Here is a 72,089-nt window from a genome sequence, read left to right as displayed (position 1 = left end):
TCCCCTGGGTCTTGCTGCACATGAGACCTTGTGTGAACCCTCTAAGAGTGGAGTTTCTGCTTCCCTCAGTCCTATGGAGTTCCTATGATCAAGGCCTGCTGGCCTTCAAAGCCAAATGCTCTGGAGGCTCCTCTTCCCAATGCCAGACCCTCAGGCTTGGGAGCTTAGAACTCTCATTCCTGTTGGAGAACCTCTGTGATATAATTATTTTCCAGTTTGTGGGTCACCCGCCCAGTTGGTGTGGGATTTGATTGTATCATGAATGCACCCCTCCTATCATCTCATTTTGGCTTCTTCTTTGTATTTGGAAGTAGAATATCTTTTTTGGTAGGTTATAGTCTTTTTTTGTCAATGGTTGTTCAGAAGGTAGTTGTGATTTTTGTATTTTCATGAGAGGAGATGAGCTCAGGTCCTTCTACTCTACCATCTTATCTTTTCCTGGGCCCTGGTGTCCCAGCCCAAGCCCCCTCACCCAGGGTAGCACCAGCCCATTGGCTGTGGGTCTCCATGAGGCACACTCAAGATGATGCATGGGGACTGCTCCTGATGCCAAGATCACAGGTTTGGAGAAGCATCCATCCTCTGGTCCAAGCCACAGCAGACCCAGAAGGTCCTCTATATTTTTAACAACCATTTGTTTTTCCCTTTCTGTGAAATGCCTGTTCAAATCCTTTGCTGATATTCCCATTTTGGTTTATCTTTTATTTTTTAAATTTTATTTATTTATTTATTATTTTTTGGGGGGTACACCAAGTTCAATCAACTGTTTTTATACACATATCCCCGTATTCCCTCCCTTCCTTGACTCCCCCCACCTCGAGTCCCCCTGGTTTATCTTTTTTTAAAAATCATATTAGAGGTTTATATATAAAATGCCACTAAATAAATGTACACAATGTTAGCTTGTGTTAGCATTTTGAATGTGAAGAGGCAAGTGGACTTTTCTTAGCACCCATTGATTCTTTTTTTTCAACTATTTGTTGAACACCTGCTGTCTTCCAGACTCCAGAATACATAATGTTGAGCAAAAGAGAAATAATTCCTGCCCTCATAAAAATTATGATCAGTTAAATGGGGTAGATATATATTAATTAAATAACCATACATCTAAACAGTTGCAAATAATTTTAAGTGCTATAAAAGAAAAGTACCTTGACTAAAAGGATTGAGGCTGGTGGGCCATTGCGTAGGCTGCAACAGAGAAATGATGAGTAGCAGTGCTCCCATTCAAAAGGCCAGAACCAATAGGAAAAGATGTCTCATCTCCTGAAGACAATCACCCCCTAAGGCTGTTTCTCGTTAGCTGTAGGATCACAATCTACTTGAAATCTGCTTTATGAAATAAAGCTAGCTATAACGGCATTGGCTATGGGCTTCCCTGGTGGCACAATGGTTAAGAATCTGTCTGCCAATGCAGGGGACATGGGTTTGAGCCCTGGTCTGGGAAGATCCCATATGCTGAGAAGCAACTAAGCCCGTGAGCCACAACTACTGAGCCCACATGCCACAACTACTGAAGCCTGTGTGCCTAGAGTCCCTGCTTTGCAACAAGAGAAGCCACTGCAATGAGAAGCCTGTGCACCACAATGGAGAGTAGCTCTCGCTCACTACGACTAGAGAAAGACCATGCATAGCAACAAATACCCAACATAGCCAATAAATTAATTAATTAATTGATTGTTTTTTTAAAAAGGCACATGCTGAAAAGATAATCTAGTACTTCAATATTAATCCTTGGACAAAATTGAGGCAGAGACTACCCTCTGTATCCCCAGGACAAGTCCACTGCCAGAATCCTTCTAGGAAAGCCAGCAGATATATGTGAGGGGTAGACCAAATGTTTTCTAAAGAAAATAGGGAAACTGTGACTTGTGGAAATCCAGTAGGACTGTGCATTCCATTATAGCATTATCAACACCAGCAAGAGCAATGATATTAGCAACATCAAAAATCAGAGCAATAGCAAGAATATCAAGATCCATAATGACAAGAGCAACAATATCAACAAGAACAACATCAACCACATCAACAGCTGGTATAAGGACAGGATGATAAGACACCTCAGACTTTTTTGTACTTACTCTTTCAAGAAGACAGTAACACCATACTCAAGGATGCTTGCCACTTCTGTCATGCTCTGCAGTGAGAAACCACCTTCAACCTCAAGAAACATGGAATGGAGGATAGAGTGTGGCCCCAGAGTATGATGCATCAAACTCCAATGATCCATTGGAGAGATACCATCCACTATGAGGAAAACCACAATTCTGAGCAAGAATTGCTCCTAACAGTTGTATGAGGAAGTCCAAAAAATTTGGAGAAGTAGTCCATTTCATCTCGTCTATACTCCCACATTTCCAGCCTTTCCTATCTAGGAGAAACCTATCTAGGCTTGGGACCTAAGAAAGTCTTCCTAACACAGAAAACAGTTCAGGTTGTGGTAGGTGGCATTGGCCTAAGTAGTTTCTATTTATGATGCTTTATAACAAAATAGCATGGCCTTTACTTGAATTGACTCATGATTTTAAGATCTTAAGGCTTAAGAAGCAGAAGAATGTAAGACTTCAAATTCTCCAGGACTCATGGCTCTGTGGCTGATGAAAGCTACATAGTATGGCTTGAGGCTAGGCTGTGATCAGGGCTGGGCTGTGGTGAGCTTGGAGGTTAGGGCTGCTCTAGTGGGAGGTTTGAACCTGTGGGAAATGTGGGCCTCAGCTGTTCCAGTTTTTCAATATTCCTCTCAGAGTGTGGTGCCCATAAGGGAAAACATTCTGTGGTCTGACCAGTGTTAAGTAGACCAAAACTGTCACCTCCCTTGTTCTGGACACTGTATTTTTGTCAATGCAGCCAAAGATGGCTTTAGTTTTTGGCCATCACATTTCATGATGCATACTGAGCTCACTGTCCACTGAAATTCCAAAGCTGTATTACACATGCTGCTTCTAAGCCTCATCTCATCAGTGGCCCTTCTTCTTGGATAGTGTCAGTGGCACATCAACTCATTCTTTTGGTTTTGTCTCCTCTTTCTCTAGCCTCCAGGGAGACTATCTCCCTCAACCTCCATTCTGTCGTGACAACACAACAGTAAGATAAACTAAACTACAACATAATTGAATAAGTTACTGTTTTTCATATACAAAATCTCATTCCTGCTATGTCTGCCTAAGCACTGGGCTTGGGATACAACCTGGTCCCTTGACTGAGACTTGGGACACATTCGGTTTCCATCACACCAATAATATGTGTCCAAATTCTTTTTTTTTCAGGCTCAACTCTTTCTGCAAAAGGTTAATCTCATATGTTTCTTGTTGATTACGTTTGGTTCATTTTCCAAATGGAATCAAATTTGGTCTAATTTGGCCTCTACATGAGCAAGTAGAGAAGATGGGGTTGGATGGAGGATGTGATCCTTGTGGGATCTGGCACACCTTCATGATAACCATCCAAAGTTCAACTCTTCCAGGATTTATAATAATCAGTTCTTATATATCATTTCATTTAGTCATTATAAGAGTCCAATGAGATACATATTACCACCTATTTATTGATGAGAAAGCCAAGGTTTAAAGAAACTAAGGGTTGTGTTTAAGAGTTATACAACTAGTTACTAGCAGAGCTGAACACAGAAACTCTCTTGACTACAAATGCAGAGCTTTTCTGCCTTTCCATTTGGCTTTACCTGAAAGTTGGTAGGACCTCCCACCTATGCTATTCCTGACATGGCTATCCTGTTTCTGATTTTTTCTGGGGACCTCACAGAGGGGACAAAATATGCCAATGACAAAATCCTGTGGCCTCTTGTCCAGACCTGAAGTAGAAGACACAGGAAACCAGCCTTGTTGCTTAGGTGCTGCTGCCAATGAGGTGACCTGGTCATAGTGGTTAAAGAGAAGGAGAGAGATTTTACCAGACTACTAAGAAGACCTCCCTTTGCCAGAGACTCATATGCCATAAGAGAGGCATCAGTGGATAGTGGACTAAAAAAATTGGTCTCTGCCTATATTAGGTTTCTATGGTTGCCATAATAAACAACAGACATGATGGCTTAAAAAACAAAAACAAACTTTTTTTCTTACAGTTCTGGAGGATAGAACTTTAAGGTGTCAGCAAGTTTGGCTTCTCCTGAGGCCTCTCTCTTGGCTTGGAGGTGGCCACCTTCTCACTGTGTCTTCACATAGTCTTTGCTCCACATGTACACATTACTGGCATCTCTTTTTGAGTCCAAATTTCCTCTTTTTATAAGGATACAAGGCAGATTGGATTAGGGCCTATACTAATGGCAACATTTTAACTTAATTACCTCATTAAAGGCCCTATATGCAAATACAATCATATTCTGAGGTATTGGGGTTCAACATATGAATTTTTGGAGGACACAACTCAGCCCATAACACTGTACTCTGTTTCTCAGAGCTTGGACTGAATCTACTCCTCATTTTAGTTTTAAATAAATAAAGAATAGCTGCATAAAGAGAAACATAAATAAGATATTTTTGAGAAGAAGGATGTGTGGTGAGAGAGGTCAAGATATTGATTGCCATTTAGTATCTATACCTGGTCCTCCAGGTTCCAATTCCTTCACCCCAGGCCTAGAATTTCAGGGCTTCTTGGCAACCCCTTATTGTCCTCTTACTAGTAGAATCTTATTTTTCTTGCTGAACTGTCTTTTTTCTCCTTTTTTGGCTAATATTTGATCCTTTGAGAAAGTTTGGGCTCTTGGCTTTCTGGAAAAGAAGTATACAAAATAAAATTTTGGCCTATATTTATAGATCTTTGATCCAAAAATGGACATTCTATCTTTAGGCAGTGATAATCATAAATATGGTAGACATAGATTTCAGACTTCTCAGCATAGCTTCAGGTCTAAAATTTTGGTCTTATTGCTCCCATAACTACATGCACATTTATTAGACTGTTTGTTTGAATCTGGGTTCAGAAAATATACTTCAGGAAGTTGCTAAATAATTTTAGTACTCCTTTCAATAACTTTCCATTGTTTGAGGGACAAATTCTAAACTCAGCATGACATTCTAGATCCTCAGTGATGTGGACCTGCGCATCTATCCAGTTTTATCTCCTGCCACTCCTCAACATAAATTTTGTGATCAAATCACACAGAATTTTAGTCACCCAAAAGTACCTGTTTCATATACATGCCTGCACATGTGTTTTAGGATACTTTTCTAGAATGTCTATGATGCCCTTCTTCCCACCCCTACTTGTAAACTGCCTCCTGTTATCTTATTTATCCTTCAAGTCTCATTTAAAATCTTCTCTGTGAAACTGCTCCTGCCCTCCCCAGGAATTTGATCACTCCTATTTTGCCACTGTAGTTTATACATATTATATTACATAGTATACATACTATAATATAGCTTATACATATTATATTACATATTATATTTGAATATATCATAGTGATGAGCACTTTGGCCTAATTGAATCATTGTTTATTTGGGTATCTTCCCCACTAGGTAGGGACCTGACTCAGAGTAAGTACTCATGTGTTTGTTAAATTAATGAATACAAAATATGAAAAGGACATTGTCAAGGATGTGTGTCTTCCCCTTCCCAACCTCCAACATGATCAACATGATTTCTGTGATTAAGATAAAGATATGGGAATGAGGTTGAGCTAGGAATAGCTAAACTTAGGCTTCTAACCTGTTTACCAGTTACAGGATCTGACTTGATCTAAGCTGAATTACCAATGTTGGGCCCTTAGAAGACCAATCCAAGCTGTCAAATTAACCTAAACTCCAAAAGATGTAAGTAGTTGAGGGGAAAGCAGGATGGCCTGACAGACATGTTCCCAAAGAGACCAGGATCATGTTGAGGGGTTCAGAAAACCTGGTTTCTCTCACCTCCATACCTGAGGTCCCCATCCCAGGGTCCATGAGACTCTGAGAGATCAGAATATTGCCACAGAAGTGGGGAAATACCAGCTTGGAAATTGCCACACATAGGCTTTGGGGAGGTAGTATGGGGGGTAGGATGGAGGAAGAATGGTACAGAGGGGCTGATGCAAAAGCCAACTGTCATTCTTGAGCAACTGAGGAGGTATGGGCTAGAAGTTCAGACTGTTGTTGCCGGGACTTCCCTTTCACAATGACTCTGCAGTGAGTAACTGCTGGGGAGGCGGTTACAGAGGCCACTTCAGGCCAAGCCTGGGCTAGGGGTGGTGGCAGATAAGCTACCCACTCATGAGTTCCCACCCCATCCTACTTTCCTCCTTCATATCTATTATTACATCAAATCTGACAACAGCTCTATAATGTAGGCAGGGCAAAGATTATGACCTTTGTTTTACATTTGAGGATGTTGAGGCCCAGAGCAGTGGTTCATAAGGCAGCCTCTTTCCCTACTAAACTGCTTAACTATACTCACCTAACGGTCCCTCCATGCCCAGAGCTTGAGCTCTGCTCTTGCTGGAGCCTCTTGTCCATCCAACTTAACAGCTCTTTGGTCTTTTCATGCCTTCAACTTCTCCATTTCAGCCTAAGCGTAACACTTACTCCAGTAATGTTAATTTCTCTCATCCTGACTTATGCTGGGTCAGGGACAGCAGTCTCACTAAATATTACTTAGTGTCTCATACCATGTGCCAGGTACTAAACACTAGCTAATATATCAGTGAATAAAACACAGTTCCTGTTTTTCTCACAGAGCTCACAGTCACAAAATGCAGTGTCCAGAACCAGGCAGGTGACCAAGAATAAACATGTAAATTGACCAAAAATTAAATTATTCCAAATGGTAGGAAGTACTATGAAGGAAATCAGTAGGGTTTTCACTGTGTGAGAGAAAAGGGGTAAGGAGAGCTACTTTAGCTTGGGTTGGAAAGGAGGCCATCCCATTAAGAAGATATTTAGTTAAGACCTGAAAGATGAGAAAGAGTCAGCCATGGATTGAAGGGAATTTCAAAGGTCCAGAGGTAAGAAAGAGCCAGAGGTATACGTAGTCCACCTGACTAGGGTTAATCACCATCTAGAGGCAGTTTAGTATACAGGAATGACACTGGATGCAACCTGAGGAATCCCTTTGCTGTTAAAGTCATTCCTACTAAAAGTTCTTTAAATGGTGCAGAAAGGAACTGGGATTTACTTAGTGTCTACTATGTGCCAGGCATAAGCTAATCCCTTTCCCACATGGATTTTTAAATTTTGTTCAGCCTCAGCATTCTCATCTATATAACAAGGAAGTGGAGACATTTGTTCCCTAAGGGCTCTAATAGCTTGGAGATATTAACTAGTCCATGACTCCATCTTCCTATTAGAAAGCTGAAGCCTGTGGAGATGAAGCACTTTTGCCTCAAGTTGTCTGATGGATAAGTACATCACTCTTCAACTCTAGGCTTGATCAACCAGGGTAAGACTGAGACAGTGTCATCTGAACTAAAAACTAAATGGGCACACCAGACTTTTGGCACTGCCCAGGAAGAAGATGTGCATGGGGGGACTCCATCTTGTATGCAGAGGGAGGAAGTCATCTGTGAGCCCATTGACAGTATGGTTTTGCCTTTGAATGCCAGCAAAGCTTTTCTTAGCAGCAGATATTTGCATAAAGAGCAGAAACTGCAGCACAGTGTTTTGGGTAGATAAGCCTTATCCTGGTATGGGCAGAGGCCTTGGAAGAGGGTTAGACGTAAAGTCCAAAATCTTTGTGCTTTCATAGGAGGAGACATGATGAAAGTTTCAAGTCTATTTTCATTTGTTTTTCTTCTCTTTTCTTCTCCTTCTCCTCCTCTGCCTCTTTCTCTTCCTCCTCACCTCCCTTCCCCCTTCCCCTCTTATTCTCTCTGCAATTCAAAGTGCTACACCCAGTTATAATCTCAGACTCAGGCTCAGGCTTACCTTAGCACTGGTCCTAATATCTATCCCAGCTCCCAGATTGAGGGAGAGAATAGAAGAAGATGAATGAGAGAGAAAAGGGAGAAGAAAGAAGGAAGAGAAGATGAGAGAGGAATGAGTAGAAATATAAAGCAAAGTAGAGGAGAGGAGTGCAAGGGAAAGAAGGATAGGATAACTTCTCTTTGACTAGTATGCTCACCAATCCTGCCTCATCATGAAAGCAACTTCAACGACGCCTAAGGCTTTTCCCATGAAATATTATTTCGCCTTGATAACAATGCAACATTTTGATTACCAAACTTCTGAAATCAATAACCTCAACAGAAATAAACTGCATCTGCAAATCCCCTGAATCTTCCAGAGTCCCTTGAGCTCACTCGAATTTCTATCAGGGTAGAGGGCAGAGCTCTTTGTACATAGGAGCAGGGACAAAGTGAGACCCTCCTCCTCCTTTCCCTCTACTGAAAGCAAAGTTTCCTCTGAGATTTTGCCCAGTAAAATCAGCATGTAATAGCTTAGCCATCTGGAGAAGTCCTTAAGGGGATAGAAGCTCTCACTGATCAAAGTAGGAAAGAACAGAACCTCACAGAAATCAAAATTCTACTTAAGGTGGACTCTCAAGAGTTCTGATTGGATATTAAAGAAGTTCTAGAAGCCTCATCAACAGGATTAACTCATTCACAGAAATAACACAGAAGGGTGGGTTTGGGAAAGGGAAGAATTCATTAAGTTCATCTAATTTCCTTTGTCCTGTCTGTGTGCTCATCAAACAACTTTCTGATTAACATGGCTTCCAGAATGAATTTTTCCGAGCAAGAGAGAAATTGCTGTTCAGCCAACAATTCCCCAGATGTTTGGGGATTATATTTACTCTGGAATTACAAATACAAAAAACAGGGCTTCCCTGGTGGTGCAGTGGTTAAGAGTCTGCCTGCCAAGGCAGGGGACACAGCTTCGATCCCTGGACACATGCCAGGGAGCAACTAAGCCCATGCACCACAACTACTGAGCCTGTGCTCTAGAGGCCATGAGCCACAACTACTGAGCCCACACACTGCAACTACTGAAGCCTGCACTTCTAGAGCCCATGCTCTGCAACAAGAGAAGCCACCACAATAAGAAGCCTGTGTCCTGCAATGAAGAGTAGCCCCCTGCTTTCCGAAACTACAGAAAGCCCGCATGCAGCAATGAAGACCCAGTGCAACCAATAAATAAAAAATAAAATAAAGTTTAAAAAAAATACAAAAAACAAAAAACCCTTTGTTATTACATCCATTTCCTGTGAGTTTGGCTTGCATGAGTCAGTTCATTGATTATGGTCAGATCAACTCCATGTGTCTTCTCAAAAATGGAGTTTGGAGGTCATGTAAAACTGAACTCTGTGTCTAAAGATGAGAGATCTGTGTCTGAGAAGTGCATGGTCAGGCCACTCAAGGTGGCTGTTCTCTTGCTTTCTGTATATCCTCAGCTTGACCAGTGCCTGCTTTACCTACACACTACTCACATTACTGACCTTCCTATATGCTTGCCCCAGGCCCCAGCTAGTGATTGTTCTTATCAAAGGGGCCATAGGGGGCATGCCCCTCTGCTAGTTTCCCTGGTAATTGGTGAGCCAACTTGACATCTATTCCCCCTATAAATGTCAATCTCCCCTTCCCCCTGATAGCAAGATCTGCCACCATGTCTTGCCCACCTTCCATCCTACAAGGTGGGGTGCTACTCCAGCATCTTGCAGCAGACCTGTAAGATCTCTCATCCATTAAAGCATTGATGTCTCTGTTGCTAACTTAGGCTCTTTCTTTGGTCTTGAAACTGGGCAAGAACAGGTGCTTGTAGGTCTGTGGAGTGCAGCACAACAAGAAATAAGCCTATGTCTTTAGAAGGCATTTCTATCTCATTCTGTAATGTTAAGGAGCCAATATATTTATTTTGCAGATGGGAACAATGGAGCTCAGAGAGGGTAAGAAACTTGCTCAAGTGGGTCAATGGCAAAGCCAGGATCTAGACCTAAGTCATAACCTTGTTCTACCTAGACTCTTGTCCTATGCTATTCTATGTCTGCATTCTGTAATCTCTCTCTTAGCCTATAAATAAGGATCAGGAGTTCTGTGAACTCTCAAAAAAGCAGTCATTAAATCAATTGAACCTGGTTACTTTTCTAGTAACTGCCCAAGGGACAGAAGTCTATTTATAACTTTGCTCCTTTTGACTTTAGATGACAGATTTCCTCCCTCTACTGCCTCCCCACCCCCCTCCCGGGTTTTCCCTTTTCTCTTGGATTTTAATTTTCTTCTCTTCCTTACTTAAGGTGACAGCAATATAATTGAATATGATTGAAATTGTATTAATTTCTTTTCAAATTTTCTATCAGTATGTCCATGGGAAGAAATGAGATGTTTAGAAGAAAATCCAATTGCTGTGCCATCCTATCTTCACTTCCAGCCAGAATCTGATTCTAGGTCTTTGACTAAGAACCTACTGTGTGCTAGGTATGGAGCCTAAGAAAAGAGATAACTCTGCCATCTGAAGAGATTTGGACTAGGGCAGGGCTGGAGTTGGAGAATGAGCATGTATGGAAAGGATCTTTCAATAGGCATTTTAATCAGATTTAACAAGAATTTACAGAAAATCTGCTTCATGCTGGAACTTACCCCAAGGCTTTGGGAATCCCAAAACAAGTAAATCAAGGTCCCTGCCTGATAGATCTCACCTTCTAACCATGTAAACAGATTACCTAAATGCAATGTGATCAGGCCATAATTGAGGTATATACATACGTACAGGAGACTTCATCTAGCGGAGTCAAGAGTGGTTTCCCAGAGATGATAATTGAGCTGAGACTGAAGAACAAACACAAGGTCACCTGTCAGGATATATGTGAAGGGGCCAGGAAACTTTCTACTTCCAAAGAGAGGCATATGGAAAGATCAGAGGTATACTACTAGAGTATAGGGGGTGTTGTAGTTGGAACATAGGATGTGTGGATAAGGATGAAGACATAAGTTGTGGACAGGTTGTAAAGGGTTCTGACTAAGGGCTGAGGAATTTTCAACTTTTAGCTTCAGGCAATGGGGAGCCACTGATCCTTTGTAAGCAGTGGAGTAACACCATTAAAACTGTGCTGTTAAAAGACCATCCTGGCAATACATACCAAACTTTAAGGAGAAACACATCATTGACTGAAAATAAGCATCATGTTCACACACACACACACACACACACACACACATTTTCATCTTAATCATTAAGAACAAGATTATCCTCTCCCTAATACAGGCACTCTGGGAGCTGACCTCATTACCATTCATTCATTCAGCTAACATATCCTAAATAGTAACTTACTTTGTGCCTCAAACTGAGGATACATAAATGATCCAGAAGACGCTTGTCCTTGAAGGAACTCCAGGCTATAATTAGAGGAAGGCAGGAGCATAAAATATCATGATACAAGGAAGTGTTATAATCAGCGTATTAATAAAAATATATAATGGTGGTCAAAGATGACTGAACTCTCTATCTCAGATTCCCTTCATGGAGATATGGATTCCCTTTAGGATGATGAGAAGGTTTGAGATATAGGGTCAGGGACATGAGGACTTAGACATTCAGCGGGATATGCTCAATATTCAGTTGAATCTACTAATGTGGAGGTGGGGGAGATGAGAGAGGGTGAGCAAGCTGCAAACACATGCACATACACACAGAGAAAGATACAGAACTCAGGGAAACACTAACATGTAATAAGGAACAGGAAAAGAAAGAGGAGTTCATGAAGAAATCCAAGGAGAGTGGTCAGGAAGATAAGTAAATCAGAGGAATGTAGGTAAGCAAATTCAACCATTCTCTGAAACACTACTCTGGATCAGGTGCTGTGTTAGGAACTAGGGAAACAAATGAAGAAGACAGTCCCTGCCATAAGCCATAATCTTCCAGCAGAAAGTTGATTTTTATATCTCATCTGAACCATACTTGTGTAACTTTGATGATAGAATTCATTCTGAAGGGGGAGGATAAGTTCTAAACCACAGAACTTTGAAAAAGAGTGAATGGCCGACAGAGTCATCTGTTGCAGAGGCATTAAGGGGGATGAGAGGTAGTAGACAGGCTTTTGGCTTTGTTGAGAAGGTGTTCATGGTAATTTGGTGAAACAAGGTAGCAGGGTCAGTGCAGAAATGGAGATAGAAAACAAATAAAAAGCTAAGTTACAGTGAATTAGGAGGATAAACAATGAGGCAACATTTAGAAACTACTTTTTTAAAGAACTTTGAGTAAACTGAAGAATGATGGAGTGGGCATTGGAAAGAGATTATTTTAAAGTTGGTTGTGATCAACACATGAGGGACCAAATAAGATGATATCTGAGAAGAGGCCATTGGGTTGATGAGCTTTGTGTGAGCAGAGCCAGTGGAGTAATGGAAGCAGGTGAAGTTAGAGTGGCCTTAATTTGAGTATTTTTGGCTTAGGATCAAAGTGGGAGGTTCAAAAAGGGTACAAGAGGTTGTAGGCTTGAAACTCAGGGACGAATATTTGGAGGAGAAGTAGGATAAGGGGAGAGGAAGTTGACTAAAACCGTAACAGGCATGGTTCAGATGAGATGAGAGGATCAACTTCCTGCCAGAGGATAATAGCTTATGGCAAGAGAAGTGAGAGAAACTCTATATTTGCAATCTCCCCAAATTTACAAACAATTCTCCCTCTGCTTTGCAATAAAATTTGGTACTGACCACCCTGGAGGCAGCAGAAGTTACTAAAATGACTCTTCCAAGTGGCATGTGGTATAGAAGAAAGTAGGAAAGTTGGTTTGAACTTCAAGCACTAAGCTGCTGAATGACTTGAAGTGAATCATTTGAGCACTCTGAACTTCATTTTTCTCATTTGTGGAAAGGGAAGAATAACTCCTACCTTCTAGAATGGTTGTGAAGGTTACATGAGAAGATGTGCATAAAGCACCCAGCACAGTGCCTGGGGCATAGTAGTCATTAGCCAGCTGTTGGCTCCCTTCCTCCACTTCCTATGTTTCCCTAGTCCTATCAACATAGTGTGCTAGAGTCTCCAGATGCTGCCCCCCTTTATTCTCCCTGTTTACACTCAATAGATAATGAGAATATGGGAAAACCTGTGTATGCTGGGTATCCATGCCACAATGTCCAAGAGCTGACCATTTCCTAGATAGGATCAAGCTGTCCAGAGAGGCCTGCAAAGCACCCCTCATCCCACCTCCTTTATCAGGCATTGAGACCAGCCAGGCTGCTTTCCAGGATGTCTGATAGCATCAGTGGGTCAGAGAAGTGGGCCTAACATATAGTGAGAGACACTTTCAGGCTCCAAAACAGGTCTTTGCTTATAAGAGGCAGATGGTATTTGCTTTACACCACTAAAAGCAGCAGCAGATTCCCCTATAAGTCTCAGGTTCAGCCTCAAAGGGTTCTGTAGTAAAGGCCACCCATGAAGTCCCAAATAGGTCCAGAGAAATCCCCAAGCATATGAAAAAAGTCATCCCTCAAATTCATATTATCACTTTATAGTTTAGAAAACTTTTTTCAGACATATTAGGTTAGGATTTATATGTATATGTTTGTATTTAATATAAGTATTGTTTATAATAAAATTATAAATTATATAATAAAAATTATAATAATAAAGAATATATAATATATAAACATGATATAATTAATATTTTATATATATACATATATATATATGTGTATATGTGTATATACACATATACATATAAGGCCCAGAGAACTTAGCCTGGATTATCCATCAGATCTCAGTTTTAGGCAGTTTGGAAGAAAGACTTACCTAAACTCTTATACAAGATTAGATTTACTATTGTTTTCTCTCATAACACCCTACATTTATCCTACATAACACATATTTTTACTGTGAGATTATTTGGCAAGTGCCTTTTTCTCTCAAAACATGAGTTCTGGGAGGGTAGGGTCCTGGTCAGTTGTTTTATCTTTTGTATCTCTGTCACCCAGACCACTTGACAAACTCATAAATGGGAGAAGGGGGTTCTTAAAGACCATCTAGTCCACCACATTTATAAAGAAGAGCAAAGAGAGACAGCAGTATCAAGCAGTATCAGCAGTATTTCATCTTGTGGAACTGAAAACCACAGCCACAGAAAGACAGAGAAAATGAAAAGGCAAAAGACTGTACCAGATGAAGGGACAAGATAAAACCCCAGAAAAACAACTAAATGAAGAGGAGATAGGCACCCTTACAGAAAAAGAATTCAGAATAATGATGGTGAAGATGATCCAGGACTTTGAAAAAAGACTGGATGCAAAGATCGAAAAGTTTACCAAAGACCTAGAAGAATCAAAGAGCAAACAAACAGAGATATGCAACACAATAACGGAAATGAAAAACACACTAGAAGGAACCAATAGCAGAGTAACTGAGGCAGAAGGGCGAATAAGTGAGCTGGAAGACAGAATGGTGAAAATCACTGATGCAGAAAAGAATAAGGAAAAAAGAATGAAAAGAACTGAATATAGCCTAAGAGACCTCTGGGACAATGTTAAATGCACCAACATTCACATTATAGGGGTCCCAGAAGGAGAAGAGAGAGAGAAAGGACCCGAGAAAATATTGGAAGAGATTATAGTTGAAAACTTCCCTAACATGGGAAAGGAAATAGCCACCCAAGTCCAAGAAGCACAGAGAGTCCCAGGCAGGATAAACCCAAGGAGAAACATGCCAAGACATACAGTAGTCAAATTGACAAAAATTAAAGACAGAGAAAAGTTATTAAAAGCAACAAGGGAAAAACGACAAATAACATACAAGGGAACCCCCATAAGGGTAACAGCTGATTTCTCCACAGAAACTCTGCAAGCCAGAAGGGAGTGGCATGATATATTTCAAGTGATGAAAGGGAAGAACCTACAACCAAGAATACTCTACCCAGCAAGGATCTCATTCAGATTCGACAGAGAAATCAAAAGCTTTACAGACAAGCAACAGCTAAGAGAATTCAGCACCACCAAACCAGCCCTACAACAAATGCTAAAGGAGCTTCTCTAAGCGGGAAACATAAGAGAAGAAAAGGACCTACAAAAACAAACACAAAACAATTAAGAAAATGGTAATAGGAACATACATATCAATAATTACTTTGAATGTAAATGGACTAAATGCACCAACCAAAAGACACAGACTGGATGAATGGATACAAAAACAAGACCCATATATATGCTGTCTACAAGAGACCCACTTCAGACCTAGGAACACATACAGACTGAAAGTGAGGGGATGGAAAAAGATATTCCATGCAAATGAAAATCTAAAGAAAGCTGGAGTAGCAATAGTCACATCAGATAAAATAGACTTTAAAATAAAAAAAATTACAAGAGACAAAAAAGGACATTACATAAAGATCAAGGGATTCATCCAAGAAGAGGAGATAGAAATTATAAATATATATGCACCCAATATAGGAGCATCTCAATACATAAGGCAAATGCTAACAACTGTGAAAGAGGAAATGCAAGGCAGAAATAGAGACATAGATGTAGAGAACAAACACATGGACACCGAGTGTGGAAAGTGGGGAGGGTTAGGGGGGAATGAATTGGGAGATTGGGATACCAAATTGTATACTCTAAATATATGCTGTTTATTGTCTGTTAACTGTATCTCAATAAAAGTACTAAAAAAAATAGAAGAGCAAAGAAGGGAATTTCCCAAGTTCATACTACGAACCATGGCATAGCTGGGCCTGGAACTCAGGTCTCCTGCCACAATGTCTAGGGCTTTCTTCAATGAATTTTCAATCTCAATTAATTCTGGGTCCCAGGTCATGAGGAACCAGGGTCAAGGGATGGTCAAGGCATTCAGTATTTACATGTCATCTCATTTTCAGGCCTGTACAACAGGAATAATTATTTTTCATTAACAAATATTTATTGAACATCTACTATAGCAAGGCACAAGGAATATATTTGTGAATAAGATAAAATCACTGCCCTTATGGAGTTTGGTAGAAGACACAGACAATAAAGAAAAATACAAAATTCTAGAAGCAAATTCAAACTACAAATGATAAACTAGTGAAAATATTTGCAATTCTTATTACGTACAAAGGGAGAAATCTCTCTTATATATATGAAGAACTCCCAAACACAAGAAAAATAAATCAGCAACTTTAAAGAAAACTGAGTATAGCAGACATGGTTCTTGACCTCATGTAACTTGTAATATAGTGGGAGAACCCCTTTTTCTCCAAGGCTAGGGTGAGTGGCTGGACTGCATAGTTTTAGGAGATCAAAAGAGATGGTGAGTTCTTGAGTAGCCCCTCTCATGCCTTTTTAGATGCACAGCTAATAAAAGTCTAAATCTCAGCTCTGTCACTTACTAAATATGTGACTTTGAGGGAAATTGCCTCATTCCTTTGAGCTTCAGTGTCCTTATTTTGTGAAGTGGGAATAATTCTAATTCTACAAGTTTGTTGAGAAGAATAAGTGGAATAATAGATGTGAGAGTATGTGGTACATAATAAGCACTGAGTAAAACTTTATTTCCTTACTTTTCCCACATCTCATTCTGCCTAGAACTGAGAATAGAGGAGCTGTGCCTCTTCTTGTGCAAGTATTTAGCTTTTGTTTTTCTTCTTACCTTGTAATGCCTGGCCTTGAGAAGAGTTCTCAGTAATACCACGTTCCTGAAATCCAATGAGATACCTATTTATTAGCTCAGTTTTGAGATGGGGAAATGGATAGTCAGAAATATTAGTAATTTAACCAAGACCCCACAACTGGAAAGTGGCAAACTGAAATTCAAATCCAGGTCTTTGAACTTCAAGCTCAATGCTCTTGTCTCTATAGCACAAGGCCTTGGGTGACAATTTTCAATGCCTGCCACCAATCAAGCACCCACTTTTAGCATCTTTGATATTTTTATTTCCCACTTAATCTAACTGTAACACTATTAGTAAGAGACATTTGACCATCTACATCATAGCATCTGCTTTTGGGTTAGAAAAGTTCAAGTTATACATTGGCAACTCTGAACTACCTGTTGTCATACAAATTATGATGGTTTACACTCTTTAGATGAGTCTGTGGAAACTACCATAAGCAAATATAGGACAGAAGCATTAAGTAAAAATGTCTGTGATGACTAATCCTAGAGAGAAGCATGTAGAAATTGACTACCTCCTAAATCAGTGCTAAACTAAGTTCTAGCATCCTGGTTCTAGAAGATGTTTAGCTGTGGTGTAAGCACAAAGGTTTGGCCTAAATTCTCTTTTTGTCCCCACAAATGCACCATTCTTGCCCTTTGCTTAGTCAGAGGAAACACTAGGAACATAAAAATGATCTGTGTGCCTAATCAGTGATACCACGGGCACCCATACCAGTCTGAATTAGAGACTATATATTTTAAAGAAATGCAATTTTGTTTCTTCCAAATATATGCAATGGGCTCTCACAAGTTTCTCCTCCTTCCTTCCTTCCCTGTCCACAATTGTTGCCTAGGGGTTTTTACCTTTAGTTGGACCATTGTAGGAAATAGATGAGTGGTTGGCTAGTTATTTCTTCAGTTATTTCTGTCATAGATGGAAGCTTCTGAAGGACTCTGGGAGTAAGGAATAGGAAGTGAGTACAACCAGTTTACTTGTCTAAGTCTTTAAACAGCTCTCTGGAACTCCTATCTTATTTACTGTTTTTTGGGGTGGGGGCGGGGCCATGCTGCTGCACAGCCTTGCAGGATCTTCATTCCTCGACCAGGGATCAAACCTGCGCCCTCAGTAGTGAAAGCACAGAGTCCTAACCACTGGGCAACCAGTGAATTCTCATTAATTCATTTATTTTTGTCTTTCCAAGAAGCTAAGCACGGGTCAGCTCAGCTCAGCCGCTCTAATAATCATAAATTGGAAATTAATTGAGGTTTTCTGGATAAGACTGCCCTTGTAGACTGAGACGATAACTGAATTGAATTTGCTGTTTATCAACCAGAGCCATATTATATATTTTTGTAGATTGCTTCAAAATTCCTATGCTTTGTAAATTGTTGCATAGTATTTGGGCAGGTGAAATGATCTCCCTGTACCTCATCTCCTCATATGTCAAATGGGCATAATTTTAGTATCCCCCTCATAAGGTTGTTGTGAGGATATTACATAAACTAACACATGCAAAGGGCTTGAGACAGTGCCTGGCACTTAATAAATTCTCTTGGTAGGTCCAAGCTCTTTGCCTGGTTTCTCCCAGAACACATTTGGTGAGCTGGATAGGCTTTGGGGCTATTATTCTAGTACATTTATAGATATTCAAAGATAAGCTTATATTTACCCTATTACATCAGTGGTCTCTCCATTCACACAAGCTCACCATATTCTTTCCTACCTCTGCAGTTTTACTTGTGTTCTTCTTTCTGCCTGGAATGCTCTTCTCTGACTATTGATCTTATTATCTTTCAAGGCTCTTTTTAAATGCTGCCTCTTCTGTGAAGTCTCTAGTTCAACCAGTTGGAATTAACTTTTCTTTCTATGGCCTAGACTCCAGAATTCCTTGTTTTGAAGATGGAAGGGTACTGCACCACCTGTATCTTCTCTGGTTTCTCAAGTCTCATGGGATAAGTTTCAAACCCTCAGCATAGTATACAAGGGCTTCCTCAGTTTGGCCTCCTACTTTACCTCTCCTATCTTGCTTTGAGCTATTATTTCCTTTGCTTACTCTATTCTAGACTACATCAGCCTCCTTATCTTCTTGGAATATATCACATATTTTCCCATCTCAGGACCTTTACACATGCTGTTTCTTCTGCCTGGAATGGCTTTTCACCAATTATTCACTTGGCTTGTTCGTTCTTATTCTTCAGTCTCACTTCAAAAGCTACATCCTCTGAGAGGTTTTCTTGACCTTATCCAAGCCTTGTGGATTAGTTTCCCTGTGTTTGCCTAGCTTTCTGTGATTCCCCTTTTCTCATCATATTTACCTGTAACTATTTGTTCAATAGATATTTTCCACCACACTGCAAGTGCCAAGAAGGTAGGCATCTTATGTATCTTGTTGTCCTCTGTATCCCAAGTGCCTTGCACCATGCTTGATACTTAAAAAACCCTCAATATATATTTGTTGAATGAATGAATCTAGTTCAACCTCATTGTGGATATGGCCTATAGAAGGAGAGCGTTTTACTCAAGGTCACACAGAGAATCAGTGGCAGAAAAAAGACTGTAGTCCAGGTCTCTTGACTTCAAGTGCAGTTCTCTTTTCCATACATTCACCTTTACTATAGTACTTGTTCTTGGTACACGCTTATATATTAGTCTGAATCTTGGACTAGACTGTAAATTCCTTGAGAGCAGGGACTACATCTTATTATCTTATGTTCAATGTGGTAGTTACTAGCTATGTGTGGTGATTGAACACTGGAAACATGGCTAGTCCAAATTGCGATGTACTGTAAGTTTAAAATACACACCACATTTTAAAGAATGTAAAACACCTCATTAAAACATTTTTACATTGTGCACTGGTTAAGATAACATTTTGGATGTATTGGGTTAAATAAAATATACTTTCACCTATTTAGTTTTCAAATTTTTAATGTGGCTATTAGAAAAATTGTGGCTCACATTATATTTCTATTAGATGTATAATACTGCTCTGTTGTATATTTATTTTTCTCCTTTGTACCAACCATAGAGCTTTGTAGCCAGTAAGTGCTCAACACACCCTTGTTGAATAAAGTTGAGCTATAGTTGTTAGGTTAATTGCTGCCACCTTTCTTGTCATTGTCACTGGGTTTGTGGGGAACCTCACAGTGAACCCTCTATCCCCAAACCCATGAGTACATGAAGTTCTTCAGTCTTGGCCTGGGGGTGCTCTATACATTGCATCAGCCTTTGGGTTTCCTTTCAGAGGAAGCCCCAGTGCAATCATATACACAGCAATCACCAGGGTTGAGATGGAGTATGTGGACACTGGTTTCTTGCACAGGAAGTGGTCTCAGCTTTGCAATTGTCCCTGGGGCTTTTTCTTGACAGGCTTCCTATAGGAGGTGGGGGTAGGTGAGCAGGGAGTTGAACTCAATGTTGAAGGGGGCTTCTCAATTCCTTCACAGAGGTGAGGTAAGCTAAGGAAAGTGGGGATCTTGGGCTCCTTCATTTGCTTATGCACTGATGAATTCACTTATTCAACTCACAGTTCTGGGGCAGCTATTTCATTCTTGGCCTTGTGAAGAAAGAAAGGGATCAGACACAGTCCTTGTTTTGGGCAGTTCTTGGTCTGCTCGGAGAGACAGACACATAAATGCAGTGTGGAGAGGTTTTTGAGACTAGAGGCAGGCAAAGGCGAGAGCAATTAAATTTTGTCAGGAGAGGGGTGGTCAGAGAAAGCTTTCCAGACAGTGAGCATCATTATTTCCTCTCCCCATCTTTTAAAATATAGCTAAAATCCTACTTTTCTAAGAACCTTTCTAATCGTCACCACCTCCTCACCCCCTGCCCTGGAAGACATGTCTTTCTTACCCACTCTCATGATAGCACTTTGTACCTTTATCAAATCACTTGTCTCACACTGTAGAAATATATATTTCCTTGGATGCATGCCTGCATCCCTCTCCTCTCTAGCCTTAGAATCCCTCAATATGATGTGGTGACTAATGCTCACACAGACTGGGCATGATTTTTCAAGGGCATATAGTTAATGAGTTACAGAGCTGGGTCTATAACCCAGGGTCTATAACACAGGATCTAAGACACAGGGACTCTGACTCAAAATTCAGTGTTTTTTCTTTTCATCCCGACACTGAGTGAATAAATGCATGTATCTGCAGTGTGGGACACTGGCACTGTCTGCCTGCTCTCCCTATCCAACTCTCTTCTCCTTCATCCCACCTCATAAGCATAGTCAAGTCAAAGAGCATCCAAAAATGGAAGAACTCTGTCTTTTGGTTGGACAACAGAGCTAAAGGAAAAGTCCCCTTTGTGCAATTGCTGCAAAATTGGCCCTTCCCAGCATGCTTTGTTTTTGTGAGGTAAAGAGGAGCTCTGAGGAGCCCCATATCATTTTCTCTAATTCAGACTCTTTGTGTAGTAGGCATGATTTGTAGATCCTCCTGGCTCCTAATGCTCTTTTTCATGGACCTACTATGAGGCTCAAATTGGCCACCATTAATTACTACTTTAAGTGAAGACATTGTTTCCAGAGGGCCCCTGTTAAAAAGCCAGGACAGTACCTTAACTGATTAGTGAGGGAAAAAAAAGAGGGGTGGGTAGCTGAACTTAATTTCTAGGATATGAGTAGGGAGGAAGTGTCCCTCCCTAGGAAAGTGCCCACAGGACAACCCTGCCTCCACCCCAAGCTTTAGTCAGAAACCATAAAGAAAAAGGAATTGAATCTTTTTAGAAGCCAGATCTGGAGAAACTGGTCTCAAGGACTAAGCTGATAAATTATTCTGATAGAAGAAAGTTTTCTGCAGAGTAGTGTGAGTGTAAGTGAATTCTTATCCCAGGCTATCCCCTAGAGCCTCTAGGCACTGCATACACAGGGAAGACCATAGTGAGGCAGGGGCAGGGATGGAAACAGTTATAAAGGAACCAGGGAATGTTTGAGTTGGAGAGGCCACCAAGATCATCTAGTTCACCCTCTGTTGGTTAAATGGGAAACTAAGACTAAGGGAGGGAACAGAGCTGACAGATCTGGGAGTAGGACACAAAACTCCTGGCTCCCAGGATGTGGCCTTTTCTCTTGAATCTGAATTTGTATGACTATATGTAGCTAGGATAGATTATTCACTGAGGCTTAAATACTGCCAAGGGTCCTATTTCTGCTATGTAGAGTAAGGGCTGAGACTTGGGCACTGCAATCATAGAAGACGATCCTGCAAGTATACCCTGAAAGCATTGCAGGAATTGCCTCTCCCATCTGCCATGTCATCAGGATTCATGATGTAGAGCACTGCACAGTGGGAATCCAAAGTCTCCCTGGCTGTGAATGGGGACTGCCCAAGGATTGCAAACACGAGGCTCTAGGGAGTCATTCACTTTTTTTCTCATAACTGTCATGTCCCTCATGAAGCCTAAAAGTCACAGTTGAACTTAAGGGTCTGGCACTATCTTTTCCTTCTCAAGGTCAACTACTTTCTTTGTAACCAACATGGGAGAGTAGAAAAAGTCTAACAGTTGGAGTCAGAAAGACCTGAGTGCAAATTTTGCCTTCTCCATTATTTCCTAGCTTTGTGTTCCTAGGCAAGCCACTTTACTTCTGTGTCTCAGTTTGCTGACTTATAAATAGGAATAATGATAATACCATACCAGATGGTTGTTGATTAAATAACACATGTAAAACACATAATAAATACTTTAATAGACATGAATTTCCTTTTTCTTTCTGTCTGTAAGCCCCCTAGATGCCAGAATGTGACCTGTGGGCATAAATGTACTAGCAGGGCCAGCTTCACAGGCATGTAACCTATAAAATTTCACAGGGCTTCATGCTTAGAAAGACCTGCAACTTAGCTTAATGTTCTGCTGCTGCCATCCTGAGTTTTAAATTTTTTACAAAGGGCCCTTCATTTTCATTTTGCACTGGGCCCTGCAAATTATGTTTCTGTGCCAGGGAAGGTAAATGGGTGTTTCAGGATCAGGAGGCATTCTGACAGGGTGAAAGAACATATTATATGGAGCTGAAAGAAATGGATTCAAATTCTAGGTATGCCACTAATTTGCTTTTTGATATCAGGCATTTCCTTTCATCCTTCAGTGAGTCAGTTTCTCAATTTTGACAATGAGGATTTTCATTTGATTATCTTTCAGCTTTGACATTCCAGGACTCCTTCAGTAACTCTGGGGAAACCTCCCTGGCCATAGGCAGAGCCTAGAGCAGCCAGGGCTTTCTGTTCAGACTCCCTGCAGCTTGGGAAGTTAGTATCTGTTGGAGTTCAGCTGGCAGTGGGCGGGGATGTGGCAGTGGGGACTGTTGCTGCAGTAGGAGACCCTTTCACAATGGCAATGTTTTGTCATTTTGCACCCAGATTTCCGTTGGCTAACCTCAGCCTTATCTTCCTCATTTCTGTTTCCTCTTGAAGACACCAAGGGCCCTTCAAAACATAGGACCTTCCTGCTCACAGCATAAAGCCCCATTCCCTCTGGGCTCTGAAGTTTGGCTCATCACCAGGGAACCTATGCCTCCTACAAGATGAAGGCACCACTCCAGTAACAGGTATAGTATCCACTTGCCCTCTCTGCTTGGATTCCCAAACTGGGGTAGTGTCCATGGCTACCAAAGGTGGCTTGGATCTGCTCATCCCATTGCCCTTGGACTCTTCTCAGGAATTCTGGATCAAGGGTGGGGGCAAAGAGGGTCCCATTGGTCCCCTTCTGTTCTGGAGCTTATAATGATAAGAAAGGAGGGTGACATTTTCTCCCCAGATTGTTTAGGAGACAGCCAAATGGAAGTGGAATGTTCTCTGGAACCAGGAGTCAAGATATTTGAATAGCAGTCTTGGTTTTGCCATTTACTCATTGTGTATCTTTGAACAAGTCCTTTTTCCATTCTAAGACTCATATTTTTGGCCTCTTCTGTAAAGAGGAAGGGAAGGATTAGATGGATAGTGTCTAGAGACTCTTTTAGTTTTTATATCCCTTACTTTGATGGTTGTCAGCCCTCTGTTGAAAAAGGACATGAGAGTGATGCTGAGTAAATATCCCTGCATGGAGCTGAGCAGGGGGTTGAACAATACCTGAAAAAAAATCCAGACTGCTCCCAGTATGAGGAGGCCCAACTGGGTCACTTGCAGGGCAGGTCTTACTGCTTGGTGTGTTAGACCTCTCAGGGTAGACAGGGAACAAATTGTATTTTATGTAGTATTAACAGACCAAGAGAAAAGCTTTCAGAGTCTCTCAGTATCACTCCACGTAGATATCCACCTTTTCTTCCTACGGATGTGGCCAGTCTTTTTCAGCTGAACCTACTTTCCTTATATACACTCTATTGGAGAGACACTGACTAGAACATCAAAAGTAGGAATAAAACCAATATAAGTTCAGCTCAGCCACTGTCTCTTTCCATTAATACTGGGGCAAAATGGTCTGTAAATCTCTCTTAAACTTCTTGTACTAAGAAAGAATCTTTAGCCTCCTCATACCTTTCTTCTTTTTTGGTGAGGTCAGAAAGGGTGTTCAGGAGGCTGTAGACACCTCCAGTTTATCTGGGACTTCTCACAGAAGCTGGTAGCCAATAAGGATGATGATAGAAGAAAGGCATCAGTCCAGTTCTCTCTCACCTGCCACCCTGAACTCAAAGTATTAATCAGTTTCCTTGGTTGGCTTCCACCCACGGCTCCAGGGATTGAGCCAAGGAGCCTGTGAGCTCCTGCATGAAAGGCCCTGGAAAGCTCACCAAACACTTTCCTGACAACTTTGCCAGGTAAGTCTTCTTGTCCCCATTTCAGAAAAGACAACTGAAGCTCAAAGGACAACTGAAACCTGAAGGAAAACTTTCCCAAAGCCATGATTGGCTAATTGGTGCCCAAAGCAGCATTAGCACCCAAGTTTGTCTGATTCTTTCCACTATGCCATAGTCTGGTGACCATGATTGTTGCTTTGGTTGAGAAAGCCACATTTCTGGGTAGCTTGGAATGGATTGGGCAGAGAGGGAAATGAGGGAATAGAAAATACCATTTAGAGCTTTAGGTCTGAAGTCACTCTCAGATATCAAATTGGAGGAGCATGTCACCTCCTTACCAACATAAATTCAACTGAAAGAGTTAAGATTTTTTTTTAAATGCACTGTTTTTTTGCTGAAAGACAAGTTCTTCTGCCTTGTCTTAGCTGGGATAAGGCCTTCTGTCATCATGGGGCAGTTTTATGTTCCCTAGAATATTTGCCACTTTTCATACCAGTATTTAATATAAGCCAGCTACTTTCTCACAGATCAACTACCACACCTGGGAAGGGGAGGAATTTGACATGGACAACCTGGAATTTTTAACAACAGCATCTGGGTATTGCCAAGGGAACGCTCTCAGAATTTCCAGGCCTGATCATGCTCTTCACAGCTTCTTTATTTCTCTGACGGCTGTGGGTTGAATGATCCCACTACCTCATTGCCAACTCCACTGCCTGTCTTTTGCCTTCCTTTTTGATGTGTCTCCCTTTCCCCAGAGAGATATACAGAACATGGAGGTGAGAAAACCAATGAAGAGAACTGGAGGACACAATGGGGTGACAGCCCTGAACTATGAATAACTTGTGTGAACTTTAGCAACTCTCATCCTCAATGTGAGACTTCATTTCCTCATTTATAACATGAGTAGGTGAAACTAGATGATGGTCCTTTTATAGCTGCCATTCTTGAGTCCTGATTGGACAAGTGCATGGTGTTAGGCAAGGCTGAGACCATAAGAAATTCTTATTTCATTGTCCTAACTCTGGTAAACCAATGGTCAATGGACTTTGCTTTCCTTCTGGTAGCTCAACCACCTTTTTTTTTTGAGCATTTGTTATGTATCAAATACTGGCCTAAGGGCTTTACATACATTATCTCATGTCATTCTCACAATAGCTTATTAGGTAGGGTATTAAACTTAAATCCATTTTGAGAATGTGGAAAACTAGAGCTCAGAGAGATGAAATGATTTATCCAAGATTTCTCAGCTACTCAATGGAAGAGCCAGAATTCATGCCCATGCTTAATGTCAAAGCCTATGTCCATAGCCATAACACTGTGAGAACATAGCCTGAGAGGGTTGGGAAGGTGGGACATGGACAATGACTCTGGGACCTGGTCCTTTCCTAAAGTCAGGGAGGTAAGACAATGACCAAATTGTTCTCTTTCTGTGGCATAGAGAATCTCACTGAAGCTCAGGACCCTTAGAAATGCCATAGCTATAGGACTCAGGCCTGAGGACCCCACCAGCTGCGCACTGGGGCTTCATCTGCAGTATCAACTGGGCCTTTCTAAGGAAGGCCATACATACCCTAAGGATCCCTCTTCTGGTTAGAAGCCTTATTGCCTATTTTGTTCACTTCCTTATTCTGCTGCTTCAGCTAGTTCCCACAGCCTCTGCAGTTTCCCTGGTGCTCAAAGTGTGACTCCTTTTTTTTCTCTTTCCCTCCAGGGCCACATCTCCCAGGAAGATCTCGCCTCCCCACTGAAGCCCCTGGCCCAGCTTCCTGCAGTGCCACGCTCCGTGTATTTGACAAGCTGAGTTGGACACTCCATGTAGTAGAGTGTCAGTTTGTCAAATACCCCAAGTGCGGCACATGCTTAGCAGCTCCAGGCCAGGACAGTTGAGATACAGCAGACAGACTGACAGCTGGATAGAAGAACACTCACCAAATACCAACTAAGCTCTCAGAAGTTATTTTTCATGACTTTGAGGGAACTAAAGCATTGTACCTGAGGGTGTCAGGGGGAAAATGAAGCAGCTCTGCTACACGCATTGGGAGCCTTAGGGGGACACAATAGTCTTGAAAAGGCATATGGGCCCCAGGGATGGAAGTGCTCCTTGATTCATTACTTTCTTCCTTCATATTCCCCTCCCAGAGTCCCCTAGCAAGGACATCAGAATTCTTACACAAGCATCATGGCAGGCTTAGATATCCAGTTTCTGGACACTTAGCCTTGGCTTCTAAACACACTTTGACCTTACCTATCTCTCCTTTTCCTCATGTTCTTTCTCCTCCTGGGAATACCTTCTTCATTTCTCTCTTCTTATCCAATTCTTTCCCATACTTCCTGGCCCAGCCAAAGTCCAGTCTCTCCAAGGACTTTTGAAAGTCAACCTATACTCTTTCCTTCTTCATTCTCAAAGGACTCCTTGCCTGGATGCTTGTATATACCCTTTTGTTTCTTACTGCCCAATGGTACCTCTTGAATTGTTAGTGAAATTTTACAGGGGATATTTTTGAATTCCTCTCTAGACTGTGAGTTCCTAGAGAACAATACTCTTTTCTTGATTGCTGTCTCCCTATTCCATCTCTACTCCAGTCCCAGCCCAGTACTCAGGTTACAGAAAACAATGTTTTTTGGTTGGTAGACTTTCCACTAGTCCATTAGCTTTGGGCCTTTGGGCCAAATTTTATCCAGGAATTTTGTGAGAAAACAATTAACCTTTGGTCACCACAATGCTATAGGGTGTGTGAGGTAATTGCCAACAGGGAGGGTTTTTCTTCCTGAGTAATAGGGTCATGAGTCAGAGGAAGAGGGCAAATAAAGTAGACTCAGAGGGCAAGTAAGTTTTTGAATTACTTGGTAACAAAAAGTTATACAGATGCTTTATTGCAGGATTTTTCAGATTTTTATATTGTAATGTTCCATTGGAAATCTCCAAGGAAGAGCTATAGAGTGAAGCATTTCCCATGCCTATCTGATCAAGGAAATTTTTTTCTGTAGGCCATTTCCTGGGTCTAGTGTTCCATGGAACAAAATTTGAGAAACTGCCTTAGAGGAACTTCATATCTTTCCTCTCTTCTGGAGATCTTGTCTTTTACTCCTCTACTTCTCCCCAACCAGCTACCTGCCTAAGACAGGTCCTATGTTATCATACCATTTTTGTTTAGCCTATCATGCATATTTGGGTTAGTCTTATACTTCGAACTTTCTTACTGGCTTGTCTCGTATGGAAAAGGTTATCAGGTTTTGGGCAGAGATGATCTCTGGAAGTTTCCTGCTGCAATAAATATATGCTCCTGGGTCTGTAAGTTTATCTTGTTGTGTGTTGCATTTAATCACCTTGCAGTACCAATGTTAACCTGAATCATAGAAAGAATTTAGAAGTTTACCTTCATTTTTTTTTCTACACTGGAACAATTTATGTAGCAACAGCAAAAGGCATGTGGACCTCAGGGATGGAAGTGCTCCTTAATTCATTACTTTCTTTTCTTTCTGTAAACCGAAGGACTCCTTGTTCACTTTTGTGTATGATTTTGACTTCTGTAATCAGTTCATAAGGGGCAGCTGTTGGTTAAATCTGAGCTGACCTTGGAGTTGTATTATAACCAAAAGCGGCACATGTCAGCGTCCATAAAGAGTGAATAAGTTGATTTGACATAAATTACCTGAGGGAAAGGAAACAGTATTGAACTGACCCAGAAGTTTCTCACTGAGGAGACTGATTTAAAGGTACATTGTGTGTGTACATATACAGACAGATAAACACACACATACACAAACACACACACACACACACACACACACACATGCAAGCACTCACACTCGTAGTACCTATTCCTGCTTGAGAAGAAAGACTTCCTTGCTCTGACCTCCACCCTATATTGTAAGAAGGGGCCAAGAGATAAAGATGACCTATGAAGAGTACAACTACATCAAATATTTTAAGATTCTAAGAGGTGGAAATCCTTAAGTGTGATGCACCCTTATTTTGGAAAGAAGGGGAACTCTTTCTCTACACCCATAGCCCCCTGAAACAGAAGAAAGACTCCTTTTTTAGGTTTCCAATTGACCTTGGAAGAGTCATCCAGGTGGAGCTGGCAGTATGATTAAGAAGGGAATAGAAGGCAGTTGAGTACAGTTTCACCAAATATTCATTGTGTTCCAGTGAGCTCACTGCTGAAATGAGGTAATGGTAGCATGGGTGGGAAGGAAGGAAAATTAAAAAAGCAAAGGCACTATTCATACTGCCAGGGCCCCAACCATCTCAACTAGTCTCACTTTAATCACTCTTGGTAGGTCCTTGAGAGAGGACCAATATGACCAAAGTCGCTATTATGTGTAGATATTTATTGAACATCAAAAGAATACCAGAGCCCTAGATTCATGGTACAGGAGCAGAACTGAACCCTGGCCTGTTACATGACAATCTCAATTAAAAGCTATCTGGCACTAGAGAAAGGGATGTGATCCTGAACCCAACTGGGCTCCTGAGCTGGCAGAGCTGAACCTCCCTCTGTCGTTCAGTTGTAAGAGGCCAAAGTTGAGTGGTGTCCAGAGGCATGATGACCAAGTCCTAGTGCTACAGGCACTTCCCTCTGCTGTTTGGAGAGAAGCAATGAAAGCTCCAGGTAGGGATACTAGAAGGGCCTATGGCATGACCCAGTAGCAGGCTTGCCTAGGGTGCATATGGCAAGTTCTTAAATAAAGCCAGTCATTCCTAGCAGCCCCAATGTTGGCAAGGAAGACACTTTGGATTATCCAGGAAGAAAGAAAGCAGGGATAGGGGCCATGCAGAATACCAGGGCTGAATAGGCAAGTATATCAACAGACCCTGGCCCAGTAGGACATTTTTAGCAGACATTCTCGCCCTTGGTGGCCAGAAGCTCATAATCCGGAGGAACTGTGTGCAGCAGGCGAGCGTAGTCACTGTTGATTTGGGCGATGATCTGGTACTCCTGGCCCAGGCAAGGCTCATCAGAGTAGTTGTTGCCCAGAGTCTGGGAAGCTGGCTCTTCACTGGAGCAGCCACTTGCAAAGATGGCCACCCTCATGGTTTCACCAGAGTCACTGGCATCCCTGGCATGCACCCTGTGGTCCAAGACCCCACCACCCATGAGAAGAAACTTGAATCCAGTACCCTGGTTTCCCACTTTTCTGCCCCAATTCTTGCCAACTGACCCTCAGGTACTTGCCACCTGGGGATTCTGCGAACAGAGGGCTAGTGGATGTGAATTATTTTGTGTTTTTACTGTGCCAGGACCACAGGAGGTGCTTCATAGAGGGAAGAAAGTTATGCCCTGACCCTGAAGGCCTCTGGGCTTAAGATTGGGTCTGTGCCAAACCCCCTTTCCTCTATGCCAGTAACCAACAAAACTGAGGGCAAGGAATGGGTAAGAAGATAGAAGAGGAGAGGCTATCTTACCTGGCCACTTCATAGACATGCTCTAGAAAAAAAGGAAGAATCAAGTCAGAAGTGGGTAAGGGCCAAGCATGTGTACTTGTCAAATGGTAAGGGAAAGGGAGACAGAAAGGGGGATCTCAATGTCTCAGCCTTCCCACAAATAGGGGCTGTTGGAAAGGTGAGTTGAAATACAGGTCTACAGATTTATCAGGGAAAGGAAGAAAAAGCACACTTGATCACTGTCATCTTTGGCATACTCTGACTCTGGACATTGGGCTGGAGCAGTTGCTTGGTGTGATGGGGGGAGGGACACTGGAACTGGATCCACTCTCCACCCAGGAATCTTGCCAAAGATCCCCAGGGAATCCTTGTGGGAAACTTGCTAGCCATCCAGAACCCAGGCAAAAAGGGCTGAATTAGTCTGATACCCAGGATCATGGCTTGAGCCACTCCCAAATGTACTTATCCCCACACTGCACCCAGGAAAGATCCTGGAATAGGTCACCATTGCCCACTAGTGTCTGTGGAGAAGTGTCTACATTCCATGCATGCTTAAAGGTTCTATAGCCTTGTACAAAGATGGATGTCTCTTGGTACTGCCCTCTGGATCTTGTAATCTTTCAGAGATGCAACTGGGAATGCATACATTAAACCACAGCAAAGCAAACATGGCACGCTGCAGCTCTTTTGCTTTGTGACAGAACCCTGTATTTCCATGTCTTACCTCCCCAATTGGCCTGACAGCTCCCATATTGTAGGGTCTTTTTCACTTTTATATGCTTAATACATGGTACATAGTAGGTACTCAGTAATTACATGTTAAATTCAATTGATGTCCTGAGGCTGTCTCCCTTATAGAGAAGTAGGAAGCAGGAATTCTGGGAAGGCAATCCAGGAAGGGAAAAGTATAAAGGCACGAGGTGTGTGACCTATTTGCCTGTTTGACTCCAGTGACTGGAAATGAACATAGGTATAAGGGAAGGATGGGGATTGACAAGATATATCAGAGCCACATTAGAGAGGGCCTTGAATGGAATGCTACATATTGACCTCTATCCCCTGAGTCATGAGGAGCCCTGGACTGTTTTGAAAGGGAAATAATCTAATATGATTACAGTTTATATCCAGACTCATTGAGACTATGATGAATGTTTTCCTTTTAGTACTCTTGGGATTTGTGGCCACTTGAGATATCTCCATTTCCGAGTTTAGCCTCATGGGTCATAGCCATGGTAATTGACCAAGACCAGAGCTTATACTTGAGACCCAGGATAAGGAAACACTTAAGACTCCCTTCTATTTTCTGGGTGGAGAGACCCATGGTAGAAACCAGACTATTGGGAGTAGGAGCTACTAAAAAGGAAGAGACACACAAATGCTAGTTAAAATGGCTAGTGCAACAGGGGTTAAGGTGTAGTTAGGTTCTGCTTACAAATCAACATTCAAATTCTTTTTCTTCCTCTGTTGGCAAACAGATGTTAAATTGTCCTGACAACTACACTGTAATCATGTCATTCCTTGGCTTAAATTTTTTAAATGATTTTTAATGCAAGGCATTAAAAAGATAGTCCAAATCCCTCAACCTGTCATTCAAGACCTTCTATAATCAGGAATGAACCTCCCTTTTCCCCTGTGTTTCTCTATTGCTTGGCTACATGAATTTTCTTTATTGATGACTCCACTCACATTCATCTTTCAAAATTTACCCCTTTACTCATGTAGTTCCTTCTTCCTAGACTATTGCCCCCTTTCAAAGGGTTTTCATCCTCCAAGTAGTAGTCTGCGATCCCACCTCATTCGGAAAGTCCTTGCTAATTACTCTAGCCCTAACTGACTCTCCTGTCCTCTGGATCCCTATAGCATCGATTGTCTTCTCCAGGATTTGAGTCCATGGCCTTTATAGCTATGCATTGTTATTGATAAACCCCATGCTTCTACCTTGATTCCATTAATTAAATTGTAAGCAACTTTTCCTTCTCTTTCATCCCCATTAGAAAACCCATTACATAGATGCTGTACTAGGTTGGGTACCAAAGATTTGTGAATTAACTTTTGTAAGTTGTATTCTCATTGTTGCCTTTCATATCTCTGTGGACCCCCTATACTCATCTCAAACTAGGCTAGGAGCCCTTTGAAATGCCTAACATAGTGCTTGATACTGAGTTGATGTTCAACTATACTGCTGAATGAATGAATGAGCAAGAGCCACCCAGTCATACTCATCACTCACCTTGTTGTGGTGTCTTCCGGCAGACCATGATATAAGTCATGGTGGTGACAACTATACAGCATAAGGAGATGATGAGAATTATGGCAAAGATAGGCAGGCCTTTTCCTAGGAGGCAAAAACAAGACCAAGTTGTATCTGGTTGAAACAGAGATTCCAAGGATCAGTCCAGACCAGCTCACACTTCTTTTTTTCCATCTTCTCCTAACTTTCTTAGCTAGGCAGAGAGACAAACAAAACCCCAAGCCCATGAGAAAGACTTGGGAGAAGCTAGAGACTCCATGTATAAACAAGTTATTTCACACCCACTGGTTGATGGCTGATTGTCCTGGGCTTTTGAACCAGTACTCCACACTTTCCATGGGGATTTCTTGTCTTTCTAAGACAAGAGGTTTTTCACTCTTTGTTAGAGAGGAGAAAGTGCTTCCCAGGTTCACACACAAAAAATGCTACCTTATTGAGATTCTGATCAATTACTTCTAGCTACAAGGATTCTTTTATTCATACTCGCTGGCCAAGTATCAGGTTTCTTTGTCCTCAAAACATATTTCCACTGAGTCTTCTGGATTACCTATCCAAATCATGCCTACAAGCTGAAGGAAACCACTGGACTAGGCTTCCAGTCCTGGATCTGTTATTTACTTGCTGTATGACTGTGTTAGGCAGAATAACGGTCTTCCAAAGATGTTGACATCCAAATCCCCTGAACCTGTGAGCATGTTAGTTTACATTGTAGGGAGGAATTAAGGTCACAGATTTAAGGTTGTTAATTAGCTGACATTGAGGTGGGGAGATTATCTTGAATTATTTGGGTGGGCTCAATGGAATCACAAGGGTTCTTCAAAAGTGGAAGAAGGAAACAGAAGAGGAGGTCATAGTCCAGAGGGAGATTTGCCGATTCTACATTGCTAGTTTTGAAAATGGTGGAAGGGGACCAAAAGCCTCTAAGAAATGCAAAAGACAAAGAAACTGATTGTCCCCCAAAGCCTCCAGAAAGAACACAGCCCTGCTACACATTGATTTTAGCCCAGTGTGTCAGATTTCCGTTCTCCAGAAGTGTAGGATAATACATCTGTGCTACTTTAAGACACTAAGCTTGGGGTAGTTTTTTAGCAGTCAGAAGAATAAATACAGTGACCTTAGTCAAATTTCTGACTAATGCCTTAATTTCCCCATAAGTTCAATGAAAAGATTGGATGATGTCTAATGCACTTGTAGCTATAATATTCTGAATCTAGGGAGTAAGGTCAGGGGATACAGATGGGAAGGGAAAGGAATCCCAAGTGTCCTTAGGATTTTGCTGCTGCAACTGGCTTTGTTTTCTCTAGGCCCCAAAATATTATGTCTTAGAAATCTGGTATTTATGGTTAGAGCTCTGATTGGAGTTGAGAGAAACCAAGCTATAAAATGATACAGATCATATTCTCCATTGAAGTGAGTTAAGTAGTGAAGCAATTGATAGAGGATATAGGACATGAACCCCAAACTGAGAATATACATTCCTCCAAGGGTTATCTTTTCATCTCCTCAAGCCAACTTTCTAAGAAGTATCTTCTAGCCTCCTTTCTTCCATTGGATATTGCCCTGAGAAAAGCATGGAACTATGGAATCCTTCAAGCCAAAAGTGGTAACAAAAAGATGGCACACAAAACAATTTTAAGTTATGACCAGAGACATCCAAGAAACTCTGCAACCAGGAGGGGAGAAGTACAGAGGCATTAAGAAGTCCACCATCAGTGACACACAACCAGAGGATGAGACCAGGAGTCATACTCATCAAACAGTTTAGCATAAATCAATCAAAACAGATGCCTACTGCAGACCTTGAGTCTTAAGGGGTCCCCAGGCATCAATATTTTGTTGTAGAACCATGGGGTGGTCTGGAGAGTTCTCAGGGATGGGCCAAGGCAGACCAGGTGATAATGGGAAGCTCAGTGGTTAAGGAAAACATCTAATCATCAACTAGTATAAAAGTATTTCATTGTTTTAATAATCAATGTAGTCATATCAGTGCATACCAGCTGACTATCAGCTCTGGGCAAAAACCCCAAAGGGCTCATCTTTGGGGTTTAGATCTCTGAGACTGTGACTTAGGGATTCTTGAAACTTTGGAGGAATCAGAAATCAGCTACAAGCTGCTTGGTGAGCCGTGGAGAAGAACTGAAGCAATGAGACCTTGCCCCTACCCTTACCTGGTCCAATGTTTGTTTCCCTGGGAGAACTGACTGAAGCCATGGTCCCATTCTTATTCTTACTTAGACCATTTGGGAAGTATATTACTATAGCAACAGGGAACTATCTAAGGACACATCTGTCATTCCCATTAACCCCACTCTGACTTTGATCATCCCTGGATCTGTATCTTTCCCTCTCCATCCCATCCATCTCACCTGTATTCAGGGCCTTTGACCATAGCCTGGCATATAGGAGGTAATGGTTTGCAGAGTTGAATGACATAGAACAGTGTGTATAGTGGAAAGTTCCAGTTGCAAAGTTCACAGTCAAAAAGGAAGGATAGAAGTCTTGACATTGCTCTTACCTAGCCCAGCACTTGTCTTTCCAACGTAGCCATCCACTTCAGTGGTCCAGCCCCAGGATGAGTTCATTGTGGATGTTGCTATGGCAACAACAGTGTTTAGGGTCAGAGGCCTCTCTTCCAGATAGGAACTGGGAAGTGGAGGGTGGCTACAAAGTTTACAGTCCTTCTATGGGTATCTGTGCTAAGTTTTCTGGAATTCCTGGACATGTCATTGACCACTATTATTATAAAGTGAAGTATCTTAATTTTTCACTCTTGATGGTGGGAAGAAGGCCCATAGAGGGGAGACAATATACCTAAAGTCCCACAGACTAGAAGCAAACAGATGTCACAGTTTTCTTTTTTCCCATGGTATTATTCAAATTCTCTCCTTCCTTTTGCCTCAGACATTTTCACAAAGAAGAATATATATATTCATGATTCCACTTCTTCATGACCCTTAAATCTTTCTTATTTCCATTTCTTTATTACTACTTTCCTTTTAAAGAACCCAGTGATCTCTTATTACCCATCTAATGGCATTGGGCCTCCTCCTTTGGCTTCCATGACACCATGGAAGACCTTTCCTATTCCCATAGAACCCTAGTAAAACTCACCTTCCAAGGGGGATTGCATGGTTGAAGGTGACTTAATCTTGGGCTCGAGTGGCTTTGAGGAATCTGCAAGGAAAAGGTAGTCCATTCAAGGGCCCTGTCACTCTTGAGTGAACAGTTGAACGTCTTAGGGAAAATGGGAAGTAAGTAAGGGCCATTCAGGTCCTTAATTAATCTGGATCGGAAAAACATTTTGTTTTAACTAATTCCAATTGAAATTTAGCTATTCACTCCCTTGAGAGGGGTCTTAGAAGTATTACAAAGAAGGTGGCTGTGGTGACGTCAGTACAAATGATAGAGTAATTACCTCCAAATATTAACCTCTTCACAAAATCAATGAAATAATTGACAAAAACATTCACAACTTTTTTCTTTCAAATTTGGGGAAATTAGCCAGAGGTTTGAATTAACCCAGGTAGCATTTATGGAAAAAAAAAAAACACCAGTCTTGTTAAGAACAGCAAGTTTTGTGGCATTTTACCTTACCCCAACCCTATCACCCCACTCCAGGCCAGTAGTGGCCTTGAAAATAAACCCCATTCCAGGCGCTGGAGTGAACAGAACAGATTTAATCCCCAAACAATTGTCAATATTTGACCTGTGTGGCGGTTCCCTGAAAGACCGGACTCAAAATGCTTGTCACCCAGTGCTAATCCTCTCCCCAGGGAGGGGATGTATTTGTCACACAGCTGCCTGAGGCAACAGATAATAGTTGAGGTAAACAAGAGACTAGCCAAAAAACCTAAAAGAAAAAGAAATAGATGTTCACAGAGACTTTGAAAATCTCTGACACATTCCTGGTAATCTAGAAAGCCACAGACATATATAAGGTTATATGCATGCTCTGGAAAGACATGAGAAGGTTATAATTTCTTACCTCTGGCTGGTCTTGAGGCTCTGCATTAGCAGGAAGTGAAGGCTATAGTATAGTTGTAAACTTCCTGGGTTAGTGTTGAAGACATAGTTCAACAGGCAACAGAGGCCTGGGAGTTTTATTGGTTCTAAGTATTTAAAGAAATATCTATCCAATCAGTTGCTGACCACTAAGCTGACCAAGCAGAGACTTCAGTGGCAATCCATGACAAAGAATACAAAATTAGCTCAGAAAAGTTACTGAGCAAACAAATAGCAATTGGTACAAGAAGCAGTGCCAAAAACAAGCCTTGGAGAGAGAGAGGGAGAGTCAAATTTCTAGATTTGCCACATTATATTATTTAAAAAGTCAAATTTTCAACAAAAATATGAGATATGCAAAGAAATTAGAAAATATAACCCATAAACATGTAAGAAAGCAATGAATAAAACAATCCCTGAGGAAGCACAGATACTGGGCTTACTACACAAAGGTTTTAAATCAACTAAATTTGTTAAAAAAGAAATAAACCAAAGGAAAGTATGTCCAAAAAAATGGAAAGAATAAGGACAGTTCAAACCAAATATCAATAAAAAGACAGAAATTATAAAACAAGAACCAACTAGAAATTACTGGAGTTGAAAAGTACAATAATTGAAAGGATAAAAATCACTAAAAAGAAGAAAAAGCCACTATAGCAGATTTAAGCAGGCAGAAGAAAGAATCAGTAAACTTGATGACGATTGAAATTAGCCAGTTAGAGGAACAGAAAGGAAAGTGATTGAAGAAAAATGAGCAGCACATCAGAGACCTGTGGGACACCATCAAGTGTACCAACATACATATAATGGGAGTTGTAGAAGGGTAGACAAAATATTTTAAGATATAATGTCAAAAAACTTTCCAATTTAATGGAAAACAATCTGTGAATACAAGAAGCTCAATGAACTCCAAATAGGGAAAAAAATTTTTAAAGCCATACCTAGACACACTATCAAAAGCCAAAGCCAAAGAGAGAATATTGAAAACAGCAAGAGAGAAGCAACTCATCACATACAAGAGATTCTCCATAAGATTAATGACTGAGACCATAAAATTCCTAGAAGAAAACAGGCAGAACACCCTTTGACATAAAGCATAGCAGTATTGTTTTAGATCTGTCTCCTAAAGCAAAGGAAGCAAAAATAAACAAATGGAACCTAATTAAACGTAAAGGCTTTTGCACAGCAAAAGAATCCATCAACAAAACAAAAAGACTGCCTACTGAATGGGAGAAAATATGTGCAAGTAATATGAATGATAAAAGGTTAATACCAAAAATACATAGATAGCTCATATAACTCAATATCAAAAAAATAACCTGATTAAAAAATGGGCAGAAGACTTGAATAGACATTTTTTCCAGTCACATGAAAAGATGCTCAGCATTGTTAATCATCACAGAAATGCAAATTAAAACCTCAATGAGATATCACCTCACACATATCAGAATGGCTATCATCAAAAAGACCACAAATAGCAATTGTTGGTGAAGATGTGGAGAAAAGCGGACCCTAGCACACTGTTGGTGGGAATGTAAAGTTGTGCAGCCACTGTGGAAAACTGTATGGAGGTTTCTCAAAAAACTAAAAATAGAACTACCATATGACCCAACAATTCTGCTTCTGAGTATTTATCTGAAAAAAGGAAAAAAACTAATTCAAAAAGACACATGCACCCCAATGATTATTGCAGCATCATTTACAATTGCTAAGATATGGAAACAACCTAAATGTCTGTCAACAGACAAATGGATTAAAGACGATGTGAATGTGGAGTGGAAAGGGGCAAGAAAAGGGTAGAGGATTAAGAGATACAAACAATTATGTCTAAAATAAATAAGCTACAAGGATATATGGTACAACACAGGAATATAGCTAATATTTCATAACTGTAAATGAAATATAAACTTTAAAATTTGTGCATCACTATTTTGTACACCTGAAACTTAAATAATACTGTACACCAACTACACAAGAATAAATAAAAAATCAATGCAAAAGTCCTAAATAAAATATTAGCACCCATAAAAAAATTAATGGCTGATTTCTCATTGGAAACAATGGAGGTCATGAGGCAGTGGGCTTACATATTCAAAGTACATATCCTATTAATCAAGAGTTCTATATTTATTAAAATTGTCCTTCAAAAATGAAGCAGACCTAAGGCATTCCAAGATAAATGATAACTGTGAGAATACGTCACCAACAAATCTATATTGTGGGAAATCCTAAAGGGATTCTTCAGGGTGAAATGTAAGTACAATAGATAGTAACTTGAATCAAAGCCAAGAAATAAAGCACAAGTAAAGATAAATACCTAGGTAAATGTAGGGAGAGTATAAATGTATTTTTTGTTTGGAACTTTTTTTTCTATCTGATTTAAAAGATAACTACAGAGGGCAATAATTAAAACTCTGCTGATGTAGTTATAATATATAAAGGTGTAATTTGTTATAATAACAGCATAAAGGAGGGGGACTGGAACTATGTAGAAACAAAGTTTTCATATGCTATTGAAATTAAGTTGGCATGAATTCAAAATAGGTTATAGTAAATTAAGAATTAATGGTAATCCCCATAGCAATCACCAAAAAATAACTAAAAATATATATGGAAGAAACAACAAAGGAACTACATAGTACACTATATTATATCCATTTAATACCAAAGACAGTAACAAAGGAATAAAGGAATGAGAAAAGACAAGATGCATAGTAAGCTGGCAGACATAAGCCTTACCTTATCAGCACTTACTTTAATTGTAAATAGATTAAATTCGCAAATTTAAAGGCAGAGACTGACAGAATGGATAAGAGAACATAATTCAACTACAAGCTATGTACATTTAGGATTCCAAAGACACAAATGGTGTGTAAGTAAAAGAATGGAAAGAATATACCAGTCAATTAGTAACCAAAATAGAGCTAGAATAGCTATACTAATATCAAACAAAATAGACTTAAGGACAAAATTGTTATATTTATAATTGTAGTGTCCTCTTGATTGATTGATACTTTTATAATTATAAAATGTGATTCTTTTTTTCATTTTTTAAAAATAACAGTTTTATTGAGATATAATTCACATAACATACAACTCACACATTTAAAGTGTACAATTTAGTCATTTTTAGTATATTCATAGATAAGAGTGATAATCACCACAGTCAATTTTAGAGCACTTCATCAACTCAAAATAAACCCCATACACTTTAGCTATCATTCTTCTAATACCTTCATCCTCCAATCCCATGCAATTACTAATCTATTGTTGTCTCTATTTAAATGGAATCAAACAATATGTGGTCTTTTGTGACTGATTTCTTTCACTTTGCATAATGATTTTCCAAGTTCATTTATGTTTTAGCATGTATTAATACTTCATTCTTTTTTATGACTGAAAAATATTCCATTGTATAGAATATTTCTGTTTTGTACCACATTTTCTTTATCCCTTCATCAGGTGATGAAAATTTGTGTTGTTTCCACCTTTTAGCTATTGTGAATAACGTTGCTATAAACATTCATGTATAAGTTTTGTTTGGACATGTTTTTGTTACTCAGGTATTTACCTAGGAATTAAATTGCTGATTCACATGGTAACTCTGTGCTAATATTTTGAGGACCTGCCAGATTTTTTTAAACAGTGGCTTCACCATTTTTCACTCTCACCAGAAGTGTATGATTGTTCCTATTTATTCACATCCTTACACACACTTTTTTTTTTCCACACCACACAGCTTGTGGGATCTCAATTCTCTGACCAGGGACCAAACATGGGCCACAGCAGTGAAAGCATTGAATCTCAACCACTAGACCACTTGGAAACTCCCCTACATAGACTTGCTTTTGTCTGATTTTTTATTCTAGTGGGTATGAAATACAACTGCCCTATAGTCTTTATTTTCATCTCCCTGATGAATAATGAAGATATTTTTTCATAAGTTTATAGGATATTTGTATATCTTCTTGGGAGAAATTTCAATAGAAATTTCAGATCAGTTGCCCATTTTTATTATTTTTTTATTTTTTAAGCTCTTTATTGGAGTATAATTGCTTTACACTGTTGTGCCAGTTTCTGCTCTACAACAAAGTGAATCAGCTGCATTTATACATATATCCCCATATCCCCTCCCTCCCGCGGTTCCCTCCCACCCTCCCTATCCCACCCCTCTAAGTCATCACCCATCATCAAGTTGATCTCCCTGTGTTGTACAGCAGCTTCCCACTAGCTATCTATTTAACATTTTGTAGTATATATATGTCAATGCTACTCTCTATTTTCCTTGTAGTATTGATGTGTAAAAGTTTTTTTGTGTAGTCTAGACATGTCTCTTATCAGATATATGATTTGCAAATATGTAATCCAGTTCTGTGGGTTGTCTTTTCACTCTCTTGATACTGTCTTTTCAAGCACAAAAGTTTTGCATTTCAATGAAGTACAGTTTATATTTTGCTTTGTTGCTTCTACTTTGGTGTCATGTCTAAGAATTCATTGCCAAATTCCAGGTCATGCAGATATACCCCTATGTTTTCTTCTAAGAATTTTATACTTTTAGCTCTTATATTTAGGTCTTTGATGTGCTTTGAGTTAATCTTTTCTTATAGTATGAAATAAGGATTTAACTTTATTCATTTGTAAGTGGCTATCTGGTTGTACCAGCACCATTTTTTAAAAATTATTCTTTCCCTATTGAATGTTCTTGACACACTTGCCAAAAATCAGTTGACCATAGATATATGGGTTTATTTCTGGACTCTCAATTCTATTCTATTGATCTGTATTTCTATACTTATGTCCATACTTCACTGTCTTGATGCTGTTTCTCTACAGTAAGTTTGAAAATTCATAAGGGTGAGTCTTCCAACTTGTTTTCTTCTTCAAGATTGTTTTGGCTGTTCTATGTCCCTTGCTAATCCATATAAATTTTAGAATAAATTGTCAATTTCTATGAAGAAGTCATCTGGGATTATGATAGGAATTGCATCAGATTGATTTGGGGAGTATTGCCATCTTAACAATACTAACACCTGTGATCTAAAACTATGGGTTTTGCGGGACTTCCTTGGCTGTCCTGTGGCTAAGACTCCGTGCTTCCACTTCAGGGGGCATGGGTTTGATCCCCAGTCAGAGAACCAAGATCCCACATGTCATACAGACAAAAGATAACAAAATAAAATAAAATAAAATAAAATAAAAGTTTTTTTCATTTAATTAGGTTTTTATTTTCTTTGATCAGTGTCTTCTAGTTTTTAGGTGCAAGCCTTGTGGTTTTTTTGTTAAGATTATTCCTAAATATTCTATTCTTTTGGTACTGTTGTAAGTAGTATTGTTTCTTTAATTTTCTTTTTAGATTGTTCATTATAAGTGTATAGAAATACAATTGATTTTTTTACATTGATCTAGTATCCTGGCACCTTGTCGAACTCAAGGATTCTTTAGGATTTTATATATACAAGATAATGTCAACTGCAAATAGAGATTTACCTTTTTTTTTTTTTGGCCACACTCCTTGACTTATGGAATTTCAGTTCCCTTACCAGGTATCAAACCTGGAGCCCTGGCAGTGAGAGTGCCAAATCCTAACCACTGGACTGCCAGGGAATTCCTACTTCTTCCTTTCTAATCTGTATGCTTTTTATTTATTTTTCTTGCCTAATTGCAATTGTTAGAGACTCTAGTACACAGTTGAATAAAAGTGGAAATAATTGGCATCCTGAATTATTATTGATCCTTGGGGGAAGGCATCCAGTGTTTCATCATTAAGTATGGTATTAACTGTAGGTTTACACAGGTGCTCTTTACCAGGTTGAGGAAGTTGCTTTTTATTCCTAGCTTGAAAGTGGGGACATATATACTAACTTTGTAGAAGTAAAAAGAATGACAAGGGAATGCTATGAACAACTGTATGGACATGGATTGACTAACACATAAACAATAAATTCCTAGAAATTCACAATCTACTGAAAGTAACTTCAGAAGAGATAAAAAATCTGAATAGGCAGACATTTAACAAGTAAAAAGATTGGATTGCTAAGCAAACTTCACATAAAGTAAAGGCTAGGCTCAGGCGGCTTCTCTGGTGAATTCTATAAAAGCTTTTTGTTGTTGTTTGTTTTTTTGTTTTTGTTTTAATTTTTTAACAATGCCGACTCTTCACTAATTCTTTCAAAAAATAGGTGTGGTAACATCTCCCAATTCGGTATATGAGACCAATGTTATCGTGATAAGAAAAGCATACAATTACATCAAAACAAAAGAAAACTAAGAACGGAATATAGATGCAAAACTCCATGACAAAATACTAGCAAACCAAATCCAGCAGCATATTAAAAGGATTATGCACCATGATCAATTTATTCCAGGAATGCAAGATTGGCTCAACATTTGAAAATGAGTCAAGGTTATGCACTCTTTTAATAGAATAAAGAAGAAAAGAAACACACAATCATCTCAATAGACATAAAATGGACTTGACACAATCCAATTACCTTTTCATTATAAAAACACTCAACAAGCTAGGAATAAAGGAAATGTTCTCAACCCAATAAAGGGCATCTACCAAAATAAAGGTACCTATCATCATACTTAATGTTGAAAGAAAGAATATTTTCCTGTAAGATCAGAAACAAGTCAATGATTTCCATTCTCACCATGCTTATTCGCCATTGTACTGTAAGTACTAGCCAGGGAAATTTTGCCAGAATAAGAAAGAAAAGGCATCAAAATTGGAAAGAAAGGAATAAAATTATTTCTATTTTCAGATGACAAAATCGTATATAGAAAAGCCTAAGGAATCCACAAAACAATGATTAGAGCTAATAAATGAGTTTAGCAAGATTGCAGGATATAAGATTAGTATACAAATATCAGTTGTATTTCTGTACACTAGCAATGAACAATCCAAAAATAAAATTAAGAAAATAATTTTAGAAATAAAAGGCACTCAAATTGGAAAGGAAGAAGTAAAATTTTCACTATTTGAAGATAGATGTGACACTATATAAAGACAGCCTTAAAGACCACAAAAAATATTTTAAAACTGATAAATGAATTCAGTAAAATAACAGGATACAAAATCAATATGCAGAAAATTGTGGCATTTCTATATACTAATAATGAACTATCAGAAAGATGAAGAAAATAATCCAATTTATAATTGTATAAAAAATAAAATAGGAATAAATTTAACCAAGGTGGTGAAAGACCTGTACAATGAAAACTATAAGACACTGATGAAAGAAATTGAAGACACAAATAAATGGAGAGATATCCCACTATTCTGGGTTGGAAGAATTAATATTGTTAAAATCTCTATACTATCAAAAAAATCTACAGATTCAGTGAAATCCCTGTCCCAATTCCAATGGCATATTTCACAGAACTAAAATGAATAATGCTAAAATTTGTGTGGAACCACAAAAAAATGCAGAATAACCTAAAATAATCTTGAGAAAGAAGAACAAAACTGGAGGCATCATGGTCCCTGATTTCAAACTATACCACAAAACTATAGTAATCAAAAGAGTATGTTACTGGCACAAAAACAGACAGATCAATGGAAAAGAAATTGAGAGACCAGAAATAAACTCACACTTATATGGACAATTAAACTATGACAAAGGAGCAAAGATGTGAATAGAGAGATCTTGGGCTTTGAAGATTTGGAATTAAGTGATGACTCCAGTTTACAAAGTTATGTGCTAAATAGGAAGGCATAGACAGTGAAAAGTACCTTTTTTCAGTAGGTTGATAGTAGCCATAGGAGAGAGGGTGGCAGATGGAAAGTTTTGTTTTTGAAGAACATACATATGCATGTTATTTACATATATGTGTACATTAGGCTTACATAATGCATATATACATATATAATACATACATACATACACACAGACATATATTTTAGGCTTATATAGAGGATAATGGGTGAAGCAGGGAGTTGGAGTAGTTGAGGTTAAGAGCTGAGGTAGAGGGTTTTCTGTGGAGAGAAGAAAGGCACATCTCACTCTGAGCCAAGAGAGAATGGGCAAGGAACTGTCAAGGCAGAGAGGGTGGTTGATAGAATTCACATCTGAGGGTGGGGGTCTGGTCTTCTTAAAGAAGGATAAGTTGATCTCATGTTCTGGGAGCAGGGCTGAGGAAATAAGGGAGAAAGTGTTCTGAATAGCTGCTGTAAGGAATGCAACATAGATGAGCAAATTGATTGGCAAACATGCAGTGGATGTCACAGAGCATGAAACTAAAGTGGGACCAATGCACTTCTGTGCTTTTTCCAGAACTGAGGAACAGCACAGAGGGTGAGGTGGGTGGAAGAAGGGCTGAGAGCTATGTAGGACAGACATGAAACAGGTGACCAGACTCATGGGACCAGGGAAGTATTTAAGTTCTTTAAGCCTCAATTTCCTTATCTGTCAGTAGAGGTCAATTGTGAGCACTGCCTAACAGTTTTGTTGTCTGTAAACATGGACTGGATATGAAATAGACAGGCTGATTGGTTGTGAGCAAGGTCTGCCCAGATGGGCTAGAAATGAACTCATAGAAAGATGAGAATGTTCAACTTGCCTCTTTATGAAGTACACATTCTTGGACTTTCTGGCCATGTCTTGCTCTCTCTGCTTGACCAGAATGTCAACTCTCAGAGTACTGGGTCCATAAAATTCTCTCAGAATGAGGCTGCCCTTATTCCCCCCTAAACTAACAGACCAAAACCTACAGCACAGACATCCTCACTACTATTCAACTTTGGGAAACAAATTCCTGCAGGCAAAACAGGAGTCTCAAGCCAACATCAGCCTCCTAACCCAAGTGGAAGGAGACAGTTTGCTCACTTTTGTTATACAGAACTATCCTCAGAGGATAATAATTTTCAGGTGGCTCTGAGGATAATCTCCTAAAGGCAGTTAGTTCTCAGTGTGTTTTGGGCAATAGGAACCTTATTGGAATAAGTCTTTTCCCTTCCAAGGAGATTTCTCGAAAGGTAATAAGACTCATTTGGACATATCACATACCATTTAAATCCCAGCCTACAATCTTCATGTACACAGTTTGTAGTGTTCCCAAATAATTCTGTAATAAAGAGTCAGACCTTGATTAACCAGTCAATCTTCATCAAGATGTCAACCAGAGTGGGGGGGACTCAAGGGAGGGTGGGTGGGGGAGTCAAGGGAGGGAGGGAATACGGGGATATGTGTATAAAAACAGAAGATTGAACTTGGTGTACCCCCAAAAAAATAATAAATAAATTAAAAAAAAAAAAAAGATGTCAACCAGAACTTGCATTTGGCCTTAGGAAAAAAGAGGGCAGGCAGAGATCTGGGCTTTATTTCATAAAGCAAAACCAAACATTATTAACCAACAAAATAACAAAAAACACACCAAACAAAACACAATAGAAACAAACAAAAAGTATCCCAAAGGATGCCCAAGAGCTGATATAGATTCAACCATGAGAGGCAATCAGACATAGTGGAAAGAGCAAGAAATCTGAGTACAAATCCTGCCTTGAAATTCCAAGCTGTGATCCCCTGGACAACTAGGTTTCCCTTTCTGACTCTTAGTTTCCTCTTCTGTAAAATAAGGATAATGATAGCTATCTCATGAGATATTTGTCGGATTCAATGAGAAAACATGTGCTGAATTCTGGTGCATTGTATCTGGCAAATAAAGTTACCTAGTAAATGTCACTTTTCCCTTTACCATCTTCACCTACTTAACCTACAACATCACAGGCATTGTCTCCAGCCCTATTGTCCCCAGTGTAGATTTCTTTTCTTTGTGACTGAACAACCCAGGACCCCTTTCCCGCCCTGCCCCAACCTCTCTTCTCTGGAATGAGAGCATTATGCTGATGTATCTCTGGAACAAGGTAGTCCACTGAAATGCTCACCAGCAAAGAGAGTTGCTCACCTTTGACCACAAACTTCACAGTGTCACTGCGCTGCTCAGAGCCTAATCGGGCCTTCGAAGTACAGAAATAGGAGCCTGAGTCGGCCACCACTGCAGGCTTGAAGAGTAAGTTACTTAAGACTCCTACTTTGATGGGTTCTTTGTTGTTAGTCTGTTCCTTGTACCAAACATAACTGATAGGAGGAGAACCCTGAGCCTGGCATTGAAGGCTAATCCTCATTCCCTGGGGTACTGTGAAGCCATAGCCACTGCCAGTCGTCACTGTGGGCTTGGAAGCAGAAACTGCAAAAGGAAGACAAAAGAGGAGGCTCTGGAAAATTACAAGGATATGGGAACACAAGGCTGAGTCATTCCTGCTGAGTCTAGGGATGTGAATATATCTGCAAAGGGAACTAAAAGGGGCTTCTGATGTGGGGACGAAAAAGTGAATAGGACAACTTAAATAAAAGGAGCTTTCTTTGGAAGATTAGGTACCATTTTGTATTATCTGGGGACTTGAGTTATCTGGAGTTAAAAAAAAAAAACTGACTAAAAACAACAACAACAAAAAACCATATTTGTTTGTTTGTTTTGTTGTTGTTTTGCTCAAGTAGAGCTTTTGGATTATCTGTAGTTTTGGATTGCCAGGGGTCAGATCTTTGTAAAATTGTCAAGCCAGCTGAGCTTATCTGACTAATCCATGCATCCCTTTTCTCAGATCTTCTCTGCCAGCATCTATCCACTCCCCAATATCCTGATCAGATATACTAATTTTTATGAGTTTTAAGACTCAGAGTCCAAGGAAGAAATCAGGCTATGGATGCTGGAATTTTTGGGACACTTGAAGGGGTAGAGGTTTGAAGGCCAGAAAGTCTTCCCAACATTTATTTAATTCTGCCATGAGAGTGATGACCCTGAGGATACTCTGCCTATCCATTTACTCTGATTAGCACATATAACTGAAAAGAGACTATGTACAGGTAAACAAATGTCTCTGGGTTTCTCAGGGCTTTCTAGGATTACAGTCCTCTGTCAGGTCTTTGCTTACCAGTACTTTCCTAACACCCACAGTGACTCACGTTTCTGGACCCGGAGTTCAATGATCTTCTCTCTCACGACTTGGTTGCCATCAGGGGTCTGCCAAGTGACTTCACATGTGTAGTGGCTCCGGTCATCCATCTCCAGGGTATTCAGTTGGAGGGACACATCTCCTGGAACCTCATGGTTTACATGCAGGCGGCCCCGGTACTTTGCTTGCTGGATATGGTCTCCAGAGGAGTCACGTAGAAAGATGGTGACTGGGTCTGAGCCACGTTCTACCAGCCACTTTACCAAGACTTGTGTATAGCCTTGCAGAGGACCGTACGTGCAGGGAATATTTACATCCCCTTTCCAAGGCCCTGTCACACTCTCAGGCACTTCCAGGATGGGATGGCCTGAAAAGCGGGAACAGAAGAAGGAAGCAGACACAGATGACACACCTCCCTTGGAGCTAAGATGGCAGTGGTAGGCCTCAAGAGGCTATTGAGAAACACACACTTAACTCATACTTTCAGATTCCCCATGCCCTTTTGTTCTCTGCCAGCCCTTCTATCAATCAGAACCAGTCCTTTAAAGGAAAGCCCTTAACGTTGTTTAGCTCTTTTGAGTTTAAAATTCTTTTCCTGTCACTGCCTGGCTGCGAGGTGACCCTGGGTAAGTCATCTTTCACCGTGGAGGACCCATTTTCTTCATATATAATGTAGAGAATCTGAATGGAATGATCTCTAAGGATTATACAAACTCTAACATCCTGTAAATCCATGAAAAAAACTTCTTCCAACATTTTCCAAAAGAGGTGTGGGAGCAAATGCTGAGCAGTTGGGTCTGGGCTATTTTATTGTATATAATTATGTACCTGGAGAAATGAGCTTCAAGGCTCAGAAAGGAAGGGCTATCTGCCTTACTTATTCCCCATTTCTCCCTCAGGAGGTCTCAGTGATTGGGTCCTTAGACTAAAGTTCTTTTCTGGAAGGAAGGAAAGAGAAGGCAAAGGACAATTCTGAGGGTGGATTCATTAGTTATTGTTAGGTGTTAAGACTATAATTTGTAAGCTTGACTTCTTTTTGCTGATTTCTATCTTTTCTCTGTTTATTTCCCTTTTGGTTTCTCTGAGTTCTCAGCAAAAGTACATTGGAAAATTTCATCCTGAGGAGGAATGGAGAGGAAAAGGTCTGGAAAGAAAAAGGTTCTGAGTATAATCCTAGAGCTGGCTATGGTAGGACCAGAGGGTGATTGCTTCTTGGCTTGCTGAGAAAGGAAACTAAGTAGGGAAAATTGCAGGTGTTGAGAAAGCCACAACCTTCCATCAGCAATTTCCATCCATAAGCTCATATCTTGAGGATTTTGTGTTTTATTTAACCGGGGTCAGGAGTAAGGGATTGTATTTAGAAATGTCTTCCAATCTCTCTTAGAAGAGGTGGTTTCAAAGTACAAACTATTATTGAACAAAAGCTTTTTATGTAGCCTGGGATTCCCAGGCTTCAGTCAAGCAAATGGAAGGTGGAAAGGGGGCATGTTTTCTAGCTCCCAGAATGTATTGCCAAGTACCAGGGCTTCTATCAATGGAGGCATTAACGTCTAGACTTTGGCCTGTGCCCTCACCTGGGACTCTAGTACATAACCAGAATATTTGGCCAACATAAAAGCCTTGAATAAAAAAAAAAAAGAATAAATAAACATGAGTCCATGTTGCTAGATCTACCCATTCTCTCTGGAGAGTTTCAGACTGGGCAGAGAAATAAACTCAGATCCACAAATGGGAGCACAGTACAGGCAAATTTTTGTTTACCCTAAAAATGAATTTTGTAATTAATCAGAGCTGTCCATGATGGACTAAGCTGTCTAGGGCAAGTTCTGAGCTTTGTTTAGGTCTTGACAGTGTTATTCTTTAAGATCCCTTCCAATCTTAGATGTTTCGGTGCTAATAGACTTAATGGAAGCAGGAATTAAATAATTACATGTTCTAGCTGGTGGTGAGCTTTCACCAGGTAGTGGGTTTCACTGTGCTATTGATAGTTCCTGCCTCCATATACATGCAGATACAGCTTAACATCATCATTGGACACACATGCCCATACATATTTTTGTTCACCTGCAAGCACAAGCACACCAGCAGTAAGCTCCATGAAAACCATTTGACCCTTCCAGTTTAATCTTTCTCCGCGCCCCCCCCCCCCCAAATATCCTTCTTCAACTCTGAAAAGTATTCTCACATTCCCTTCCTTCTGGGGCAACAAAGCAGCATTCTGCTGTGAGGACAGCTGGAGCAGCTAAAATTGCCTGTCTGTGGATATGTATGTCTTCCCTTTGACCTAGGAGGAGCTACAAGGCCTGCCTTGCATTACTCTCTCTGGGAACTTGCTGGAGATTCTCACATAGCCCACTCTGGTCTGTCAAAAACATGGACAGTCAGTCCCAATTTCCCAGTCTTTAAAGTCACTTCTAGAAGTAGGTCAAGCTTGACTTCTCCATCCCAGAATAGGAGAGTGGGACATAGTAACAAGATATCCAAGAATGGTAAATTTCCCCCCTTTTTTCTTCCCCTCTTCTTTCTTGCTCCTTCCTTCCTTTCACCCATTCTTCCATCTTGCTCCTATTACTCCTCCTTTTTCTTCTTGTTCTTCTCTCCTCTTACTCCTCCTGTTTCATCAGTAGCGTGAAGAGAGAGTGTATGATAAGCACAGGGCATCACAAGAAAGAGGACAATGTACCTCTGACTTCCAAAATGAAGGTAATTTCAATCGCATAGGTTTATACCTTCCAACTATTCCTCTGGTGCACAGAGAGCTGAGAGAAACGCTGAGTAGGAGCACTGCACCTAGTGAGATCAGGAGAACACTGAGTAGGAACACTGCACCTAGTGAGATCAGGAGAACAGTGAAGGACTACATGATGTAGTAAGAAGAGTAACACCAATCTAAGTTTAAGGTCTGCCTTACCATATATCTCTCTGTGTGAACTTGTGTAAATTGCTAGGCCTGACTGAGCTTTAGGTCATTGTCAGCAAAATAGAGGTAATAGTAAACCTTTCATAGAGGGTTATTATGAAGATCAAATGAGCTCATAGGTGTGAAAGCACCTAGAATAGTGGCTGGCATTCAGTAGTTGTGGGATAAATGCTAGTGCTGTCCCATGCCTCAAGAAAAACTTCACATATTCTTCTTATCCTAGAAGTCCTCAATATGTCTTCCCCAGGCTGGATAGATTCATTATATTGGATGATTGTCTGCTTTAATAATGACCTGAAGGAGAAGTTAATACATGAGAAGGTGAGGAGTTCTCCTTTCCAACCTGCTGGGACCTTCCAAGTTATAGGCAGGCAATTGGGCATTCTTGGGTTGTAGGGAAACCAGAGAGGACACTTTAGCAACAGGGCTGGCTTGGCAGCCAATGTGAAATGTTGGCCAAATTAAACAATACTCCTGACTTTTCTGGAAGATTGGGTAGGGGAAAATCTATTCCAGGAAAGTCCTAATTCTTGAGGGGATGCTCTGCCCATTATGGATTTATGCAAACAACCAAATAGTGAGGTACTTGGTACAACATCATTTGAAGTACCAGGCAGGATAAAATTTGGAGACTTCCAGTATGGCATAGCTGGAAGGGCTTTTAGAAATCACTTAGTCACATTCCCTCATGGTACATATGGACAAGCTGAGGCCCAGAGAGGGAGAGATGCTTACTCAAAGTCACACAGAAAGCAGGGGCAGAGCTGGGCCTGGAAGCCTAGAATGAAGTCTTTCAGATCTTACACTGCCTTACTTTTTTAACTGATTAATCCACCAGCCACAACGAAATTCAGCAATCTCTTATCTGGGCCTATTTGACATGGTTTAATGGGTATTATCCTAGGGCTGGATAATATCCTCCTGACTGCCTGAAAAATAATTCCCCCATCTGCCAGCTGCTTTCAGAGAAACCTTTCATAGAATGTCAGAGCTTAGCTCTCCTCCTTCAGGGAAGGATTCAATTTCCTTCAACTATTGCATCACCTCAGAGGAAAGGGCTGGGCATTGACTCAAAGGGCTTTGTTAAAAAAGGTTTTGACTTGAGAAAGAAGGGATAGTACTGGGACCCACTCTGGTACTGGGACTTGGACTTTGAAAAGCAAAGGTCTGTGGCTTGTGTGATGATCCTAAAGCAAGGAAAGGCCTAGTTTTTGGGGGTGTGGGTCCCTTTGTGAGATCCATTCTAGGTCCCATTCTGAATTTTCCTCCTCCCATCATCAAACAGACAGTGAAATCTTCTGATGACCCCACACCTCCATGTCTGGCCTCTCTCCCCTTCTTGGGATGCCTCCTCAATAGAGGATTAGCTTAGATAATAGGTATTAATAAAATGTTTATAGTGTTTATAAAATGCAAATGTTAGGACTTATTTTAATTGTGATTATTTCACATAAGTCTTAGATCTAGAGGCTTTTTAGAAGTTAAGCCACAGTCCTACAGAGCTGTCCAGCTCACAGGGTCTTTTGAGGCCAGCCAAGCTGATCTCCTCACTATACAGATGGGCTGGGGACACTGAGGTCAAGGGAGAGGGAAGGTGTTATTGGCCATTCAGTTTGTCTCCAGTGTCAGGTCTGTGGTTTAAGACCTTCCACACAAATGGAAGACCTGCTTCCAGGTCTAAAGAACATTCACAGGTTGTGCATGGAACAACACACACACACACACACACACACATACACACACACACGATTTAAATTTACCATTTACAGCTCCAGTCCTGCTTCTTTAATTCCCAGCTCAAATCAACAGATTTGGAGAAGGTGCATGCTAAAATGTGTTAGTGAAAATATTGTAGTTGTAGGAAGAACACTAATTTTTAGGAGCATTAACTCTACTGCTAATGCTCTGTGCCCTTATTATTTTTTTATTTTTTATTTTTTTTTTTTATTTTATTTATTGGCACACGGGCTTAGTTGCTCCGCAGCATGTGGGATCTTCCTGGAGCAGGGATCGAACCCATGTCCTCTGCATTGGCAGGCGGATTCTTAACCACTGTGCCACCTAGGAAGCCCTGCCCTTATTATTAAGGCAACTTATTTTCCTTCTTGGGTGACTTAATTCAGTGTCTCTTCTAACTTTGAGGTTCTAGAATTTGATGAGTCACAGAGCCACAGGACAAGGTGGCTTAATCTGAGTCAGTTATGGGAAGCTGGGTTCTTTCTAACAACACAAAGTTAACACTCATCTAGTCTCTCCCTCTAAGGATATGCAACAAGTAAGTGTGCATCAAGCATCATTTTACCCTATCTTGGGTTTCACTTAGCTATTACTCAGGCTTAGTTTCCTAAAATGCTATTTCAATTCTCAGGGGTATAAATGAGGATGGAGTAAAAACCCACAAAATAATGCTACTATGGGATAGTCAATCCTCTTTTGGGTTATGTGTCCAGCATTAAACTAGCATAAATAGCCCAGAAAAACTGGGCCATGTCCACAGGGAAGTTGAGTTATCCCAGGAGGTGGTAAGAAACCAAGTCTTGTGAAGAACAGTTGAAGGAGCTAAGGCTGTTTAGTTTGGAGAAGAGATGAATCAAAGGGACATGGTTTCTGTCCTTGGAACTCTAAAGAGCTGTCACAGCATAGAGGGAGAAGATATATTATTTGTGTCTCCAAGAAACAAAGATGGGGTCTTTGGATGGAAGCCACAGGGAATTTGATTTAGTTCAACACAAGGAAGAACTTTCTACAGTTGGAGCTGCCTTTGTATAGACTAGATGATCTGGACAAGTAGTGAATTATCAGTCACTGAAAGTATGCGAACAAATATTCTGAGCACTTGTTCTTAACAGTGAAAGATGGATCTAGGTTACTTCTAAGGTCCTATCTAGCTCCTGATAACATTAGTTCTTTTGGGGGCTGTATATCTTAACAAGGATCAAAATCTGGAAGCATAGGGGTAAAGGTATAGTGGTAGAATTTCAGGTGAAGGGCAACAGAAGGGGGAAGGATTTGGGTTGCATTGGGTACATTTTCAATGTCTGAGACATGACAAATACTAGAAAATCATGTGGATGCTTTCCAAGAGAAGATCCTTTCCAATTTCTACCCAAGCTTATCTCCTGGCTTCTTCAATAGCCTTCAACTACCTCCCTCCTTTCTGCCCAAAGCTGACAGAGTCTGGAGCATTGGCTGAGAGCACTCACCTACTCAGCAGGCGTAGGCTTTCCTTAGGAGGCATTCAATCCCACCTCTCCCCACCCCTGCAGCTTTTTGCCTATGCCAGCAGTGGCAGCCAGGCCCCCTTTTGCTGCCTTACCATAGGTGACCACCAGTAGGTTGCTCAGGAGCAGCAGGCCAAGCAAGAGCCCCATCACGACCAGAGCCACTTTTGTCCTTTCTTCCAGCCTCCTGCTGTCGAAAGACTTGAACTCCTGAAGGCTGCTAGTGTCTGTGCCTGCTCACTTCCTTTTCTTCCCTATATCTCTCACTAGGACTCCCAGTCCCATCTCACATTCCCCTTCCTTCCCTATTTCAGCACAAGTCATGTGAGGACCCTCCTCCCTCCCCTGCCTGGGGTTGGAGGTTTAAGAGTAATGAAGCAATTCCTTCCCCTGCTAGAGTACTGACTTGACTTTCCTAGAGCCAGTAGGGGTTTCTGGTCTGCATTTACTTTGTGTTTCTTCAATAAGATGAAGTTGAGGAATGACATTTGGGATGAGTCTGCTCCGTTCAACATGGGAGTGTTTTCCTTCCTGGTGGGCTCAGGTAGAGGAGATCAACTTGGCTGGCCTATGCAATATTCAGCAGTCATACTGTTAACCCATCTGTTCAGCCTATACAAATAAACAGAATGTTGGAGGTGGGCGCCTATGGGCCTCAGAATACAGAGAATAAATTTATGAAACAGATTTTTATATATCAATGCTTAAATAATTTGTAAGCCCATGAATGTGGCTATTATGGGGGAATAAATCCCATATTTCATATAGGGAAAGCTCTTTGAATTACTTTCTCCAATAGCACTGCCTCTTTGGTGGTAAAGGAACCCATTAGTTCCCATTACTGCTCACAAGGAATCTATTATCTATTTCCTCTATGGGGAAGTTAAGTCTAACATCCAATGCACTTGCCAATTGACCTGACCGTGGTATGCTCTATTAGGTTGATGTTTTCAATGGCTTTCAATTGGTACATACCCCTGACCTATAATAGGGTGATATAAAGCCTGATGGGAACCTTAATTACTTCTTTTCACAGGCCTGAGAGTGATTGTAAGTCCACCAGACGTCTACCTCTAGCTTTGGCACTGCCAACAATCCACTACTCTTTGAAAATATAAACGCTTCCAAAAGGAAAAATACATTCAACAAATTCATACTGAAGTGTGAGTAACATCTGAATTTAGCTTTCTTCTTGATTAGAGGGGTAGAGTAGGCCTTGGTTGGAGAGGCATGAGCTTTAAAGAGAGGGGAAATGGGACTCCAAAGAGACACATTATCTCCTCCACATGCTTTTCAAGAGGTGGTTACATGCAGATGATTTGGGGCTGTGCAAGGGCTAAGAGGAGACTCCAGCATTTCAGGCCCTGCCATTATCACAGGAGATTCTGTCAAACCCCTCTGCCTCCCAGATTCAATCCCTCTTGTGTGGTTGTCCCTTGCTTTTTGGTTACTTCACTCAGTCTACCTCATTGGAACTTCTAGTCATTCTTTCCCATCAGGTCCTCACTCAGGGAACCCTGAACATTGGAGAACCCTCCTTTTGTATTCTCCAACCAACACCCTACCACCACTACCACAATTCACACACACATACACACACACACACCCCTCTTCACCTATGCAGTCTTTCTGTCTGGCCTGGTGATTGTATTTTTGGATAGCCTCTTGCCACTTGTTAGGATCTCCTGGATCTGAAGATAAAGCCGTTCTTGAGAGCATGCACAGCATTTCTCTGGGGAAGACTGCCAGTCCTGCAGTGGGCTCAGTAGCTCTGTTGAGCAAGAATGACATTGAAGGGGAGGTTAGGAAGCCCAGAGACAGGCCTGGCTCTGCATCTACTTCATTCTGAGACTTTAGACAAGTTAAATCTCTGTGTGCCTCGGCTTCCCCAGTTGTAACATGAGCACTGTTAGCCTTGATGTTTGTATCTTTTCTGATCTTTAAAAATCAAACTATAATATACATACACTACTATTGCTTAATCACTTGCTCTTCCAGGCACTGTACTAAGCACTTAGTTTGGATTATTTCCTTTGGCATTTACAATTTCTCAGGTAGGTATTGATATTATCATATTATTACTTAATCTTGTATCTCTTCTGTCACTCTATTCCCCCTTATGCTATTATTCTTTTTCTTTGTAGAACTCACCACTACTTGGCATATTGTATATTTACTGGTTTAGTTGTTTGTTGCCTGTCTTCCACTCTAGAATGTAAACACTATGAAGGTGTGTTCACTGCTATATCCCCAGTGCCTAACACAAAATAGACACTCAGTAAATATTTTTTGATGAATGAATTGCATAAATCACCATTTTACAAATGAGACTGAGGCCCAGAATAGTGAAATCACTTAGCTGCATAGAGCTACTTAGACAAAATCCAAATTGTTAAGCACAGTGTGCATGTGCATCTTGGGTTTGGCTGAGATGGAGGGAAGTGGTGGTGCAAAAAGGATATCCACACAGCTACTGCTCAAGAACATGCATACACACAAACCCATAAACACACAAATATCATATATAAACATAGATGCATAGATACATATGGGCATTTACGAGGGTGAGTCAAAAATTGTCCACACTCTGGTTATATTAAAACTTTTGTTGGTCACACTGTCTTATCAGCGCTTTCCATTCAAGGCTACTGTTGCCCCAGTCACTGTTGTTCAGGTGTGAATGTGTTACATCAGTTCATTTGTAACCACAATGTGAGCAAAAATGGATGCCCCACTTGTGATTTGCACAAAAGAAGAGCAGCATGCAGTGATTCATGTTTTTTGTGGTCTGAGGATGTACCCGGTACCATTATTTATCGAAGACTTTGCGTGCAGTATGGAGAAAGTGTTTTGTTGAGAAGAAGGGTGTATGAATGGATAGAGATGCTTATTGAAGAGCTGAAGCCTAAACTTTGGATTAAACACAAAGGGCTGTTATCCAAGGGTGTTATGATCTTGCATGACAATGCACATCTGCACACTTCTGCCCACACTGACGACACTCTGCAAAAACTTCGTTTTGAGGTGTTAAAGCATCCTCCCTATATTCTTGATCTTGCTCCATTGGACTTTCACCTGTTTGGTCCCCTGAAAGCAGCCCTATGAGGAGGAAGATTCACTTCTGATGAAGTGAAGACAGTGGTGCATTTGTGGCTTGCAGTTCAGCCTAAAACATTTTTTAATGAGGGAATATGAAAGCTTGTTGACAGATGGACAAAGTGTATTGAAAAGCAAGGAGACTGTGATGAAAAATGATGCATTTGTCTTTTCTAAAAGTTAATTAAAATAAATTCTACAGCCAGAGTGTGGATAATTTTTGACTCAGCCTCATACCTCTAGATATACATATGTGTATATAATGGCCATAGGCATAAAATATTATCACACTGACACACAACACATGAAATATACATGCAGAGATACACAGACACACCAAACAGTCATGCAGACACACAAATATACACAGACATGCACATGGACACAAAAACAAGGATTGAAACACAGATCCATATACCCAAGCAAAACAGAAGCAGACAATACATGCATGTAAGCATGTATACACACATATAAACATTAACCTGAAGAAACATTAAAAAAAAGAGGGAGATATATTTAAAAGTAAACTAAAAATAACAGGCCTCACATTCTACGGGATAAGGGGATGACAGAAACTTATTTGTATAATAGGAATACAGAGATGATAACAAATTCCATGGACTTCATTGGTCTAAGAAGACTTCTGAGAGGAGTTGGAATGTGGGCTGAAACCTGAGATTTGGTTTAGCACTGCCTAGGCAAAGAGGATGGGAAAGGAATTCCAGATAATATGGGTAATGAACAAATGCATATCATTTACCTTCAATGCTCCTGACATTGTTCTAGATGCTAGGGATACAGTATTGAACTAAACTGTCATGGAGCTTACTTTTCTAGTGGAAAGTGTCTATTAAACAAACAACCAAACAAATAAATATGGAAGTGAAACATAATGTTATGTATGATATGGCTCAGCCACGAAGTCCCAGCAACACGAACACTGAATCTTACTCTCACCAACAAAATTATCTATGATCCTATTGAGATGATGGGAAGACAGGAAATATGCATGAATTTATATGTGCATAAATATGGGGTAAATGGATACAAGGGAACAAATGAGAGTTAGATTCTTAACTTATATAGAAGATAGAAGGAGTAGCAATATAAGCATGTTATTTAGAGTTATGGAGTCAAAGCTCCCAAAAACCAATTAGAAGCATTGAAAATGTTTGTCTCTGAGGAAGGAAAAATACTTTAACAAGCATCATAGAACTATTTGATTGTTTTGATTATATGTGTGTTTAACTAGAAAGTATGTGTATTGTATATACAGCATCAGGTAGTGATGAGTACCATGAAGTTAAAATAAAACAGTGCTGTGGGACAGAGAGTATGGTAGGAAGAATACTGGACCCCCAAAAATGTCTATATGCTAATTCCCAAAATTTGTAAATAATATGTTAGTTTACATGGTTAAGGAGGATTAAATTTGCAGATGGAATTAAGTTTGCTAGTTAACTGACCTTAACATAGAGATTATTTTGTATTATCCAGGTGGTGTCAGTGTAATCACAAGGCTTCTTAAAAGTGGAAGAGAGGGAGGCAGAAGGTCAGAGTTACAGGAAAATGTTACTATGAAAAAAAGGTGCAAAGAAGTGCAACATTGCTGGCTTTGAAGATGGAGGAGGAGAGCCATGAGCCAAAGGATGTGGGTGGCCTATAGAAGCTAAGAAGGACAAAGAAATGGATTATTCCCTTTCAAAGCCTCGGAAAAGGAATGTAACTCTTCTCACATCTTAATTTTAGTCCAGTAAGATCGCTGGCAGACTTCTGACCTCTAGAACTGTGAGATAGTAAATTTGTGGTGTTTTAAGCTACTAAGTTCATGATAATTTGTTATGGAAGTGATAGACAATTAAACAGAGTAATAAGGTGGCATATACTCTCAGAGGAAGTAACATTTGAATAGAGACTTGAATGAAGGGAAAGAGCAGGCTTGGCAGATATCTGGGGAAAGATAATTCCAGGAATGGTGGACTGAAAGTAGAAAGATCCTGAGGAGGGAGCATGCCTGGCATGTTTAAATATGTGTGGTTGGAGTACAGTGAGTGAAGGGGAGAATTGTTAGAGGATATAATGGGAAAGTGGATGGTTGAGGGGGAGTGTATCATGCTGGGTCTTGAGTGTCATTTGAAGAATTTTAGCTTTTACTCTGAGATAAGGAATGATTGGAGGGATCTGAACATGGGAATGATGTGAGCTAGTTTACGTTTTTAAATTATTTCCCTGAATTCTCTATGGTAGACTCTAGAGGGGCAAGTGTAGAAGCAAGGAAACCAGTCTTTTGCAACAAATGAGTAAATGTACAATGGTGGCAGTTAAATCACAGTAGAAAGAGTAAATGCCAGAGACTGGAGAAAGAAGAGTGGCTAAGACTTGACTATGTGTCAGAGTGAATCATGGCTAAATGTAAAGTACAGATATTGCTCATGTGGTAGATCTGGATGGCCTAGGCAACAATAAGGCCACAAATAAAACTCAAGAAATGCTGAAGGGAGAGTGGCTATTTTTATCAGAAGATAGTTTGGGAATAGAAGTGATGGGATTTCTGCACTGAGATATCCTTCTAGGGAGAATATGACAGTACTAGAGCTCAGAAGAGAGGTCATGGCTAGAGGGAGGTCTTTGACAATCATTTAGAGAGAGATGATGGTGAAGCCATGGGAGCTTGGCATACTTCTGAGGAGCAGAAAGTCAAGGATGGAGAACCAAGAGTCCCTACAGGACCCAACTCCCTCCTTTGCCACTAATTCCAGATCCATACTTAGAATCATAGAAGGTCAGAGCCTAGAGGTCCCTTTGAGATCACCATGGGTCTTATTTTGCCTCAGTTGTACAGGTGGGGAAAACTGAAGCCTAGAGAGAGAATGAAATTTGTTCAAGTCTACACAGTGAAGGTCAGTGTTAGAGGAAGGACTGGAACTCAGACTACTTTTAACTACATCACACTGCCCCTCATGCTACTACATCCTCTAATTGTGAAAGTTCTGCTCAATCACCCTCAGAAACGTATTTGGGAGAGGCCCCTTCTAGCCTGGGCAGAGTGGAACTGCTGTGCCCTTATTGAGCCCCAATTTCCCTCTCTAAAGTATAAAACCAAAAGAAGTGATCATTCTACCGGAATAATCAAGAATGCACTTGAAAAATCAAGATGGGATCCATTGACTCTCCAACTCAGATGGTTTATGTATAATTCTAGATCTTTTACAGAAAAAAAATTATTGTGTATGGCTTGGTATCTGTGAATGACTTTATTATGGTTGTGAATAAAACAAGCTCAATCAACTTCACCCTTTTCAGCATCTAACAGGGTGCCCAGAGAAAGTATTGATTTTCAGGGACCACTACCCCATCTGTTCTCCATTACTTCTAAGAGATGAATGTACTTTTTAGCTCCAAGAGGAATAATAATATATCAGATAATAATATATATAATGTATTGAATGCTTATTGTGTGAAAGTTTCTTGATATCTGTTATCTAATTAACTTTCAGAAGAAAACTGTGAAACTAGTTAGTTTTAGTATCGCATTTGAAAGCATGGAGATAGATTAAGGTTCACTGTCACATAGTTAATAATTAGCAGAGTTGAAATTGCAGCCTAGATTTGTTTGATTCCAAAGCTCTTTCTGTGACTGAATACTTAGAATAGAAAGGACAAGAGTATATATGAGAATAAGAAAACAAGCAGAATGTTTCTGAAAAGCACAGCAGAGTTTCCAACAGTCTCATGGAGCTAAGTAGGAAAAACTCAAAGTTTAAGAAGGGAGAACCATTGTGGTGGATGTTATAAACCCATACACACACACACACACACACACACACACACACACACACACACACACACAAGATTGGATCCTTTGGTTGCATGTATGTACAAAGAATGGGAAACAAATAAAAAATGAAACAAGTATATGCCACCAGGTCCTTTTTTTTTTCTAAACAGTGAAAAACAAAGTTTCTCGTGCTCTGGTTCTTAAGGTGACAGAAAAAAAGGAAGCGAGACATTTGTGGTGACTGTGAGTGGGTGGATGTAATATATACACACTGTCCAAATTTCATGAGTTTCCTGCTTCCATTCACTCCACCCACTGACTTGGAGAGTTGAGCAAGATACAGGGATAACCTAATGTCTAGGAAAGATCCCTGGCAGGCTGGGCCTTCCAATCTTTCCCTTACTCCCCTCGTGAATGGACTTTCAGTTTAATTCCAGTTAATTTCACCAAAAAGTTTGATTACTGACTTGTGTCAGGCTTGTCTTAGGTTCCTTACAGGGGTTGTATCCCTTATTTAACCCTTAACTCTTAAGGCTATGAGGAAGATACTAATTTTATTCATATTTTACAGATGAAAAGGATAAGGGCTTATGAAATGTAAATAACTTTCTCAAGGCTCTGTAGCTAATTTGAATCAGAGCTGGGAATTGAACCTATGCACTCTGTAGTCAGAGTCCATGTTTTGGCTACTCCTATCCAATACTGTGTCTTGTACTATGAGTTTAATCCCTATAATTCTGGGCCCAGCCAAGGGGCTGGTATGTACCAGATACTTAGTGTCTGTTAGGTTTAACCAAATTGAATGTAGAAGGTGCTAAAACTAGGAGTTTAAAGTACTATAAAGTCATAAGGGAATGAAGAATTAAATCCCCAAAGGATCATGAAAGCCTTTGAGGAGAAGGTGGTGACATTTGAAATGGACTTTGAAGACTTGGTAGATCTTCTATAGGAAGAATTGTGGGCAAATGGCGGGTTTCTTCAAGCTCAAGTTCAGGGTGAAGCAGGACTACTTTCCTCTTCAGCACTTCTAGCCTTGACTAATATGCTAAATTTTAGTCTCCAGATGTGAGAAGGTGTTTTGCCAAAGGACAAGATTTGACCTATGGCACACCAAAAGCTACATAATTGCATACCATGTAATAACATTTCTACTGTATCAAGCATAAGTTTACATTCCCTAAGCACATATCATCTGGAGGGTTTCAAGATGTCTGTATCCATATTGGTAGGTAGAAACAAATTAGTCATCATTAAAAGTTCATTAACAAATAGGCGAATTTATAGAATCAGAAAATAGATTTAGTTGTTGCCTAGGACTAAGGGGTGGAGGAGGGGATAAGGAGTGACTGCTAATGGGTACAAGTTTTCTTTTGGGAGTTATGAAAATACTCTAAAATTGATTGTGGTCATGATTACACTACTCTGTGAATATACTAAAAATGATTAAATTGTTTACTTTGAATAAGTAAACTTTATAGTCTGCAAATTATATTTCAGTAAAGCTCTAAAATGTTCATTACAGTTTTAGAGGAATTTTTAAAGGCCTAGGAAAAAATTTATAATATAATGTTAAGCAATGAAGCATAATATGAAACTGTACATAAGCCATGATCTCAATTAGGTTAAAAATACAATGTACTTGCCTATAATGCTTAAGAAAACTTTTAAGTTTTTTGAACTTTCCCATTTTTTCCAATGATTATATATTTTCTTTAATAATTTCTTTTCATAATTATATATGTAGAAAAAAAGCATCAAATATTAATACTTGTTTTTAATTGGTGAGCTTAAAATGCTTTCTTTTGTACTTGTTACTTTTCATTACTTTCTACAATTAAAATGCATTATTTTAATAAACAGATAAAACTAAAGCATTTGAAAATACCATAATATATCCATTGTATATTATAACATCTACCAACAAATAAAAATAATTTATATGAAACAATGAAAAAATTAGCAATCATTAGAGGACAACTTGCACAAGAAGTAATACATTTGGCTAGTTAGCACATGGAAATATGCTAAACCTCACTTGTAATAGACAAAAGATGAGAACAGCTGATACTGTCCATTGTTGGTGGAGGTGAGGGGAAAGAGGCACTCTCCCATGAGGATGGCCAGAGTGTAGACTTGTGTCACCACTTTGGAAGGCAATTTGGCAATATCGATCATGCTTTTAAAAACATATTTACTGAGTTATTGAAGTTTTAATTAATTAATTTTTTATTTTTAAATTTTTTTAACTTTTAATTTCATATCAAAGTATAGCCTATTAACAAAGTTGTGATAGTTTCAAGCGCACAGCAAAGGGACTCGGCCACACACATACATGTATCCATTCTCCCCCAAACTCCCTTCCTACCCAGGCTGCCACATAACATTGAGCAGAGTTCCCTGTGCTATACAGTAGGTCCTTGTTTGTTATCCATTTTAAATATAGTTTTTAAAAATTAATTTTTAAGATAGTCTACAGAAATATTTAACACATATATAATGAAATACAAACAAGGATGTTTATTGCATCATTGATTATAATAGGGAAAATTAGAAGCAACCTAAATACCCATCAATATGGAAATGAGGGCTTCCTAGGTGGCTCAGTGGTTAAGAATCCGCCTGCCAATGCAGGGGACACGGGTTCGATTCCTACTCTAGGAAGATCCCGCATGCCGCGGAGCAACTAAGCCCGTGCACCACAACTATTGAACCTGTGCTTTAGAGCCTGTGAGCCACAACTATTGAGCCCACGTGCTGCAACTACTGAAGCCCACGTGCCTAGAGCCTGTGCTCTGCAACAAGAGAAGCCACGGCAATGAGAAGCCTGCACACCACAACAAAGAGTAGCCCCCACTCACTGCAACTAAAGGAAGCCCATGCACAGCAAAAAAAAGAGACCCAACACAGCCAATAAATAAATAAATAAATAAATAAATAAATAAATTTATAAAAAATATGGAAATGAATATGTCCACTGATATGAACTATAATTTAGAATTATTTAAATAATTTAATATAATTTAAATAAATTATAGTTTATAAATATAATAAATAATATATGAGGCTATATGTATATATATATAAAATATATATATATAGAGAGAGAAAGATATCTGCACATAGCAGAGCGTTTAATGCTTAATAATGTTTGCAATGCTTATTGGCTTGTATTTACAGTTCAGAAGCAAATATCTGGGGATCTAAATGTCAAATAACAGAAATACAATAAAGCCTAATAAGTAAAAAATAAAAAAAAATAAAAAGAGGTAAATCTATATGTACAGATACAGAAAGATGTCCACAATGTATTCTTAATTGAATAAAGCAGAATTTAAAAGATAATTTATGAGTCTTTTAAAATATGTATGTGTGTGTGTGTAGGGCAAATAAGAAACTGTACTCTGTGGAGTGGAGTTACAGGGGACTTTCACTTTGTACAAAGGAGGAGGACTGAGTTTTAATCCTAGATCTGCTACTTACTAAGGCCTGGGACCTTGTGTAAGTTGCTTCCTCTCTCTAAGCTCAGTTTTCTCATATGTAACAGAGAGCTAAAATTTGTACATATTTCATAAGGCTGTCTTGGAGATAAAATGGGAAATGCATGTAACTGCTCAATAAATATCAGTTATTCTGCTTTGTATTGTTCTGATTTTTAATAATTTCATGGATTGTTTCTGAAATCAGAAAAAATGGTAAAGAAAAAAAAATACAATCCATATTCATATACTGGTTTGATGCCTTTGTCAGAGTAGCAAGCAAGGTCAGCAGAAATTGTCAAAAACCTCCCTATGGGAAAGAGAATATCTGGTAACTTACAAAGGTGCACACTGGATGGAAAAGTCTTAGATCTCTATTCTTTTTTTTTTTTTAATATTTTTTAAGCTTTTTTATTTTTTTTTAATTTTTTGATTTTTTTAAAAATTTATTGGCTGTGCTCGGTCTTTGTTGCTGCACACAGGCTTTCTCTAGCTGCTGAGAGCAGGGGCTACTCTTCATTGTGGTGCTCAGGCTCCTCATTGTAGTGGCTTCTCTTGTTGTGGAGCATGGGCCCTAGGCACGTGGGCTTCAATAGTTGTGGCACATGGGCTCAGTAGTTGTGGCTCACGGGCTCTAGAGCACAGGCTCAATAGTTGCGGCACACGGGCTTAATTGCTCCGTGGCATGTGGAATCTTCCCAGGGCAGGGCTCGAACCTGTGTCCCCTGCATTGGCAGGCGGATTCTTTACCACTGCGCCACCTAGGAAGTCCCCTAGATCTCTATTCTTAAAGATTATTGGAAACAAGTATTTTTTACAAGCATTATCCCAACTCTCTCTGTTGTTATTATCACTCTATAGATGATACAGAGGCTTTGAAGTTAAGTAACTTGGTCAAGGTCAAATATAGTGGAACCAGGAATCTAACCCTGTTCTGTGTGCCTCCAAGTTTGTGCTCTTTCATATTGTATGACACTGTCCAGATTAGCTCAAGTGGAGAGTGAGTAAACTTTCCATGGTGCATCCCCTTAGTCCCTTGCACAGCCATCACCTTTCACGTACCCAGACTGCTTTCTTTGCTTTAGTGACTAGAAGGTGGAAGTAGAACTCCTTATGTTCTGTTTTGGGACATTTCTGGACTGAGCCAAGAGTAGTTATGTGTCACTGACCACAGAGGTTGAGAACCCTTGAGCAAACCAAATTCTTCTGTCTCACTGGTTTGAAAGCAAAGCAGAAGTGGCAAAAGCTGACAAAGTCCAACTGGAGCAGGGATGTTGAAATGGACACAAATAATGTACCTTCATGATTATGACCGATAGAATTGTTCTAAATTTAATTCTGTTCCTATGCTTATACTTTCTCCTATCTTATCCATAATCTTAGAGGTAGTAGGTTCTCTTTCTTTCCTCCCGTCTTTCAGGTGCCTCATTGTGCTGCTCTCAACTTTTTATCCTTATAGTCAAATTTCTTACTGAGGTTCTGTGTAGCTCACTGCTGGACTCTTACCAGCTTCTCATTTACCTAGCTATCTCAAATTTATCTTATAATTTATACCAAACACTTTTTTTTACCATCTTTTCTTAGTCCTCAAAGCTCTTCTTCTCCTCCTCATCTGGCTTTTATTATCCAAGTCCTTAAACCTAGACTTAAATATCCCAGATATTCTAGCAGAAGGCAGGTAGGAGTGGGGAACACAAATATAACTTCCTTCTAATTTTTATTGTCTGCTAGAGTGTGAGCTCCCTGAGGGGAGGATTTTGAGTATTATGTTTACTGACTTCGCAAGTTTCTAGAACAGTGCTTGGAAACTACTGGGGGCTCAATAAGTATTTATTGAGTGAATAAATGAGTGAGCATTCTAAGATCTTGTTCATTCTCTTCCTTTCTAGGGCTCAAATAATAGTCAAACCTGTCCCTAAAGCTTAGAGGTTATATATTCTAAGGAATAAGACTCTACAATTTTCCTCAAAAACTACTCACTGCTGGAGTTTGTTCTTTTGGCCATGTACTCATTCATTCAGTTGTTGAGCGCCTACTATGTGCCTGATTCTGAGCTGCTGCCAGAAGTACAAAAGTGAGAACAAAATATTCCTGCTTTGAGGACACCCAAAATCCAGAGTGGGACATAGACACAAAGCAACTAACTGGACTTCTAGGCTGCATATAATTAGTGCCATGTTATATATACACTAAACTAGTCTAGGAGTGGAAGGGGGAGAGATCACTTTTAACTCTGTCCTTTAATATCACCTTTAAATCCAGTACAGGATATCTTTCCTGTCACAGCTTAAACCCACTAAAGTATTAGCAGAAAATAGGTGACATTTAATATGTTTCCATGACTGTTAGCAAGAATGCCCCCTTCCCTTATTACTCCTCCCAGCCTTTTCTTCTCTATACTATATGAGCCCAGTTCTATTAACCTTGCTTCACAGATCATGGTCTCATGACCTTGAGCATTTTCTGAGGGTCCCTATTAGGTTTTCTTCCTAAGGACTATTCCAGTAAGCTATGATAGTCAACCTCATGACTGAGAAGTTGGGAAATTAAAGCACTCTTATGTGTGCTGACTGAGATGGAGAAATGCCCTTGATGACCTAATAATGAAATCAGCCCTCCACTCCCATAGATCATGGAGCAACTAGGATAATGTAGCAATAGGGTGAAGTTGAGGGACAGAGAGAGCAAGTGAAAAAAACAACCAAGATGGACTTAGAATTGCCAGAAAGCACAGAGTTGAAGAGGTCACCATAGCTTGCACTTCCTTGATTGGCTTCTTCACTATCACCCAGAGGAAAAGTGGTTATATTAAAGTTATTACTATGCTACTTTGAAAGCTGTTCCTGGCTGGTACTACTGAAGATGAGTTACAAACAGATAGATCTAAAGGCCCAGCTACCTGTGGCAAACTAGATCAATAGAACTACACCAGTGCTGTGTCATGTGAGAAGGTACAAAGTGTCCAACAGTAGATGCTGCTTTCTTCAATATACATGGATCAAATAACAACTCAAACACAGCTGTTGCCCATCTTGACTTTGTAGTTAATAATACTTCCATTTGTTTGTCTCCCTTTAATTGTTATAATCTCTCAAAATGAGTGTTATACATAACTGAGAGGTGAAAAAGACATTTATTTTTCCAAAGACTTGATAAATATTTTATATATTCCAGGTATTAGGAAGAAGTGTGTACTTATACTATTTTGGGGCACATAGCCACGTTATTGTTGGTTGAAGGAGCTTCAGGGGTTGAATAGGTTCTAATTATTACTTCAGGATAAATTCCCAACTTTATGTATTCAGAAAGTTACTATTATCAACTTTGATGAATGGTGTCAGATTAATCAAATATATAAAGTGGTGTTTCTCATTGTTGAGTATACTTTAGAATTATCTGGAGGACTTTTCAAAGTTCCACTGCCTAGATATTACCACAGACAAATTAAATTGGAATCTTTTGACATGGGCCCCAGACATCAGTATTTTGTAAAGCTTCCCAGCTGATTCCAATGTGCACCCAAGTTTGAGAACCATTGCATTAAGGTAACCATTGTGTAAATCCAAATGTCATTTGAATTACTGTGATGACAGTAAGATATGACTAGCAAGAATTCCAGGGATGACCATTTCTTCTCTCTTCCCCCTTTTCAGTATGGACATGCATAGTAAATACTACCTTGGTAAATCAAGCTAAGTACAGCTCTTCATGAGCATATGATCAAAGTGTAGATTCAGTGTCTCATCAGTCATGGGAGGAATTCTTATAATTCGGGAAAGTACATAGATAAAATAAAGGGTAAGGGAAGATCCTGGAATTAGGTAACAGATGCCAAATACTCTTCCATCCTAGCAAGTCCTAGTATTACTATTACATAATACTATCGTATATGTAAAGGGATACAACAATATCAATTAAGTCTTTGGTAAGTTTCCTACTCTATGATTTTCTACTGTGATTTATTTCTTTAATGGAAACCAATGTCACTTAAAAGTTTATTTTAAAAAATTCATTTTCCTATTCAATTTGTTGGAATACATATGCCATAGACAAGCAATAACTGTACTTAGCATGCTAAGATAAAAGTAATTAGAGTAGGAACCTTCTTGGAGTACTTAGATTGAGTCCTCACAGCATTGTGGAAGAAATACAAATTTTGTTAATAAATGAAGATTGGATGATAGAAAAAGGAAAGGACATAAAATGGTTAAAACATTTCAATCACAAAAACAAAGGCAGAATTTCTTGTCCAGTATATGGATATCTTCCACAATGAAATGGAATAAGTTTGGATCTTCAAAAGAGGTGAAATGACCTCTTGCTTTATTTCAAGCACTTTCCCCAGGGATATTTCTTGATTCTAAGTGGAATAATACAGACTGAGATCCAATTCCATTGGACATAGAGGCAATACTTTTCCCAAGACCTTATAGTTCTGTCCAAGCACTATGAGATGTCTCTCTGCTCAACAGAGAGCTCGTTTGATGGTTTATCCATTTAGGCACCAAAAAACACATATTGAGAGGCTACTATGTTCTAGGTACTGGGGATAGAGGGGAAAATGATAAAGTCCCTATTCTTGGAGCTTACAGTCTAGTTAAGAGGAATGAACATGAAACATGTAAACAAATAAAATGGATGTCATTTTAACTCTTATCAAAGTTGGTATAGAGGGAACATATCTCAAAATAATAAAAGTCATTTATGACAAACCCACAGCTAATGCTGTACTCAATGGTGAAAAACTGAAAGTCTTTCATCTAAAATCAGGAACAAGACAAGAATGCCCACTCTTGCCACTTCTATTTAACATAGTATTGGACAAGAAAAAGCAATCAGACAAGAAAAAGAGGTAAAATATATTCAGATTGGAAGGGAAGGAGTTAAACTGTCACTACTTGCAGATGACATGATATTATATTTAGAAAACCCTAAAGTCTCCACCAAAAAACCAACTGGAACTAATAAATGAAATCCATAAAGTTGCAGCTTACAAGATTAATATACAGAAATCTATTGCTTTTGTATACACTAGTAATAAACTATCAGAAAGAGAAAGCAAACAAATTCTGTTTAAAATTACATCAAAAAGAATAAAATACCTAGGAATAAACTTAACCAAGTGAAAGAAAACTATAAAAAATATAAAACATTGATGAAGGAAACCAAAGATGGTACAAAGAACTGGAAAGATATCCCATGTTCTTGGATTTGAATAATTAATATTGTTAAAATGGCCATACTACCCAAAGCAATCTACAGATTGATATTTTTCACAGAACTAGAACAAATAATCCTAAAATTAATATGGAATCACACAAAAATCCAGTATGCCAGAACAATAAAGAAAAATAAAAGAACAGAGTCAGAGATATCATGCTCCTAGACTTCAGACTATACTATAAAGCTACAGTAATCAAAACAGCATGGCACCGGCACAAAAACAGACACATAGATCAATGGAACAGATTAGAGAGCCCAGAAATAAACCTACAGACCTATGGTCAATTAATCTATAACAAAGGAGGCAAGATTATACAATAGAGAAAAGACAGTCTCTTCAATAAGTGGTGCTGGGAAAACTGGACAGCTAAATGAAAAAGAATGAAATTAGAACATTCTCTAACACCATATACAAAAATAAACTCAAAATGGATTAAAGACCTAAATGTAAGACCAGAAACCATGAAAATCCTAGAAGAGATCATAGGCAGTACAGTCTTTTACATAAATCATAAAAATATTTTTTGGGTCTGTCTCCTAAGGCAAATAAACAAAAGCAAAATTAAACAAATAGGACCTAATTAAACTTAAAAGCTTTTGCACAGCAAAGGAAACCATTGACAAAACAAAAAGACAGCTTACTGAATGGGAGAAAATATTTGGAAAAGATATGACCAATAAGTGGTTAATATCCAAAGTATATAAACAGCTTATACAACCCAGTATCAAAAAAACAAACAACCCAATTAAAAAATGGGCAGAAGACCTGAATAGACATTTTCCTAAAGGAGACACACAGTTGACTAACAGGCACATGAAAAGATGCTCGGCATCACTAATCATTAGAGAAATGCAAATCAAAGCCAGAATTATATATCATCTTATACCTGTCAGATTGGCTATCATCAAAAAGTTTACAAATAACAAATATTGGCAAGGATGTGGATAAAAAAAAGCCCTTGTACACTATTAGTGGCAATGTAAATTGCTGTATCTGCTTTGGAAAATAGTATGGAAGTTCCTCAAAAAAAAAAAAAGCTGAAAATAGAACTACCATATGATCCATTAGTTCCACTCCTGGGTATATATCAGAAAAAAACAAAAGCAGTAATTCAGAAAGATATATGCACCTAATGATTATAGCAGCATTATTTACAATAGCCAAGATATGGAAGCAATGTAACTGTCCACCAAGAGATGGGAAGATATGTACAAATTTTACCCAATCACATGTATGGTTAATGTGACTTCCCTAATTGACTAGGCTCCAACAGGGCTGGGGTCCTCTATTGCTCACCACTATATCTTCAGTTCTTGGCATAGGGTAAGCATTCAATAAAAATTTGTTAAATGAAAGGACTCATAGCAATAGAAAAGAAGCTCGTAGTTATCAGTGAGTTTTACTACTTTGTTCATTCTACTCTGTTTTTGTCAATATACCCATCTTTTAATATTAGCAAAAAAAATCTTGCTTTACACAAACAGTTCTAATTGCCCCCAGGAAACCCTGGAATGATATAACTCATTTGCTATGAGTAGAATCAAGCTACATGGATTTGCTAATTATTTAGAAAACTGCCATACTTTGTGGTATCTAACTAAAATTTCTGTTCTAGACATTAATAAGATGCTGGGAGAATACTGAGAACCCAAAAATATAACCTTTTTAATCTGCTCCCCTCCAACTTTGATGTATTCCCTATCTTTTCTGTATGGTCTGAATTTCATCCTAGATATTACATCTTGCTAAAGTACCAGGAGATAACAATTTTAACTGCATTTTAAAATTACAGCAGTTAAGAGATGAAGGGAAATACAGCCAAAGCTAATGGGATCCAAGTCTATTTTCAAGCATACTTTCTAAGAAAGAATTTCTTCGGATGTCATGCGAAAAATCCAAACTAATTATAGTGCATCCCTATGGTAATATTTTTTTTCATGATTTTGTCATAAGATCAGAAACATAGTATATTTTCTGTTAAGCTTATAGAGTAGTTTTCAGGGCTCTTTCATATGGATTTTCTCATTTGACATCCACAAGAACTTATGAAACAAGAAAAGCAGTTATTATCTTTAGTTTACACAAGAGTAAACTCAGATTCAAAGAAGTTAGATGATTTCCCCAGTCATTTAAAGAGTCCCAAGTCTAGGACATAAGTCTTCTAATCCCTCTATAAGTATGCTTTCATATATTTTTTTCCAACTGGCTCCAAGTGGACTTATCTCCCCTCAATTTTTCATTAAAGTTAAACTCTAGATAGAAAGAAAAAGCACTGGCATCTTTGACAACCAATCATTAGAGATGAAGTTAAATACTTCAGGTAAAAAGCCTGTCTCTTCTTTATCCATTCATCTGTTGATGGACATTTAGGTTGTTTCCATGTCCTGGCTATTGTAAGTAGTGTTGCAATGAACATTGTGGTACATGTATCTTTTTGAATTATGGTTTTCTCAAGGTATATGGAGTATTACTAAGCCATACAAAGGAATGAATTTAAGTTATTTGTAGTGAGGTGGATGGACCTAGAGTCTGTCATACAGAGTGAAGTAAGCCAGAAAGAGGAAAACAAATACTGCATGCTGATGCATATATATGGAATCTAAAAAAAATGGTACTGATGAACCTAGTGGCAGGGCAGGAATAAAGATGCAGATGTAGAGAACAGACTTTGAGGACACAGGGGGTGGAGAGGGGAAGCTGGATGAAGTGAGAGAGTAGCATTAACATATATACAGTACCAAATGTAAAAGAGATGGCTAGTGGGAAGCTCCTGCATAACACAGGGAGATCAACTCGATGATTGGTGATGACATAGAAGGTGGGATAGAGAAGGTGGGAGGGCAGCTCAAGAAGGAGGGGATATGGGGATATATGTATAAAAACAGCTGATTCACTTGGTTGTACAGTGGAAACTGGCACAAGAGTGTAAAGCAATTATACTTAAATAAAGATCTGGAAAGAAAAAAGAAAAAAAAAGCCTGTCTCTTGAGAGATTAACAAAACTGAGGGAAGGATATTTCCATTTACTTTATTTTCTAAAGACTATAATTTTCTTCACTAACTGTTTTTTAGACAGAAGAGAGAAAATCGACTAATGGTTCAGTAAGAGCTAACTCTACGATGCGGGCCTGGTTGTCATTTAGCCTGAACTAATATTGATGCATATTTATCTGCCAAGAGAGAAATGAATATACTAAATATCGAATTTGAACCTGAATATTTGAACTTGAATGATAAGACTCATCAAACATATCTAGTCTGTCTGGCAGAAAGAAAAGAGCATTTCTTTCAAGTCATCTTGGCTAAATAATATAACAAGAACTGATGAATATCAGGGTTTAGTTTCATTACTTATTGGCCGATGACAAAAAAAAAAAAAAAAAAAGAAAAAAGTTGCCTCTAGAAACCTTCCCTAGCTGAAGAAACACAATTATGGGAATGAAGAAGGTTTTTTGCTTTTTTTTTTTGTCTTAAAATAGCAACAACAATAAGACCTTATTAAGCTAAGAGAAAGAAACCTGTAAGAATGATATTAAAGAAAATTATCTGCCAGGAATTAAA

The 72,089-nt window shown here is 39.5% G+C and overlaps 1 protein-coding gene across 3 annotated transcripts; it reads right to left on the bottom strand.

The window, feature by feature from the left end:
- Nucleotides 1–28,535: 28,535 nt before the first annotated feature.
- Nucleotides 28,536–53,247, bottom strand: VSIG4 (V-set and immunoglobulin domain containing 4). 3 transcript variants are annotated; one of them, XM_057718291.1, is made up of 8 exons: nucleotides 53,050–53,247; nucleotides 46,824–47,180; nucleotides 45,766–46,047; nucleotides 34,969–35,031; nucleotides 34,373–34,450; nucleotides 31,837–31,941; nucleotides 29,628–29,649; nucleotides 28,536–29,293 (listed from the first exon to the last, which is right to left on the bottom strand). In XM_057718291.1, exons 1-8 carry the CDS (start codon nucleotides 53,102–53,104, stop codon nucleotides 29,056–29,058), a joined length of 1,200 nt encoding a protein of 399 aa, XP_057574274.1. In that variant the 5' UTR covers nucleotides 53,105–53,247; the 3' UTR covers nucleotides 28,536–29,055. The 3 variants fall into 3 exon arrangements, with proteins under 3 accessions (XP_057574274.1, XP_057574275.1, XP_057574276.1); XM_057718292.1 differs by having other exon boundaries at nucleotides 28,536–28,803; nucleotides 53,050–53,145; XM_057718293.1 differs by lacking the exon at nucleotides 45,766–46,047 and having other exon boundaries at nucleotides 53,050–53,177.
- Between the last annotated feature and the right edge of the window lie 18,842 nt (nucleotides 53,248–72,089).

This window comes from Hippopotamus amphibius, chromosome X (genome assembly GCF_030028045.1).
Source record: "Hippopotamus amphibius kiboko isolate mHipAmp2 chromosome X, mHipAmp2.hap2, whole genome shotgun sequence".
NCBI classification, from domain to species: Eukaryota; Metazoa; Chordata; class Mammalia; order Artiodactyla; family Hippopotamidae; genus Hippopotamus; species Hippopotamus amphibius.
The sequence above is the reverse complement of the archived record's forward strand: the minus strand, read 5'-3'. Positions and strand labels throughout refer to the sequence as shown.

Bases quoted from the DNA above. Each gene is read 5' to 3' on its own strand.
- VSIG4 (XM_057718291.1), bottom strand. From the start codon at position 53,104: ATGGGGCTCTTGCTTGGCCTGCTGCTCCTGAGCAACCTACTGGTGGTC. The intron at 35,032-45,765 runs GTGAGCAACTCT...TTTTCCTTGCAG, and splicing joins TGTGAAGTTTGTGGTCAAAG to ATTCCTCAAAGCCACTCGAG. The intron at 29,294-29,627 runs GTAAGATAGCCT...CTTGGACCACAG, and splicing joins CATGTCTATGAAGTGGCCAG to GGTGCATGCCAGGGATGCCA.